Source organism: Mytilus californianus, unplaced genomic scaffold, assembly GCF_021869535.1.
Source record: "Mytilus californianus isolate M0D057914Y unplaced genomic scaffold, xbMytCali1.0.p SCAF_4, whole genome shotgun sequence".
Classification (NCBI taxonomy): Eukaryota; Metazoa; Mollusca; class Bivalvia; order Mytilida; family Mytilidae; genus Mytilus; species Mytilus californianus.
In genome coordinates, this window is record NW_026262690.1 from 56119578 (window position 1) to 56180525 (window position 60948).

General features: G+C 32.7%; 1 long non-coding RNA gene across 1 annotated transcript; it reads right to left on the minus strand.

Moving 5' to 3' along the window:
• Nucleotides 1-31852: 31852 nt before the first annotated feature.
• LOC127698549 (uncharacterized) lies at nucleotides 31853-43590 on the minus strand. Its single transcript, XR_007980889.1, has 2 exons — nucleotides 43519-43590; nucleotides 31853-32197 (listed from the first exon to the last, which is right to left on the minus strand). It is a non-coding gene; the product is annotated as an uncharacterized LOC127698549 (long non-coding RNA).
• Between the last annotated feature and the right edge of the window lie 17358 nt (nucleotides 43591-60948).

A 60948-nucleotide genomic window follows, 5' to 3' on the forward strand; every position in this document is an offset into this window, starting at 1 on the left:
TTCTTATTTTATAGTATGGATGCTTTGTCGCTTAGTCCGAACCCCTCCCCCCGTTTCCCTGTAACTTTAGTGTGAGTTGATTTGAAGTGTTTCATTTGTTAACAATAAAGTTCAAGTCTTTTGATTTCTGTCGAGCCTGCGACATCAATGTAGCGGCAGTGAGACACAACAAACCTATATTTCGTCGTCGATAGTGGCGTCGGCGTCTCCATCTCCACTTTTTTATTTCTATTGAGTTTAACCTTTCATTATACATGTTACTAAACATGTATGCCATGTATATTACTTTTAGGATATCATACTGGATTTGTTTACCTCGACTATTGTATCTGTATTTATATTGTATGTTTCTCTGTAAACTTGTATTTAGTTTTTAGAGAATAAAGTATCTATCTATCTATCTATCTCTAGATCGTTAGGTTTCTAGTTTTTTACATTTTTCATTTCGGGACCTTTTATAGCTTACTATAGGGTATGGGTTTTGCTCATTGTTGAAAACCATACAGTTTTGTTTTAGCTAAATAAAACCGAATTAAACTGTTTTGACATGATAAATTTGTTAACCTCCATGAAGTGTTTTAAAACTTGTATAGGAGTTATTCCTCAATTTCAAGAAAAAGCATCTACAGAAAAACATTTTTTTTTTTTATTTTTTTTTTTTCCGATAAATGTATAGATAAATGTACAGCCGATCAACATGACGCTTTTACACTTACAGCAGCAATATCAGGCGAGACACAGGGTTCCGTGGAATATTTTACAAATTTATTGTAAAAATACTGCTTCAATTTGAGAACTTAGGATAAAAACAACAGGACCAAGTGGTTTGGGTATATCCCAATTATGTCCGAAATACTGTAAACTTTTTAATACTTTTTGTTCTTATCATTGTCTGCCGTTCCCCTTTTTGATACCAAATAACTCTGAACAACCACTGGAACTTTAATTTGAACTTTAACTCAATGGATGGCGATACCCATCCAAAGCACATTAAACAAACGATATATTGAAATCTGTATAAAAAAAGAACATATTTTTTTCCGAATTGGTCACGTAGTTTTACCTCATCAAGTAATGGGATAACCACATCAAAGAATGACAGGACCACATCAAAAAATGAAACAAACACATCATGTAGTGTAAAATCGTCAAATTTTGAAACATCATTGCGTAATGTTAAAACCATATAAAGAATAGGCAAATCATCATTACAAAATAACAAAACCACATCATGTAATGAAACAACTACATAACGTTAAGGCACATTCACATCAAGTAATGTTAAAACCACATTGACTAATGACACAACCACATTAAATAATGGTGAAACCACATCGAGTAATGACAAAAACCATATTGAGTAATGACAAAACTATATCAAGTTAATACGAAACCATATCGTGTAATATCGAAATATCATTAAGTAATGACTATTCCATATTGAGTCATATCAAAACATCATTACGTAATATCAAAACCATATTAAGTAAAGACAAAATATCATAAAGTAATAATAAAACAACATTAAGTAATATCAGAGTTCCACATAAGACAGCTGTGGCGTTCCATACATATTGATTAAAATTGCAGAAACGACGGCAAAACCCATGTTCTTATATAGTGTTATTGATTTAATTCTAATATATGAAAAAACCCAAATAGTAAATGAGTTTAAGTGATTTTTAGTGTCCAGTGCTTTAATTCATCTGTAGGGACTTGTCAAGAATGAGACATTGTTCTTGCAAATTTTGTTGTGGAGGTTTTATGACGTTATGTCATTGTTTATCTTCTACTTATAGTTTAGCATTTAGCATCGGGGTAAATTCTTTAATAAAGTAGTGTTCCATTTTTTTCCCTGTATGAATAGGTTTCTCTATTACATTAAAAAGTATAATTTGAACCTCCATATCTACAGCGATCTAAATATTAACTTAGTGGACTTTTCCGAAATTGTGGATGTTTCATCTGTTCTTTGTGGACACGAACCCGTTCACAAGTATTGTTACTGGTCTGCCCTATATAATATGTTTGGCAATTCACGCATTATATTATGTTTAAAACGTCTAGATATTAGTCGACGATCTTTCTTAGGAAGGCGCTGGATATGTATATTTAATATTCTGAATTACAAAATTAAACTTCACACATATTTACAATGTCTTTTTTCTAGGTCACACCTTACCATGGTTACATCCAACTCTTACTTTGATTTACGATTTATATATTCTGCGGTTTACATGTTGTAAAGAACTATTATATTAAATATTTATGCATTTCTCTGTGCTGCTTGTTCTTGCGTTTGTTTGTACTGTATTCCTGTCACGTAGTGTTGTCATTTTTGCGTTATTTTTTAACATTGCCATATAAGCGGGAGGTTTAGCTATCCATAAAACCAGGTTCAACCCACCATTTTTTCTTACAATGTCCTGTACCAAGTCAAGAATATGGCAGTTGTTATCAAATAGTCCGTTTCTATGTATGTTGGCGTTTGTTTTTGTTGCAGTTCTGTGATTCTGTTGTTCCGTTGTTTTCCTCTTATAGTTGATGTGTTTCCCTCGGTTTTAGTTTGTGACGCGGATTTGTTTTCTCTTAATCAATTTATGAATTTTGAACAGCGGTATACTTCTGTTGCCTTTATTTATATGTATGTGTATAATTTACCCTTTGGTTCTTCAATCACCAAATGGCTTTTGTATTTACATAAGTTGACGGTCCTAAAACATAATTTTTCAATTATGGATACATTTTTTATTAATTCAGGCAAATCTCATAAATAAATTAAGAACAATTATGACAACAAACAATAACTAAGAGAATCGCACTATTTCAAATGGAATCAGACTGAGTGTGTCGACAGGGTAAGTCCAACCTGCTATGCGTGCATTACCCGCCATGCAAATCCATACTCAATCAAAATGTCACACTCGGGAATAGGACAAAATCGGTAAAATTAGTGATCAGACGACTTTTCTAATAGTCTTAAGCTGTAAGATTGCGAAAACATGTCGCCAGTGAGTTGAGAAACAAACGTATCGTATCGGTGGTCAACAATTCGTGATGGTGACCGTGATACCGATGCAGTGTCGATTTCATTCGTTCTTCCTCATAACTCTGTGTGTAAGGTGCACACCTCTGGTAATGGAGTTATTATAGTGTGAGCATGCATGAGCATTAATTGAGATATGTGTACGCCATATGATAGCACAAAAGGTATGTTACTGCTGAGAAACGGGAAGTTAACAATCGGAAAGTTGAAATCATTACTTTCTAGTTCGAAAATTTCAATCTGTGTCAATATCGAGGAATGGTTTAAGATATATATGAAGTAGACCTTATAGTTTCGGTAATATCTTTAATCTGGGATATAGGAGGTGTAAGCACTCATTGGGCTATTAAATGACAGGACATCATCAGTATATCTGAAAGTGAATTTAAAGAACTTTTCAAGATGCTGTTCTTCTGGTCTATGGGAAGGTTCTGTATGAATTCTGCTTCATATGAGTACAGAAACAAGTTGGCAAGTATTGGTGCACAATTAGTAACCATAGGAATAACGACTGTCAGTTAAAATATCAACCCACCAAACTCAACAACTATGTTATCGATCAAAACGTCTAACATGAAGCGGACCATCTAGTCTCGGAAGTATCCTAAATCTTAGGTTCACTTGGATATATGAAATGCAAGCACACACTGAAATATGGGTAATTGAGTAACAGGACATCATCAATATATCTGAAAGTGAAATTAAAGATCCTAGCTTGATGTTTTTTTCTGTTTGTCATTGAGATGGTTTTGTGTGAATATGAGTTCCAAAAAATCAGAAAATAAAAAAAAAATGATTACAATTAAAAATTTATGAAAAAATCAATTCTATTTAACACATTCGGGTAACAGCCTTGGGTTCACCGATATAAGGTAAACAAATTAGTCACGATACAAATAGTTTGCCATTTACGTATTGGTTATATTCAAATATAAAAAAAAACCTGTCAATAAATGCTTTATTTCATCTAATGTATTTCTAACAGAATATCAATATGTCATATACAAATGAGGTGTGGTATGATTGCATATGAGACAAGTATTCCATAAAAACTGGAATGACAAGACTGTACACAAATCGATTTGGGGCCGTCAGCAATGGGTAAAACTAGTATCGTATAGTAAGCTATAAAAGATCACAGAAAACCAAATCTGCAACAATTCAAAAGAGAAACCTAACGGCATAGTTTATGTTAATAGTATAAAACGAAAAATAGTGTTGACAGATAGTAACCAACGAAAACCACTGATACCTGTCTGGCTTGGGACAGGCACATAAAGAATATGACAAGATTAAGCATTATTGTGAGCGCTGAACTCCACACCCCGGCCCTTTCACACCCCTAACCTGGAACAATGATTAACATAATGACATTGAAACCAATTGTTAAAAATAGAATGACAAGTGTTTTACTTTCAGTACCAAACACAAAATTTAACAAACAAAATGCAGTGGACACAAATGTTCATTCTCGTCATTCGACAAAGTGGTGGTCACTCGAGTTTACTATAATAATTTCTAGACTGAGTGTGTTTTTATCTGTGTTGGGTCAAGGAAATTTTTTTAAAACCTACCAGTCATGCAGTCTTCAAAGAAGGCAAACTCGCGCAATAATTTGAAAAATCTCTCCGATTTTAATGACATCTAGAAACCCCTACGTGTAAATATAACATGTCCAGGTTAATATGATATCATAGTTTCTTATGAATTGACGTTGGTCAATAATAAAGTAATCCAACAATTTTAAGGAAGATGTTTGGCACGTATTTAAGAAGTTTTGTTTTGTTTGGTTTCTATTTAACTGTTCTGTGTAGCTAGCTTGTGGTATATCTTTCAATTTTAGGTATACAGATTATATTGTGGATTTTGAAATATATATAAATCATTAGAAAAAAATTAGGGTTTACTGTCTAATTGACGTATTATTTATTCATATAAATGAATTATTCTGAAATTGAGCCCAAAAATGTTGGATCTGCAATTGCGGTAAATTATAAGTACAATGTAGTTGTTTCTTGCTTTTTACTTATCAAACGTTTAACAAAGTGTTTATGTCCCCTTTTAATTGGCAATATTTAATATATTATCAAATGAAATATCATGAATTGTGTTGTTTTAAGCCTACCTTTTTATTAGTACGAGTTGTTTTCGTGAAGCAAATTCGATATTTGTGTTGTGTTTGACCACTGAAATAATTAACATAAATGATGATTTTTCATACATGTATTTCACTGTTTAATTTTGCAGACATTTCAAAAGACATTATTTAGATAAACTTTTTATTGGTAAAAATTAAAGCTTAAACACATGGCGATCGAGTTGAATTAATCTTAAATACTTAGACAACTTAAACTTCATGTTTTTTTGATGGATCATTTTCCACAATAAACTTATCAATATATATATATATATACAAGTCCAAATTGAAAACAACGTTCAAACCTATGATTGCGTTGGATAAAAACCGCAATTTTTATATATGTGCATCCTTAACAAATTTCTTGATAGAGGGGTCTAAATACATCACAAACAACATTCTCCAAAAGACCAAAAAAGTGAAAAAGTATATTTTAACAAAACGCATTTGACTAACAGGTCGAACAACAGATGTTCTTAAACCCTGCTGACTGCCATTGACGATTGCCAAATAAACGGATCACAAGATGTTACAAAATGGATCTTTAAAATTATTAATTTAATACCAAACAGAAAACAATAAACTTGCGGAAAAGATGGTATACCGCTAACAAAAGGTGCAAAAATTAGTACACCATATCCGGATTTCGACAATTAATGTCTCTTCAGTGATGTTAGGGATCGAAACGGTATTTGGAAGGCCATATAATTTACCTCAATTTAGGATAGACTCTTGAATTTTGAAGAGTCGAAATATTAGAAATAGGATGAACGGATCATATAAACCCGAAGGAAAATATAATACAAGCCCAAACGAAAAAATATAAACAAGTCTAAATTGAAAACAACGTTAAAACCTATGATTGAGTTGGATAAAAACCGCAATTTTTATACGTGTGCATGCATAACAAATTTCTTGATAGAGGGGTCTAAATACAGCACAAACAACATTCTCCAAAAGACCAAAAAAGTGAAAAAGTATATTTTAACAAAACGCATTTGACTAACAGGTCGAACAACAGATGTTCTTAAACCCTGCTGACTGCCATCGGCGATTGCCAAATAAACGGATCACAAGATGTTACAAAATGGATCTTTTAAAATTATTAATTTAATACCAAACAGAAAACAACAAACTTATATATATACTAAACTTCAAATAGATAGTTAATCCATAATATTCCCTAATGTAACAAATTTAAGCATCTCTAAAAAGTATATATTAGACTCAGAAGTATAATCAATTTAAAGAACTGATAGAAATTCCAAGGCAGTTGATTAGTATTTTTCTTTTCCTGAATCAATGTTCTCAATACTAGTAATTTCATTTTCTGGTATCTCTACAACAGACATTGACAATTCCGGTTTAGTAGTTGTTGAAATTCTTGGATTAATTGTTGTTGATAGATTGGGTCTTCTGAAATGTTGTAGCATATTGGATAGTCTGCTAGGTTCTACAAGGGTTGAAATAGTATTTCTTCTCTGTTTGGAAAACATTCCAAAGGAAATAGGATTAAAAATTGTTAAACATGCAGATAGAATACCGTAAACAACAATCTGGTCTTGGAAATTGTTAACTTGATATTTCCGAACTTCAATATAGATTTCAATAGTGTACACATAAGTGCGTGGAACAATATTGAAAATTAACAACGATACTATGGAAATCAAAACTTGACGAATAAGATTGGCTGATGCAGATGGTAGTTCGTTTCCTATACCATAAGGCATGTTGTGTGGCGGAGTATTAAACTGTACAGAAACATGTCTTTGGGGATAGGTTTCGTTGTTTGAACGCGATCTAATGTCATTATATCCAGATTGTGAAAGATGATGGCTTCTGGTTTTGTTTTTCTTGATATATATCAAAACCATATAGATAATCAACACAATGTTCAGGATTATCACAACCACCCATGAAGCATCAATGAAAACATGTTTTAAAGTTCTAGTTATTATATACCCCGTTTTACTATGTATTGGGTCCAGGAAAAAAAGAACAAGTCCATAACATGTAGTTGAAATAATCGTCAAAATGGTTGATACACTCATAAATATATTTGAGAATTTTACTCTTTTCCGTGAATTCTGTATAATGTACATTTTCTGCAGAACCAAGATCCTGGCGATTGCCAAGGATAACAAGAACCAAGTATAAAGTCCACGAAGTAAAAAGTCAAATACACCTGAAAAAGATTTCAAATTTTTATTAATTTAAACAATATCATACAGAAAAATATGTAGGATGTGATATGAATTCCACTGTTATCATATTTTAGAAAACATCGGTAAGGGATGACCATTTGATTTTTCTGGTGGGGAGGAAGATTTTGAAAAAAGAATATTCTGGCCTGGTGACTATTAAGCCGTACTAGCAAAAAATGAAGTGAAAAGTGCATCCGGAAAAATGTTTATTGCAACCCTTCCATCGCCCCGAAAATCAAATGCTCTTTAAAGTTTTACCGATGAGAAGCAATACCAAGTGCCCAAAGGCACAATCTGCATTGTCAGTAACAGCTTTAAAACTATAACCAGTTACATCCAGTTGAAAGAAATGATTGATTGTCAGTATTGAATGTTTCACGATAAACCAGGTCAAACAACTGTTTTTTTAGGAATGGTCGGATCAAACCAGTCATAACTATAATAAGAGTATTTATTACCTAACACTTAACCTTGTACACTTAAATTGTCAAAAGAACTCATTATTCTTTAATGAATTTTTTAAAATGCCATATACAAAGTAATGTTTCTCTTCAAAATATGAGTTCTTTATAATTTTACAACGAAATATTTTACTCGGTTGCATTACTTTTTTATTCAAAAAGATTGATCGTTTAACCAATTAACGCATATACCATCCGATATTGTGTCTTAAATCAAATTCTTTACTTCGATGAGTAAATGCAATAATAATAATACATAACAACAATTATAAAAGTTTGTTAACATGTATGTTTCATCTTTGATTACCTAATTAAACTATCATTCTGATTTTTTGTTATATGTTTTTACATATGTAAAGTAGCAAAATGTTACCTACCAAATAAGTAGAGAGGAGTAATGTCGAATTCAGATTCGCCTAGAGAATATTTACATGAAGACTTCACAATTATAACAGCAGTATGGATTATTTTAACAATTGTGGCAGCAACCATGGCCCTGTCGACTGATTTTCTTTTATCATCTATCTTAATGGTTATGTAAGCAAACAAACTATTTAAACCCAATCCTGCTATATTACAGAAGACTGAAGTCCAGAACACGGTAGGGTTGTTGTATGTTGATGACAGAATTATGTAGGCATCCATTTCGGAAAGAAAATCTGATGGAGAATGATTGGAGTGTCCTCTAGAATTGTTTTTAAGGTAACATGTTGAATGTGTTAATATAACCTTTCTTGACTAACTATTAAATCTCACAAAAGGGCAAATGTACGTCACTAGAGAAAAATATATTTGACGAAGAACGAAATAAAAAAATATTGACTTCCTGATGACAAAGAATGTTATAAAATATGAAATATACAAATAATTATTTCTAAATGAAAAATTCAAATGTCTCTAACGCCCAACCATGTCCATTTCAGAAGACGCCTTAACGTATCCAACTTCTATGAAAAATAATTCCTCTATTTTGTCTATGGTTTGAAAACACAGACAAGTAGATTAAACGTCCATAAGACCTGGTTTCATGAACAGCGTGAATTGCGGTTTATGTCAAATCCTCGCATTACGGATGTATCAAACGGTATGCACAAGACTACATAAAAAACTAAAGACTGAGTAACACAAACCTCAACAAAAAACCGGGGATGATATCAGGTGCTTTGGAAGAGTAAGGAGATCCTGCTCCTCATGTGGCACCGTCAGGTGATAAGTTTAATTCAATGATGTCACTTTAAAGGAACAGAGAACAGGATTGTGATAACGACAATTGGAACATATCTGTTGTCATCTGTGAAACAGATATTCGTTTACGGTTTACCAATTCGTGATGGTGTCCATCTAATTTTAGAAGGGATTACTTCAACTTCACCACTTGGAACTCTTGGTTCAATAACTTCCTTGAAAGCAGCAACCCTTTATCAATGAAATCATGATAGGAAATATCGTATCAACTGGGAGATATATACTCCATATGCAGGTGCTGCTGGGAAGTTGCTTTATAGAAATGCATGGAAAGTTCACAGTTTGGAAGCTGCAACCATCTCTATTGTCGCAAAGTTGTGTTATCAACCGACCCTAATTGTCAATTTCTAGATGTAAGTTAAGATATGAGGCATACTTAATTGTATCTGTCGTATCCTTAATTCAAGTTGGATTGGATAGATGCGTTCAACATAGTCACCAATCTTTGAATTATTAAGTTAGAGGACAACATCTATAAAGCGGAACGTGAAATTGAGGTATAATGCTATCTTCTTTTCATTCATCCTTAGATGCTCCTGTATGAAGTCAGCCTCGTGTGAATTAAGGAAAAAATCGGAAAGAAGAGGAGCACAAGTGGTTCCAATGGGAATGTCGATTGCTTATTGAAAAACACGCCCTTCAAACGTAACAAATGTGTTGTCAATCAAGAAATCAAGCGTCTTGATAATGTTAGTTTAAGGGAATTTTTAGTTTGAATCAGAGTGATTTTTTTACACAGTACGAACAATCCATCCCTTAGTAAGTCTATCACTTTCAAATAATGTATTTATAAAAACTGCATAGAATATAAGATCTTATGAAGTTTCATAAATTAACATTTGCCATAATATTTTACAATTGTTCTTTGCTGTTTATCCATTTCAAGTAAATATATTTTGTTTATTTTGCCATATCATATTTATGCTTTTACAATAACATTTCATTCATTCATTCAAACACCATAACCGTTAAGATTAGGGCGTGATATCCCGTTATTAAGGATATAAATACAGGAACAGCCAAACTTCCAAATCAAATATTTGTATTAATGAAAAAAAATCAAGGTTTTAAGTAATTTATGGTTACGAAAATCCGACTTCATAAATTACCGTTGTACATGAATTACACTTATTGAAATCCAAGAATCACTACAGACCTAGAGGAGGTGTTAGGAAATAAACACAAGAAAGCCGGAAGATACCAGAGGGGAATTCGAACTCATAAGTTGAAGACTTAATAACGCAATGGCAAAAACTAAAACGACAAAAAGAAAAACAACAGCTTACAACACACAACAATGAAAACTAAAGACTGAGCAACACAAACCCCACCAAAACCGATGTTGATCTCGTGTGCTCCGGAAGGGTAATCGGATGCAGCTTCACATGTGACAGCAGCCGTGTTGCTTATGCAAGTACAAATTCGTTGATAATTCGTATTCGAGGATGTCACATAAGAGAAAAAGGGGACGCGATAATGGTCATGACCACTTAGAACACTTGGTTAAATGGATTTATTAGAAGTCAGTTCCGTGGGGTAAATTTTGTCAGTAGAATTAGAGATTGGTTAAGTGTTATATTAAGCAAGAAAATGATTGTTTAAAACACATTTTTTAAATAGCATCAAGTGTTATTTTTGCACTTGAAGATAATAAAGATGGATCTTTATTGAGTTAGGTAACAAAGTGTGGTTCAAACAAAACAGGACAATTGGTGCCCAAAGGATTAAATACAACTTGTCACTAGCTTTATTCCCAAAATGTACATAAAAGTGATTTGCGAGGAGCCGGTAATTAAGTGGTTATTATTGCTTTCTGTCTATCATACTGGTATTTGTTTTTCATTCATTGTTTTATCATGTATCAAGTTGTTGGTTTTGTCGTTTGAATTGTTGTTCTTTCTGTCATGTACGGGCCTTTTTAGATCACTATACGATATGGGTTTTGCTCATTGTTGATGGTCGAACTGTGGTCTATAGTTGCCTACAGCCACGTCATTGTGGTCTCTGGTGAATAGTTCATACCACATTCCCTTTATTTGGATATAAATGATGTCAAGGATCAAATTAACACCTATGTCTACCAGCTTTCTTTCCTACTTGTCAAAAAAACTAAATTTCAGCTTTACCGCAGGGCAAGAAAACAAATGAAAAATTATAAATGATGTCTACTCAAAATAGCACGATATTTATTATATACTAAACGTATATCCAAATTACAAAGGGTTCAAAAGAAATAATTAATATTGAATGGACTTGTGATAATGTGTCAGCATTTCGTGTGCATTTTAGAGTAAACGTTGTCTAATTAAGCATTGAGATGACCTCCGAATATTGCCGATGGTCATATGACCAGATGTAAATATAAATACACAGACAAACACGTGCAATCTTATATTGACGGTTTTTCTAGGTCTTGTTAATCTATGTCATATATTAAAAAAATGACTTAATCATCGATTTACCTGTATCAGAATGATTTTTTTGTGAGCCGAATTAACCAACGAAATGTTTCCTCCCGATAGCTCCTTTTGTTCACTTTTGAATGTTGAGGTTCTTTGCTTTTTGATAACTCTACATGCTTAGCACATGCGTAAAACATCTACAGCAAAGGGTCAAATTGAATGTCGCATAAATACGGATTCAAATGAGGTTGAATTATTGTCTTGCAAGCCAATAATACTTCAGTGGTGTTTTGAGCTTAGTTTGACAAAACAGAACCAAACTAACTGTTAATATTGAAATATTGTTCAACAATTCCGCTTTTATAAATGTTTGAAAAAAAGTATATATTTGTCTTCTTTGCCCTGTAATTATTTTCATCTTTTATACAATTTACTATATTTGTTGTCAGATTACAACATCACAATCAATAAAAGTCTTCAGATATAAAGGTTTTGTTAAATTATTGTTATCTGTATTCATTTTATTTTATTCTTCTTCGCGTTGTTATTAATGCATCAGGACATTAACTCTGGAATTTGTCAGTATTCAATATAAATAACTACACCTGGAGAGCTTTCACTGTGACATAGATTAGCAGATACAATATGTCTTTTATCTAAAACCACGTTTAATAAATACGTCACGTCACAGAAATGGTCTAAGTGTCTGATAAAATATTGTTCTTTGACACAGATAAAGTTAATTTTTATAGTGATGTCTTGAAATAGTTAAATATATGTAGTACCTTATTAAAATAAGGAGATGTGGTACGAATTCCAATGAGACAACTATCCACAAGAGTCCAAATGACGTTGATGTAATCAACTATAGGTCACCGTTCGGATATCAACAATACACAAAATAATCACAATTTTTCTGTCGATATCATATCTACTTATTATGTTCTTATTATCTACAAGGTTTCATGAAATTATGTTGTGTTGTTTCAGAGAAGGTGCGATGACAAGCTGTTGCAGTAGTATATTTAGGCCAAAATTCTAAGTGGCTTAACTCTTAATGTCATAATTTCCAATCGATATGCACAACTTCATAGTATGTCCCTATTATCTACAAAGATTCATGAAATTCTTTTGTGTAGTTTTAGAGAAGTTCCGATTACAAAATCAGGACTGATGAACGGACAGGAGTTGCGATGACAAGAACAGGACTGACAAACGGACTGACGGACGGACGGACGGACGGACGACAGACAAACAGACAGACGGGCGACGTATAACTAGATGAGATGCGAAAGATACCAAATGACATTTAAACTCATAAGTCGAAAATAAACTGACAACGCCATGGCTAAACAAACAAAATGATCAATAGGCAAATAATAGTACACAACATAGAAAACTAAAGACTGAACAACACGAACACCCCTCCCCCCCCAAAAAAAAAAAAACAAACTGGGGGTGATCTCAGGTGCTCCGGAATGGTAAGCAGATCCTGCTCCACATGTGGCACCGGTCGTGTTGCTCATGTTAGTACAAACCCAGTAATAAGTCTAAATCGGTAGGACACATTAGGGGAAAAGGGGACGGGATTGTAGTTACGACATTCTGAACAAATCCGCTATCATCTGTGAAACAGATAGATCATGTTAATAACATTATTCGGAAGGGTAAAACATAAAACTATTTAAAAAGAGTAACAAGATACACCGGGAAAAAAAGAAGGAGAAAAAGAGAATACATCATTGCCAAAAACACTACCCAAAAATAAATCCTTACCAAAAAAGGGGGTTGAACTCAAGGGGGAAAACCAGATCCATCGCACCCGTTTGGTTGCTCATTTCATGTACAAATCTGGTGATAAGTCGAATTTGGAGATATCATAGATCGGAAGACAATATGCCGCGTTCATCTGTGAAACAGATACTCCATTACGGCCAATCATATAAGGTGGGTGGTTGTTTACGGACGTCATGATGAATGTGTTGGCCTTTCCAGAATATATTTGTAATAATCCAAACTGCACTTGTTCAATATGTCATATTCGTAATGCCATCCTGCATCCTTCCTGTATGACATACCAGAAAACAACATATCAGCGGTTTTAATTGTCAAAAAACTCACATGTGGCACTAGCGTTACAGAAACAGTTGTGAAGTTCGATTTGCTAAATATTTGGTTTTCTTTGTCGTATTTTGTGCAATATTTGTCTTTTTCTTTAGCCAATGATATTTTTGGTCATTTTATTTATTTATAGTTTTGATTTGCCCTCTGGTTTCTTCTGACTTTTTAAAGATTTACAAAGAGCAATGACATCGCCATATATATAACGTTTGCCAATAGGTAGATGATCATATAATACACCGTATGTGTGAATAACTTTTCCCCATGAACTGTTCACTCACAACATTTAAGAGTCAATCCATCAACATGTTTTGTAATTTTGTAAATTATATACGGTAAATTAACGACTATCAGCCGTGAACAGTTTTAATGTTGAAAACAAAAATATCCTTTATTAAAGTACAGAAATTTAACATATCTGTTACTGTATAAGATTTCAATTAACGAGAGTCTTTGTTGCCTATCAAGATTACAAGACAGAGGATTACTGCTTACAAGGAAGATATTGAACCAAGATTTTTTTTTATGATAAAGTTGACTTTGCCTCTTAAATGTTTACGAATGTCATTATGATTTTTTTTACTTTTGCAGAATATATGTATAAAAGCACACAACACAATTGTTCCATATGTCGAGTCGTAACACCATCCTGCTTTATTCCTATATAACATCCCCCAAAACGACATATCAGCGGGATTTGATTGGCATAAACTCACAAGTGACACTGGTGCATGATTTGAACTGAAACAGTGGTGGAGTTTGATTTGCTAAATCTTTACTTTTCTTTGTTGTATTGTGTGTACTATTTTGTCTTTTTCTTTAGACAATGATGCTTCTGTCCTTTTTTTATTGATGTTTTTGATTAGCCCAGTGGTTTTCTTCTGATTTTTTAAAAAATAAACACAGAGCAAAGCTTCGCCACATATATAACGTTTACCAATAGGTAGACAATCATATAATAAACCGTATCTGTGAGTAACTTTTTCCCCGTGTGCTGTTCACTCACAACATTTAAGAGTCAAACGATCAACATGTTTTGTAATTTTATATATCTTATATTGTAAATTAACGACTATAAGTCGTGATCAGTTTAAAACCAAAATACCTTCTTGTTATTTTAACAAAGTGAAGAAATTTAACATATCTGTTTCTGTATAAGATGTCAATTAACGACTATAACCCGTGTAAATTTTTTAAATGTTTAAAACAAAAATAACTTCTTAATATCTTTTTCCAAAACTAATATTCTGAAAATTATTAAAACTTAAAAAATACATTTGATTCTATGATCGATTTTTGCTGATATTGTACGTTCTATACGTTTGGCGCCGATGTAAAACAACGGATGGTCAATACGATTAAAAAACTGAAAACACCACTTTATAAATTTCTTGTGTCCGAAGCTTATTCTGTATTTCTCTTCATCAGAATTGCTCATAGCCGAATATTTGAAAGCTTTGAAGATGTGGTATGAGTGCCAATGAGACAACTCTCCATCCAAGTCACAATTTGTAAAAGTAAACCATTATAGGTCAAAGTACGGCCTTCAACAGGGAGCCTTGGCTCACACCGAACAGCAATGTATTAGAACCGAAACAGTTGACCAAAAAAGGATCTGGAAAAAAATGCCAAATCCATCTAAGGTCAACTTTGTTGAACGTAGTTTAAAAATTTGAACATATCGGAAAATACCTGTAAACAGTTCATCCAGAAAACTATTTAACAAATGGGGTGTTTACCGTATTTCTGATTTTGGTCGTGGCTTATCAATGAAGTGTAATTTTAATTTTTTTTTTTTTTTTTTGTAATTTCAGATTTCTGTCTTGACGGAACATGGTTTGAAATAGTTATAATTTCAAAAATAATAAAGAAATTATATACTGGTTCATGTATCCCATGTGATCGGCTACTACTTCGTTAGATTCTCCACTGTATGATTTCACTTTTTAAGGGGATGTTTTCGTGTTTAGTTCTATATATATATATATATATATATATATATATATATTGTTTATACAAGGCGAACACAATAAATCACATATATTTCGGGTGAAGTTTATTCAAACAATTTTTCATTTGCAAATTTGGTAGAAAATGTTTGTTCTTCCCTCAGCAGTAATTGAAACCATGCTTCCGTGACATCGTGGAAACTCCGGCTTCAATATTAAACGGTATATAACTGTAACACTGTATATGACAAAAATACCGAAATCCAAGGTAAATTAAAAAAAAAGAGGAACTCTATAAAAACTGACAAAATCAAACGTTGTAAACCAAAAGAACGAGTGAAAAACAGCTGTCACATACATGACTTGGTGCAGATATTTTCCAAAGAAAATTGTGTATTAAACCTAGTTTTATAGCAAACAGACATTATAAGTTAATGTGACAATAATTGGGATCAAGCAGCCAAAACAATGTAAACATACATCACGGACATACAACGCAACTGACTCCAAATGTAAAGCATAATTTGTTTACTCTTATGGAGCCCCCGAGACACACATTCCCAGGTTTTCGTTGGGCTCGTGTTTTCTATATAGTGTTTTTTAGACTGCTGATTGTCATTTCGTCCTTTTTTGTTATGGTTTTGTCGGTTTCTATTCGATTTATGAATTTTGATTTTCCCGTTGGAAACTTCCTCTTCTTTTTCTGGAATATGGTATCAAGTTGAAGATATATTCTCTATGTATATGCTGGTGCTGCTGGAAGTTTGATGAGCAGAAATAGTGAGGGCAACCTAAGGAAATTGACGTCAATACTTTTTTTAGAAATTTAGTTCTCAAGTTTTCAGGTATAACTTCTTGGTTGTATTATAAAGGATTGTATAAATAACTGTCGTTTTTGTAAATTGAAAAGGATTGCATATCGACTGTTTAATAACATTTTGATAATATATATATATGTCTCTTAAGTGATGCTCGAGGCCAAAATATTTGAAAACCATAGCTTTTAAAAAAATTGTAGAGCTGATAAAACCAAATGTAATGTACTTTCAATAAAAGTAAACTACTGTAGTATTTTTCAAATGAATAAGATTGCATAATGTGTTGTGAAATGTACTTTCGATAAAAAAAAAAAACAGTTTCATTCATGGCTAATCTAGAGAATCCTGCGTCATTTTTAATCTGTTTTTTTTATTCTCATTTTATTGATTAAAATTCTGTTCAATGAATTTATCTAGTCCACATGCATTATTCATGTTTAAACTAGATTAAGATATTATTACCATTAACGAATCAAATAGTTTATTCCGTTATATATATCATATTTATACCTTTGGACGTAAAAAAGAACAGACTGGCATTTGAATGTCGTGCATTTACCCAAACACTATTTTTTTTCAAATATTATTAGTCATCAAGGCGACCTATTTCGTAAATGTCACTGTCATTTTAAATGATTCATTCGAGAATAGTGTTTTAGAAATAGTACATGACCAAAAGGGAAATGACGAAGGGTACTGCAAGGTCAATATGTACGCAATTGGTAATGGCAAGGCGGCTGAATTGAAATACATTTATTGGAACGACACTCTTTGTCTTAATGATTTTGTCGAGGGTTATCTAAGACATTTAAAAAAAAATTAAAAGAAGACGAAGGTACTATGAACAATTGGGTTAGACTTGTGGAAGTCGTTAACACGGAAAAGAATTAGAATCTTCTCCAAAGACCTATTGATAGACACTTGTATGACCTTCATTCCATCAATGTTGTTCTTGGAGACAAAATTCAAAAGGATCTTTTTTTTTTGTATTCATAGAAAAAATAACCTGCTAAATGAAGGAACTGGGTATTGAAACTTTACTTAGAAACTTGACGAGGGTATAACCAGCCCAGTAGCCAGTACTTCGGTACTGGCATGAAAATACGGGTATCGTTTAATCGAAATTTGCTGTTATAAAATTTTGGAAATTATTCACAATTAAGGAATTTATCTCCTTCGTGTAAAGCTCTGATTCTTGTTTACATTTGGTTACATTTTATGTCCATTTTGATTTAATTTGCTCGTCAAAATTTGCATTAGTGTTTTGGTTTTCAAACATATTGGCCTCGCGAATCACTGAAAAGACATTAATTGTCGAATGCGTGTCATGTGCAATAAAATTAGTACCGTTTATGTTATTACTAATACTGGGTCGATACATATACTTGTGGACTGTAAGTCTTCGAGGGTACTACCAGCCCAGTAGCCAGTACTGGCTTGAAAATACGGATTTGGTTTAATTGAAATTGATGTTATAAAATTTTGAAAATTATTTAGCAATATATCTCCTTCGTGCAAAGCTCTGAATTCTTGTTTGTATTTGGCTACACTTTAGTTTTTTTTTTTATTTCATTTGCTCGTCAAAGTTTGTATTAGTGATTTGGTTTTCAAATATATTGGCCTCGAGCATCAAGAAGAGATATTAATTGTGGTGAAATAAAATCAGTTCCATTTATTTTATTACTACCAATGGCTCGATGCCGCTGCTGGTGGCCTGCTCAATAAAATATCACCACATCAATTCGTAAAAAAAAGGTTAATGCTAGACAATCAGGTGTTTCAATCTACTTGATACCCAAATTAGACATGTGTTCTTTACAAACATAGTTAATTTACCAGAGCTTATTTAACAATTACGTTATATCACTGTTTCTGAACTCCGTGAAATCTCTTTCCAAGTTTACTATCATTTATTGTACCCGAAACCTAAACTTCGCAAAAACATGTGAATTCTAAAAATACAATCGATTAAAAAAATGATACAAAAGTATCAAAAAGAAATCAAAAGAATGACACACACAAAGTAGACGCACATATATTATCTTTCAGGTAGGGACAAATAATACTTTATAACAAATCAATATGACTGTGACTCTAACAAAATAAGTTTTCTTAAAATGACATCATAAAGATGAATGATTTTTTTTAATATAACATGCTATATCTGTTGTAAAATTTGTGTTCTTATTTACTGAAAAAAGTCCTTTCATTAAATAATTCAAACTTAAGCAACATGTTTTAGTAGTCAGCACTTTTGTGTTAACATGAAATAGCATTGATATGTTAATTTTCTGTAAATCTATAACTATAAACACTAAGGATTTTCTAAATTAAGGTATAGATTGCCTTGGCCGTACTCCGCACAAATGTTCAAAATTTTAGGTTTTTAATGCTCTTAAACTTCTTTTCTGGAATAACCTTCCAACTGTTTTGATTTAAGCGCCACTGATGAGTATTATGTAGACGATTCGCTTGGATGGTGTCCCAAATAATAAGCCTGCTATTTTTATTTTTAATCCAAGCAATTCCAATGAAATTCATAGATATAGCTATATCTGTCTTATATGACAGTTGTTTTCCATTCGTTTGATGTGTTTGAGCTTTTGATTTGCCATTTGATAAAGGACTTTCAGTTTTTAATTTTCCTTGGAGTTCGGTATTTTTGCTATTTTACTTTATGCCTGGACTTACATTAATATAATCAAAATGATGGTCATTTTGTTCGACAGCATAGTTGTTGATTTTGGCGGATTCATATTTTAACAAATAGTCGGTATTTAAATGGGTACTGATTGTGCTTCCCTACTGGTCGACTTGTGTTTGAACTCAAGTGAAACAGAACCCATACAAACCTTCTCGAAGACAAAAAGAAAAAGCATCTTGCTAAGTTCTTTATATTAATTTATATCATTCAGATATACTGATGAAGTTCTGTCATTCAAAAATCCACATTTCAGTGAGTGCTTGCATGTCAAATAACCCAATGAACTTGGAATTAAGAATACTACCAAAACATAAAGAGCTGTTTCATATCTAAAAGATTTTCTTGACATTGTCACAAATGAACGACTTCAAACAAGGGTCTACGACGTGACGATTTTAGCTTTCCCTTTTTCAACTTCCCATTTCTCAATTTATAAAACCTTTGACCAATCTAAGAGTCTTTACAAGCATGGTATCTTTGATAAGTTTTTACAAATTCCAACTTAACTAGAAACATTTGCTCGCAGATGTTCAAATTATAAGGATTTCATTTACAGGAGTGCACTCCCGAACAGTTGCACTAGTGAAGACGGAACAGCGTACTCTTTTTGGAAAAAAAAATCGTCAATGACGATCCTTTGAGAACTGAATTACTTAACGAAAAAATATCAGACTTCTATTTTCCGTTTGTGAATTTGTCGTTTTTATGTAGCAACGTTCAAACAGCGCCAGCATATGAAATATCATGATTCCGTGATAGAGGTGGATGCAGGATAATACTTTACCAAAGGTTCGTCATGGCAAAATACAAGGCATCTCACCTAAAGTTTTACAAATGCTACCATTTCTTAGTTAACGGGGTAACGGAATTACTGCGTCACAAAGAACCACATATATGTTTCTTCTGTCGTTAACAAAATCCCGCCCTCCTTTCCTTTCTGATTTGTTGATACAAATAAAGGTTGATGGCGGGGTATACGTGAATATGGCAGCATTCCAACGACCAAAAAAAAAACAACAACATCTAGATAGCAACATGCAGTCTTCAACAACGGACAGATGACCATACAATTTTTCAATCTTGAACTCGTCCCTACTCTATAAAAGTTGTAAATAAATAAAACAATAACAATCAAGATTTGCCATTATCACCCAATTCTCCTAATACCAAAAAACATTAAATGTGATGTATCACTTGATTTGGACTTGCCATGCGCAACCCGAACAGTTGCTCGTGAAGACGGAACCGCGTACTCTTTTGGAGAGCCTTTGTTTGACATTGGGTTTTGTAGGATTTGTGTTTAATTCTTTAGTTTGCTGATAAGTGCTTTCTGTACTATCGTCATTTTGTTTTCTTGGTATTTCTTCCCTTACAAGGCTTGATCAGTCTATAGTTTTCTATGTTGTGTTTTTGTATACTATTGGATGTCTTTTGGTCGTTTTTCGTTTTTTGCCATGGCGTTGTCAGTTTGTAATCGACTTATGAGTTTTAATATTCCTTCGGTACCTTCCGCCTCTCTTCTATCAGGTATGAAATGATTGGTTAAAGATAAGTAAGATCACCCGTATATGATGACGTGTACTCAAGGCAAATCAAGATATCGAACGTCTTATTAGCTTAGTTATTTCCATTTTATCAATTTAAACTAAAATATATATTGCAAACAAAAAATATAATCAAATATGCATCAAACAATTTTATTTGGGAGTAAAAAGGGAGCAGTATTTAAAAGCAATGAGTCATAAATCCATTACGTCAAGAAACAATAGAATATCCATTTATATGTATTTGACATCAAACCGAAGACAGGAAATGGCATTGGGGCGTCATTCATTTACCTTAACTTTTTTTTTATCTTTATCTTACACATACTAGGTTATGAACAAAAAGATGTCCTATATTAAATTACAAAACAATTACAGCTAACAAACAACCTCAGACAATTGTTCGCCAGTCAGCAAAAAAGGGGAAATCAGTTCGACTCTATGTTGTATCAACCCGTAACCATAAATCGTCCACAAAAGACATTTTCAAGATCTGAAAAGCAGCACATATCCCAAGGTTACCAGATTATTTTTTGAAGACATCAAAAGACGTAATAAAATCGTCTTAGACTAAATTTATTTTTCCAAATGAATTATCAACACCGTGCTCTTCTTCGATTAATTATGTTGTTCAAAGGCAACTGATCAAAGTAAACTTTAATCGGTCAACCGGGAAATGGCCATGCGACCCATAGTCAGGCCAAGGGAGGATTTTTTCAATAACGCTTACTCAGAAATTGTGTCTATGCTATTGTTCAAATAGATGATAGAACATGTACATATTTCTAACAACAACTCCAACCAACACAACATGTCCAACAAAGGTACAAAACAGATAAACGAGGTAAACTAACACAAATTACTTAAAATCTTTACTTAATTCTTTTATAAATACACCGAAGTTTGATTGGGCCTGTAGAAAACTTATTACTTACGGGATAACATATCCTAATTTTTACGATGATGTTGTTTTTAGAACCCATAAATTAAGATACGATCCATGTTAGCTTATCGTTCCTTTGAATAAACTTATTCTCAGAGCTTATATTCTCAACTTTACATTGTAATAAAATCTTTGAATATTGTTTTCATAGCTTTTAGTATCTGCGAGTACTCTCAAATCGGTACTGTGTGTCTTTAGTGTTTTTACTAGTTAATTTTATGCTTTGTATCGATCTGATAATTCAAGCCCTTTTTATAGTTTGTTCTTATATTGTACTGTTACACCACTGTCCAAGGTTAAGTAAAGGGTCGTGCGCCTGCAAACATGTTTAATCCCGTCACATTCTGTATGTGCATGTCCCAAGTGAGGAGCCTGTAATGCAGTGTTATTCGTTTGTTGCTGTTTATCACATTTGTTTTTCGTTTGATGTTTTGAACAGAATTTTCTCATTTGAATTGATTCAAATGTTTGTTATATCTGACCGTTTTATACCTTTCCTATGCGATATGGCTTTTGTTTATTGTTGAAGGTCGTACGGTGACTTATAGTTGCTCAAACTACATCATTTGGTCTCTGGTGGATAATTGTCCCATTGGCAATCATACAACATCTGCCTATTTTATAAGTTTATACTACGTGTTTAATTCTTTTTCAAATGCATTTTTGGTCAATTACAGCATGTATTATTTGGTAAAACTTTATAAAAATCAATTTGAATAGCCATACAAACTGCAGCCAGTCAGGAGAAGCTTGTCATATTTTTTTTACCTTTAGTTAAGAAACATGTTTATTTTGTATATTTTCCCGCCAAAAGTAAAAATATATTTTAAGGTATGTACACTTTCAAAGTATAAACAATATATCGTACCTGGACTACCATATTGCGAAAAACCCCATTGTGACATGAATAGGAATGTAAGCAAGCGAACTAAAAAAAGATATCCCATCTTCATTGTTTGGAATGTGAAATTATTGACTTTCAAAGATATGTAAATCGGTATTTATGCATCCCGCTACCGGGCGTTTCTGGTGCAGGTGGGTCCTTGGATGCGATTCGGACGCAAGAGGTTTTTACAGTGTTGTTTCCTTTTTGTTTACCCTGTATTTATATTTTACTTATTTTGTACTTTATTGAGAAAGTATATACTGTATACGGTATGTACTATTAACTACAAATATTCTTTTATCGGCGTCTTCGTCAAATTTACTTTCAACTACAACTTTGAAAATAAGACAGTTGTTTTCCACTAGTTCCATTGGTTGATAACGTTTTGTCAGTTTTTTATGAACTTCCTATCTTTTTTAATTTTCCATTGAGTTCAGTATTTTTGTTATACTTTTTTGTGAAGGTTGTAACAACAAAACACAATTTTACACAAATATTTACATGTATTTATAGAACAATGTGTCCTGGTAGGGTGATATATCTCATGCGGGCTGGAACCTTGTGAACTGGAACATCGAAAAAATTGGTTAAGTACAATGCACGGTTTATATCCATCTCACATCACATGTTTTTGTCCCAGTATGCTTATTATATTTGCAACTGGACGTTAAACACCAACCCATTTCATCCATCCATCCACAAATAAAAATATGAAATGCATAAAATGAATTTTTGACGGAATATTTGATAGATTCGTAAAGTCTTAAATGGATACCGAATGTCCTTAAGTGGTGCGAAAATTTCTAACCATGTAAGTAGCTAATGTTCCATTATAGTAAAATAATAAATTTTACCAAAAAAGTGCGTAAATGCCAACTAAGATGATATGATCAGAAACACAACTGCGCATTAAACCCTAATAATAATTCACATTGCTTAGTATATACTGTTTAATCTACGCCTGTTACTTTGAAATTGCTATTTTATAAGCAAATATAATTAAAAATAAAACTGGTATAATTCAGGAATAGTTATTCTTTTACAACCGAAATACTACTAGTATTCCAAAAGAGATTAGATGCAAACACATCGTTTCATTTTACCTTAATTTCATCGCATTATTCTATAATGTACAATGCTTATGTAGCTTCACTATAAAGCTTGCAGAATATCACTAACACAGTTGCTGCTTTGGGTTGAGTTAGAATTCATAGAGCCAGGTGCGTTTCAAAAATTAGGAAATGCATTACATATGGTATACCCCATTTCACAGGGAATTTGTGCCATTTGTGCAGTCGAATTGAATTGACCCTGGGTGAAAATCATTGATCTGATATGAACTAACAGTAATGCAACTTTATAGAAAATATCATTGACCTATCACAAGTAGTTCCTATCATACAAACTTAAGCAAAAAACTTAACATTCAAAATTGCTTGTTAATTGAAAGTCGCTGGACCATTGATCTATCTCAAGTAGTTCCTATCAAACTGACTTGAGCAGAAAACTTTACAATTGTTGACGCCGCCGGAAAAACACTGATGTCTCGGCTTCCGCGACTTTTGTCGCAGGCGAGACAAAAGCTATTTGAGGAATTGCCGTACTCAGGTGATATGTACCGCCTTCGTTAGTTTAGTAGTTTTTGTTTGTCCCAGGTTATCAGCACTTGTTGTACCAGTGTTTCTTATCTTAATGTTTGTTGTTATTTGGATTGGGTGATAATGCCAGATCTGTGATTGTTTCTATTTGATTTATTTACAACTTTTTTAGATACAAAATGAAACAAAACTTTATAAATGTCATTCGTCCGAAGCGCTTTTCTGGTTTTACTTTCACCAGGAACGCTCAAAACCGAATATTTAAAAGTAAAGGATGTATAAGAACCGAAACAGATGAAGAACTATATGACCAAACAGTACCTAAAAAAATAGCTATATCCATCTAAGGTTAACTTTACCCGAGGGAGTTGAAACCTTAGTTTCTTAATAATTCTAAATTTATAATAATTTAAGAAAGATTTGTCATAAATCATGGTAGTACTGAAGTACTGACTACTGAGCTGATGATACCCTGATAGTCCACAAGCAGAGGTATCGATCCAGTGCTGTAAAAAAATGAAAACAGAACTTTATAAGTGTCATGCGTCCGCAGCTCTTTCTGAATTTACCTTTATCTGGACGATTTAGAGCTTGATTTATTGTTTAGAAATCTGTCTATTGTTAAAGACTGTATGTTGCACTTTATATGTCTTTTGGTTATTTTTGCCATTATTTGCTGCATCATTAACGTATATACCATATATTTTTATTCATTTCCTTTCAGATGAACACGAATATGTTCCACAACGTCACCACAATCTCGTCTTCTTTTCCTCGATTGTGACATTACTGAATGGAAACCAGCACAGAATATTTACATAGAATGAGTAACACGACAGTAGTCTCTCCCCATGTTTTGCTCAGTCTTTAGTTTTATATGTAGTTTTTTTGTGACATTATTGTCTTTTCGTCGTCTTTCGTTTTATGCCATGGCGTTGTAAGTTTCTCTCGACTTATTGGTTTTGATTCTTTAGAATGTTCCCTCGGTATCCGCCGCCTCTTTTTTATTTTCATTTGAAGTTTCGTTGACAAATATAAGTGTAAACATTACTAAAACAATATCATCTCAGCGGGAAACTCAAAACACCTAAATATTAAAAAACGAATTTCAGTTGGAATATTTAAGGGTTTTAGTCAACAAGCGGTATCATGTGTAATTCATAGTCAAAACTAGAATTCAGTAGGGTTCAGAATACTTTTTTTATAAATGGAATACCACAATGAGATATTTTAAGATTAAACACAAAATTGGCATACAGTGTGACAAGATAAGTCTGTTCGGAAAGTACAATGCAATTTTGAAATGTTTTGGATGCAGACAAAGGTGTTAAACAGATGAAGCTCTTAAAAGCAAGTCAACAAATGGGATTTTACAACCGTATAAATCAGAAGATCGTCCTGTCAATTTAATTATGGTGAAAAAAAATTTTTTCTTAAATAAAAGTGATAAACTGACTTTTTTAGACCTAGATATTAGCATTTCTCATAATTATTTTCATTCCCAAATTGATGTTAAACTGGTTTTCCTTTCTATTCTTATTGTTAATTTATCTTTCCCTTACGGTGAGGTTTTTGTTGGCGTCATATTAATGGTTCGAAATGCGCGTTTCCACTGATGTCTCGAACTTTAATTAAGCGTCAACTGGTAGATAGTAGATATATATGGTGGCTTGGGCTGTTTTCTGCTCTTTGGTCGGTTTGTTGTTTACTTTGACACATTCCCCGTTTCAGTTCTCTTTTGTAAATGCAGGCGCTGCTGGAATGTTACTACACAAAAATGAAAAGTTCACATTTGAAAGGCTGAAATCATTTCCAAAACAATATAAGACATGAGAGAGTACAGAAACGAAAAGTGCCTTAACAGAACTGTCAAAACTGTCTAAAGTTAAAATTGCCTGAATGAGTTGCAACCTCAGCTTTGACACAATGACATTAATATGTGATCTGGAAATTATCAGACAAATGTTTAATTATAAGTATGCCAATATAATGCTTATGCTATTGGTGGAAAAGTACACTCGTGGACTGATCGTTCACTAATAAGCATTTCCGGTGTAGTGGTAGTAAAAACATATGATATGATGTCTGTGCATACATCACTTGTTTCGTGAATAACATTAAATTTGATTTGACCAGTCAAAATATAGCAACTAAGGTTCTTTAACTTGTCCAATGTCAGTGAAAATAACAATTTTTCGCATTTTTTAAAAACAAAAACTGATAAAGGATATTTCAGTATTGATTTTTTTTAATTTTATTTGAATTCTTAAATTATCACCTAAACACAAATTTGCAACAAACTGTTGACTATTATAAATATTTTTGAAATTGTTATAATAATTTTAATCCCAAACGCATTTTCCAAAAAAAACAAAACCATATATTGGACACTTCGTCTCGTAATCTGTACCAAGTCAGGAATATGACAGTTGTAATCCCTTCGTTTGATGTGTTTAAGCTCTTGACTTTGCCACTTGATTAGGATTTATATCTAGAAATTGACTATGAGAGTCGGTTGAAAACAAAACTTTACGACAAAAGAGATGATTTCAGCTTCCCAATAGTGAAGCATTGGGAAGCTGAAATCATCACTTCGTAAATTTTACGGACGCCATCACGAGTTGGTTGTCCGTTATGGAATATCTGTTATATAGATGATATTAGATATGTTCCTTATGTCGTAACTGCAATCCCGTTCCCTTTTACCGAATGTGGCCTACCGAATTAGACTTCTTACCTTTATTTGTGACATTTTTGCCTATTGTGTCTGTTTGTTTTGTTCACGCATCATTATCGATATTATTAAATTTGGTGCGACTGTCGTACAAGTGAGAGGTTTAGCGCTATAAAACCAGGTTCAATCCACCATTTTCTACATTTGAAAATGCCTGTACCAAGTCAGGAATATGACAGTTGTTGTCCATTCGTTTGATGTGTTTTATCATTTGATTTTGCCAAATTTTTCCGATTGAATTTTCCTCGGAGTTCAGTATTTTTGTGATTTTACTTTTTTCGTTACATATATCAACATTGTATTTATAAATGTGAAGCGTTGACACCATTGCAGTAACATTTGTGTGTATGTTTAGATTAAAATTTATATAACAATTTCAAAAATACTTTTAAATTTAATAATCGTCAACAGTTTGTTGCAAATTTGTGATGAGGTGATAATTTAAGAATTCAAATAAAATAAAAAAAATCAATACTGAAATATCCTTTATTAGTTTTTGTTTTTAGAAAATGCGAAAAATGAATTATTTCATTGACATTTGACAAGTAAAAGAACGTTAGTTGCTATAATTTGACTAGTCAAATCAAATTCAATGTAATTCACGAAACGAGTGATGTGTGTACAGACATCAATGCATTTGTTTTTTTACTACACTAGACAGGAAATGCTTCTAGCGAACGATCAGTCCATGAGTCTACTTTTTGACCGGTAGCTTATCCATCATACTGGCATACTTCAAATAATTGTACATTTGTCTTAATTTCCAGTACACATATTTATGTAATTTGGTCATAGCTATGATTGCAACTTTTTGAGCCATTTTTTCTTTAGACGGTTTTAGCAGTTGGGGAACTTTACGTTTCTGTACTCTCTAATGTCTTATATCGTGTTGGAAATGATTTCTAACAGCTTTCCAATTGTGAACTTTCCATTTCTGTGAAGCAACTTTCCAGAAGCGCCTGCATATGGAATATATATCTTCCCGTTAATGCTAAATAAAAAAAATCCAAGACATTAGTGGGAACGCGTATATCAAACGATTTATGTGAAGCCGACAAAAACCTAAATTGCAATGTACTTCTTAAACAATAAATTGATCTCGGTCACACTGTTAGGCAAATTATGTGCGTAATCTGACAATTTATTAGTATCTCTTTGTGCTCTTTCATTTTTCAAAGTATTACGAAAGCTAATGAATTCTAATTAAAGTAACATACACATGATACCGCTTGTTAATTGTTGACTTTAAATGTTCGAGCGTAAAAGTCGTTGATTCATAATTACGTTTTCAGTTTCTGGTTGATATGATATTTTGTTCAGTGATGTTTACAATAACTACTAATATTTGTCAACGAAACTTTAAAAGAAAGTATACCAATTGGTTTTTCTAAAATTATATATACACCACTACATAGAAATAAAAATTGAGCAACACGAACACTCCAAAAAGAAGGAGTGATATCAAGTGCTCCGGAATACTGAGCAGATCCTGCTGTACTGGTGGCACATGTCGTGTTGTTCATGGTAAGTTCAAATTTGGAAATGAGTCGCATTCGGTGATGTCACAGTCGCAGAAAATAAGACGGAGTTACTACAATTGGAAGACATCCGTGGTCATCTGTGATAAGAAATGAATAAAAAAAAAGATGTGGGAGATACGTCAATGAGACAACAACTAACGGCAAAAATAACCAAAAGACATTAAGGGCAACATACAGTCTTCAACAATAGATCTGTGTCTAAAAAATATGTCAAGCTCTAAATTGTACTGAGTCTATAAAAATCAAATTGAAACAATCATAGATCTGTCAATATCACCCAATTCAAATAACGACTAACATAAAGATAAGACGTAATGAACTGGTTCAACATCAACTGATAACCTTTGGACAAACGAAAATTACTGAAAACCTAGGTTAACGATACGTTTCACTTTAGTACAGTAAATCGTCAAATAGTTGTTATAAGTAATTCATGTAAAAACGTAGAGTCTGAGAAATACCAACACTATGAAGATGTTAATGTCCGTTTCGAAATAACGTTACAACTATTTTTGAATGAACGCTTACAGTCACTTCACCTTAAATGTTTAATTGTTCTCATCCTGAGCATATATGATATAGTTGTCACTGGATGATAAGCCAGTAACAATCTATCATTCAAACAAAAATAAATTACAGTAACGTAATTTCGAAACGGACATTAATATCTTCACAGTGTCGATATTTCCAAACAAAAAATGAAAACAAAGCTTTATGTGTCCGAAGCGCTTTTTTGAATTAACCTTCATCATGAACACTAAAAGCAGAATATTTGAAATTCAGGGATGTAAAAAACATTTGAAGAGCTATATATGTACAAACGCACCCAAAAAATAATAGCCAAATTTAAGGTTAACTTTGCTTTAGGGAATTGAAACCTTAGTTTCTTAACAAGTTCTAAATTTATAAACGGACAATTTAAGAAAAGTTAGCTATAAATCATTATTGACTACTAAGCTGATGATATTCTCGGGGACTGATAATCCAACAGCAGCGGTATCGACCCAGTGCTGTAAAAACTGAAAACAACACTTAATTCCGACGCGCTTTTCTAGAATTATTTTCATCAGGAACGCTCAAAGCCGAATATTTGAAAGCCAAGGATGTATTAGACCTGAAACAGTTAAAGAGCTCTGTGACCAAAAGGAACTACAAATAATAGTCAAATCCATCTAAGGTTAACTTTGCCTTAGGGAGTTCAAACCTTAGTTTCTTAACAATTTCTAAACTTTTAGACGGACGATTTATGAAAGGTTTGTTATAAATCATGTCAGTACCAAAGTATTGACTACTGATCTGATGATACTCTCAGGGAGTGATAGTCCACCTGCAGCGGTATCGACCCAGTGGTGTAAAAAATGAAAACAAACACCTTAAAATTTCATACTATTCCTTATTTTCACGAATTACTTATGAAAACTATTATTTACTGTACTCAAGTGAAATGTACGCCAACCTAGGTTCTCAGAAATGTTCGTTTGTCCCAGGTTATCATAAATGTTGTACCAGTACAGTAAGTCTGTTTGTTTCTTATCACAGATGACCACGGATGCGTTCCAATTGTAGTAACTCCGTCCTCTATTTTCGCGACTGTGACATCCCTCAATTTGGAATCATCTCCAAATTTGAACTTACAATGTGCAACACCCGGGTGCCACTAATGAAGCAAGATCTGCTTACCCCTGCCGGAGTACCTTAAATCCTCCAACTTTCTGGAAAGATTTGTGTTGCTCATTTTTTATTTCTTTGTAGTGTTTTGTGAACCTGTTTGTCTTTTCGTCATCTTTTGTTTTTGGCCATGACGTCAACTATTTTTATCGCCTTATTTTTGAAGTACCCTTGGATTTTTTTTTTTAATTTTTTTTCAAACTTACCTAAACAAATATAAGTATGTAAACTTCGCTGAATAAAATATTCTATCAGCCATAAACTCGAAACGTAATTATGAACAAACGACTTTTTAGCTCGAACATTTAAAGTTAGTTATCAACAAGCGGTATCTTGTGTATGTTACAGTAAACATTAGAATTCAGTAGCTTTCAGAATACTTTGAAAAATGAAAGAGCACAATGACATATCCTAAAAGAAATTGTCAGAAAAGGCACCAAATTTGCCTAACAGTGTGAACGAGATTGCATTTTAGTTGTATTTGGCAAAACATTTTGGAATGTTGAGTCATCAATGCTCTTCATCTTTGTACATGTATTTGGCCTTTTTAACATTTTTGATTCAAGCGTCACTGATGAGTCTTTTGTAGACGAAACGAGCGTCTGGTATACTCACCTTTAATCCTTGTATCTATGCTGAGTCTATTCTAAGCGTTGGATGAAGACAAATTTAAATTGTTAAAACAGATAAAACCCTGAAAAACTCTTGAATTTAAGTCAGTCACTATGATATTTTCTAAGAATAATATATAACAAACGTATAACTCAAAAGATCGTCTTGTAGATTATTCTTGGTGAACAGTAATGTTTCAAACATTAAAAGCGACAAATTTCATATTTTAGGCCATGATATTAGAACTTCTGATAGTTATTTTAATACCAAATTTGATTAAATCTGGATGTCGTTTCTATTCATTTTATCAATTTATGGCTTCATATAAATGGTTCGATATGCGCGTTTCCACTGATGTCTCGGATTTTAATTTAGTATCGACTGGTAGACATATATTGTATATGCAGGCGCTGCTGTAATTATGATACACAAAATTAAAAAGTTCCCAATTGGAAAGCTGGAATCATCTCCAACACAACATAAGACATTAAAGAGTACAGAAACGAAAAGAGCACAAACAGAACTGTCTAAAGTTAACATTGCCTGAATGAGTTGCAACCTCAGCTTTGACACAATAACATTAATATGTGAACTGCAAATTTACAGACAATGCTAGTATAATACATATGCTACTGATCGGAAAGTACTCTCATGGACTGATGATACTTCACTTAAAGCATTTCCGGCTTAGTAGCAGTTAAAAAATATGATATGAAATCCGTTCGCACAACACCTGTTTCTGGCATCACCTTCAATTTGATTGGACTAATCAAATGATAAAAATTATTCAGGTTCTTTTATTTTTAACAATTTATTATTCATTTTTCAGAAAGCAAAAATTGATAAATCACAATTCAGAATTCACATTTTGTTTGTTTCGCCTTATATGCTTAAAATATCACCTTTATACATGTTTGCAACAAACTGTTAACAATGATAAATTTATTTTTTTTTTACATGAATTTGAACTAAATTAAATGCATGTCACTGCAATGGTGTCAATGCTTAACATTTATAAAAACAAACTGTCGTTATATGAAACTATAACGAAACATTCCGGGGATAAAATTTTTCTTACATTAAGAAAATAACACTTCCTAAATGTCATGTGTCCGATGCGCTTTTCTTGATTTTCATTTAACCATAAACGCTACTAATTTATGAATATGGACGTTGTCTGTCTCTGAAATACAGAAATTAGTCAAAGTATTATGATTTGAATGGAAACAAAATCTCAAATATGGACGAAAAAAGTAAGGGTACTTTCTCGACAATGGTCTTTATGAACATTACACAAAAACTTATACCTATCTAGTATATGATTTTGTCAGATAAAGAGTACAACTTAAAAGTAAAACATATGCCACCAACAATTACAAATGCATGATAAGTCAGATAAATCCAAAACGTAAATGCAGTCGATATTTGGTCGCTTTTTGATAACTCTGTAGTAATGACTAAATTACGTAATACACAGTCAATTTTGTCTGTTTCTATATGGCACATATATCACGGAAATAGCCACCAAAATATCATAATTCTTTCTGTGTCACTATAAATAAATGTTACCCAGCAAAACAATACCTAGAAAGAAAAATTAGAAAATGGAGTTCATAAAAGTATACAGATACGCAAGTTCTGATGATTTACGCATAAATGGTTAAACATACGTCTCATATCTTTATGTTGTCTCACACAAATTATATTGTTGCTCTAGCAAACATAATTGGCAAAACATTTAGGAATTTTTGGTCCTCAATGCTCTTTAACTTCGTACTTTATTTGGCCTTTTTAACTTTTTTTTTATTCGGGCGTCATTGATGAGTCTTTTGTAGACGAAACGCGAGTCTGGCGCAAATACCAAATTTCAATCCTGGTATCTATGATGAGTTTATTTACAATTAAATTTTCCAACCCTCAATCCCTCCATGTAAACAATTGAATTTGGAAAACTGTGTCGCAAATAAAAATCAACAGTCAAGATTGTAATCAGTAACCTAATTATGTAGGTTAAATGTTAGTTTTGAAATTTCAACATTCTTATAAAGATAACTCAGTAGTCTTCGGGCAATCATGGGGCAATTGGTTATTCACAGGCTTCAATTAGTGCCCAGTCTCCAGGATGAAATTGATAATAAAGGAATTAACAAGAGTGCACACGCTGCATAACTGATCACCATTGATTTTATGTTGAAAGTCTTTCAGATAAAGGTTTTACTACAAATATTACAGAAACTTATCGTTATCAATGACCTATGCAAATCTGGTCAAGGACAAATGAACCCTTCCAAACCAACATTTACACCTTACAATTTCATTCCATAAAACTAAAAGTAGTAAACGTATTGCCTATAGAAACAGACCTAACCACGAACACATTGACCAATGCACGATAAATATGAGGTCAAGCTGATTTGATACTAGACATATATGTAAAATTTACAATCATGTATGCACCAAATATAGATGGTTAATTGATTATAGAATCTAAAGTATAGACTTAATCAGGAAAATTTGACCAATGAACCATGAAAATGAGGAAAAGGTCAAATGAACCATGCCAGACAGATATGTACACCTTAAATTCACTTCATACACCAAATGTAGTTAACCTCCTGCTTATAGTTTCTGAGAACAAACCAAAACACAAAAACTTAACATTGACAAATGAACCATGAAAAGAACTCGTTAGATGATAAAATTGAGAATGGAAATGGGGAATGTGTCAAAGAGACAACAACCCGACCATAGAGCAGACAACAGCTGAAGGCCATCAATGGGTCTTCAATGCAGCGAGAAACTCCCGCACCCGGAGGCGTCCTTCAGATGGCCCCTAAACAAATATGTATACTATTTCAGTGATAATGGACGTCATACTAAACTCCAAATTATACACGAGAAACTAAAATTAAAAATGATACAAGACTAACAAAGGCCAGAGGCTCCTGACTTGGGACAGGCGCAAATGTGCGGCGGGGTTAAACATGTTTTTTGAGATCTCAACCCTCCCCCTATACCTCTAGCCAATGTAGAAAAAACAAACGTACAACAGTACGAACAGTAAAACTCAGTTTAAGAGAAGTCCGAGTCCGATGTCAGAATAGGAAACAAAAGAAAATAAACAAAATGACAATAATACATAAATAACAACAGACTACTAGCAGTTACTGACATGCCAGCTCCAGACCTCAATTAAACTGATTGAAAGATTATGTCTTCATGATAAGAATATCAGACACAATCCCTCCTGTTAGGGGTTTAGTATTATACCATCATAAAATATATGAGAAGAACATAACCCGTGTCATGCCAACAACTGGTTTTAGAATAAATATGTTTAATTCCGATGCAAAGACCCTATAAGTGAATCAATATTAAAGCCAAAATATGCAAACTTTAATAACCTGACAACAGTATCGTAACTTATCCCTTCTTAATAAGTCTGTTTAAAGGTTTTGTTAGCTTTTGAGGTGAATACTAACATTTTTGTGCTTTGTAAAGAATATTACCATAAAAGATTGGATGTGAAATACCCGAACGTATAAGATGTCTGCATGTTGAGTTATATTTACGAATGATGTCCTTATATCGATGATAAAATTTAGTAAATGTTTTGACAAGTTTAAGATATCGAAAACCCTGGTGTAATAATTTTTCAGTAATACATAAATTTCTTTCGCTAAAATCTAATACGTTGTTACATACACGTGCGAATCGTACACGTTGAGATATATAAACACCATAAGATGGTGACAAGGGAACGTCACCATCTAAAAATGGATAATTAACGATAGGAAATGAAAAATCATCTCTTTTATCCTAAATTTTTGTATTAAGCTTCCCGTTAATGATATAGATATCAAGATCGAGGAAAGGACAGTGGTCATTGTTAGTATTAGCTTTATTTAAAGTAAGTTCAACAGGATAAATTTCTTTAGTATACACAATAGAGTCGTCATTATTGAGAGCCAATATATCATCCAAATATCTAAAAGTATTGTTAAATTTTTGTATCAGATGTTGTTTCGATGGGTCTTTGCTGATTTTAGTCATAAATTGTAACTCATAACAATACAAAAACAGGTCAAGTTCAGATGAAACCTGCAAGTCTGACATGTACGTCTTACAATCAGTCCACACACCACATATAGTAGACCCACTGCTTATAGTATCTGAGAAATTGATATTCACGTACTTTCAAACTAAAGCTTGATCACTAATCCATTTAATGAGGTCGAGGTCAGGTGAACCCTACATGAAGGACATGAAAACCCTGCGCGAATTCCATAGATCAAATGTTATTATTCATAATAAGTGAAAAATTCACATGACAAAACGCATATAAAGTAGTCGCTGAACCATGAAAATAAGTCTAAGGACAAGGATTTTACATGCGACAATATAATTAACGAATGATTATTTAAAATGAAACATATCAGGATTGAAGTGCACGGATAAGATTCGGGTTTCAATCTCTTTTTCTATCGTATATCGATTGTATCTTTATTACTGTTTCACATACAGAAGGTCAGAACGGACTCGACAGCAAGTTAAGACACAAAAACATTACACAACATAACACTCTCAAACACGTTCCTAAACGTGTTCATGGTGGTGATATAGTTTACTGTTGCATAAGTCCTATCATTCATGAATGAGATGATAACTGTGTTCGGCATTGGCTTCGGTAGGAGAGGAGGAGTGATTTGGATAAAGTGACCAAGACGTGAACCATGCACTGTACATAGTGAAGGATGTAATAATGGGATTTTGTTTTTGAATGAACAGATATCTTAGGGAAAAGGTGCAATAACAAAAAAATAATTAAACCAACTGTTATTCATTTTCTAATCGTATCTAAATTAAATGGCAAATTATATGCACACTTAGTATGCAATGCTCGACTTGTAGGTGCATCTGAACTTTCCCTTTTGGACTTCATTCCAAATAAAATTTACCTCCCCTTTGCCAGTTAGTTGTCTCTAAACCAAATAATATTAACTGCAGTTTATTTTATAAAGCAATGACAATGTTAAGCTTTCATAAGAAAAAACAACTCAAATGTGAGTGGCTTCGCAAACTATCATTAATCAGTGTGTGTCAGTCTTTAGTTTTCTATGTTGTGTTTTGTATACTGTTGTTTGTCTTTGTTCGTTTTTCGTCTTTTGCTATTTGCTTGTCAGCTTGTTATCGACGTATGATTTTGAATATCCCTTTGGTATCTTCCGCCTCTCTTTACACTTATTGACGAATAAAATCTAACAAAGGTCATTTTGTTATAAATGTAAGATTTGAGGAAAACTGTAATTTACGTAGTCAATGTAACCAGGTATAAGATCCCATTAAATCTTCTTGTCTTGGTGTGTTTTCAAATCATGTGACACCGGAATCGTTTTTAGAAGAATTTGGACGTCTTTAAAAATGGACAAGAGTGGCGTTTGCGAAAGGACACGTTAAAGCGTCAAAAATCATCGAAGACATATTTGAGCATTTAGTGACATCATAGACACGTTAGGGGGAATTGAACACGTTTGAGAAGGACACGTGTTTGAGTGTTACATATATACCAACCAGATGTTGATCTCCTAATTCAAAATAGGAAGTGTAAGCCGATCTGGTTTTCCTTTTTTGCAAAGATATCTGTAATGCCTTTGATGGTTTAAAGGAACTTTATATAAAGTTTGACTTTAAAAAATATACATTTTAATTAATGATGAGAGTGTGTTTATCAGAAATAGGGAGTTGATAATCGGTATTTTTTTAAGGGGCAATTGCTTTGCCAATATGCATATTTTTGACTAGGTATTAACTAAATCTGACTGATATATCGTTCAAATGATACCAAATATCCAGGTACTTCTTATCCCAATGATATTTACAAACCATATTTGTTTTTTTTCGAAAACCTAAACTGATAAATGGCACTTTAAACGTCATATTTCGTTCGTTTTGTCTGAACTTCTGTAATCAATTATCACAATTATATTATTTTCTAACATAGTCAAGACTTACATAAATGTATTTACTATTAGTATTAACATTTGATCTTAACTTAGCACGTATATCACTGGAATGATACAGTTTAACATTTAATAATAACTGTTGATATATGAAACATTAACGAGACCTTTGACGAGGACAATTTGTTATTAACCTTATATAATAATAACGAAATATTACACGAAAACATAAATCTTAGATGTAGGGAGAAGAAATAAAAAGGAAACCAAGTTAAAAACTGTCAAATAATAATATTAACAATACCAATTTTACTGCACCAGATGCGCAATTCGACAATAAATGTCTTTTCAGTGATGCCCGTGGCCAAATTATTTGAAAACCCTAAAACTAGTTAAAAATGAAGAGGTTATAAACCAAAATAGACAAAAGTATGGCCAAAGCCAAGCAAGGAATCAGAGATTTGCACGAGGGAGATATATTCCTTAATATAAAATAGTCTCAAACTTCTGTAACAGCAAATTTTTAATAAAAACAGTTTTTCAGCAGATGTATCGATCCAGTGGTAGTAATAATATTAAGCGTAAAAATTGCGCATTTCGACAATAAATGTCTCTTTTTCAATTTCATTTGATACGTCACAAAGGCGTGCATATTCTTGTCAACAATCTATGTTAACAGGGATGTGTTGTTTACTCAAGGTCTACTCTCTGAAATTGACGGTATAAAATTGTTTTCAGGACCACCTCGAATTGGTTAACTGTACGATGTTTTCAAGTCTCAACTATCGATAGACATGATTCGACGGTCTTAGATTCTAATATACCAAAATAATTGTACAATTGGTAAAAACGACGTAACCTGTTCCCTATCGTGACGTTTGACTGAGTCTTGACTAGCATGGCCGGTAATGCACGCATAGCAGGAGACGCTTATCTTGTCGATGCACTCAGTGCTTATCATTATTCTATATACAGAGGTATATATTTTATTCCTGCTGTCAAATGAAAAGTCTTTTCTTTTTCGTTTTTTTTTGGGGGGAGGGGCTAAAAAGCAGGAATTAATATTTTTTAAATGTGCAACACAAATTGTTACAAGAGAGGCGAAAGATACCAAAGGGACTCATAAGTTCAAAACAAACTGACAATGTCATGGCAAAAAGTGAAAAACAGGTTGAAGACAAACAGTATACAAAACACAACGTAGCAAACTAAAGACTGAGCAATAAGAACCCAACCAAAAATCCGGAGGTGATATCAGGTGCTTCGAAAGGGAGAAGCATTATTTAAAAATATTGCTGTACTGCTATTTTCTAAATACCGTATAACATTATCAAATAACGATGTTAACACAAACAACACATTGTGATACAAAACAACCACCATAGTAATTGATTAGTATTTTGTCATCAATGTGCTAAGGGTACAAATTCCTTGGACCTTCAGTGTCATACACCCACATCGAATGACAATATAAAAGCTATTTTTTACATTCAAACGCATCTTTCGTTGATACAGTGTATTCGGCGATGTTAACATTTCCTTAACAAATCAGATCTGCATTGAAATAATAGACGTATTTAAAACAAAGTAATGTCAACTTTGCAAGAGGAATAATAATGTAAAAACAGCCTGTAAAGAAATGCTAACAATGCCATCGTTGCCAGTAATGCATAAGAAGGGAAATACTGACCGCAAGCTACTAAAGCAGTCATATCAGCCGTAAAATCTTGTGAAAATATGTTTTCACTAATAAAAAAATACAGAACTCCAAGGAAAATTCAAAACAGAAAGTCACGTATCAAATGGGAAAATCAAAAGCTCAACCACATCAAACGAATGGAAAACAGCTGTCATATTCTTGACTATATATATATATATATATAGCTCCTCGAGTATTTAAAAATTGGATTTAAAATTTTTGGTGGTTGAGAGTTTCTAATGAAAGTTAAAATAATATATTAATATTAAGTGATGACTTTTATGTTTGCGTTCAAGGAAATAATTACATGCTTCAGTTGACATAAAATGTAAGAAAGGATAGATGACCAGTCGGCACCTTCATTCATGTTGAAAACGAGCTATATGCAGAACTCTACATAAACATTTAATTGTCCCTGCAAATTGGAAATTATTTTTTTCTTCTTCTAAGAACAAACTGTTGATGCGTTTTATATATAATATTTTTTTTTAAATAGATTGAGCAAGATTTTAACAATATCTGTGCCTTCAGTGACTCTCCGTAATATCTTTAAAAAACTGAATTCGATAACTAAATTTTTCATTTATTTGCACATATTTTCAAGCATAGGCGCATCATAAAAACAATCCCAAAATACATCATAGTAATCCAAATAAAGTTTTGTTGACCATCGTATAATTATCGTTCTTGTAAATATTTTAGGTTTGTACCTGAACGTTTTAAATAAAGACTTGATTTTAAACATATTTTATTCATTAAGATATGAAAAGGATTGAGCAACAGGCACAGCCTATAAAACCTCTCTCCATATTACATGTACAAGGTATAATTCATTTATAACAACTGTATTTAAAATAATGTAATATAGTGGAACATGCATGCTACTTATGAGCACACACGAGCAAATATATGTTTACAGTGTTACTTACTAAATGTAAAGTATATTTAAGTATATAGGCAATTACTCATCATTTATTCAAGTACCTTGAAACATGCAAATATCCTTTATAAGTCATAAGAAATATATATGTATGGCTTGAAAGAGACACTCAGCTTACTTAGTGGAATAAATGAATTAATGTTGAAGTGGAGGAGAAAAAAAATAAAAAATAAAACTAAATAAAACAAAAATTGAGTAAATTTCAAACAAAACGTTGAGTGTCACTGATATATTTTTGAACAGATTTAAAAATAGCAATATTCAAATCATATGAAAATAATCTGTTTCCAAAAAGTAATAATTCAATATTTATGTCAACATTATCAGCAATGGAGTAAATGGAATCAAGTAGGATCTGTCTTACATCATTGTACTTAGAGCAAATAAAAAAGAAATGTTGGTTATCCTCAACAGGGTGATTACAGTTTGCACAAAAAGTGTTCTCGGATAAGAACTGATTAAACAAATGAGATTTTAGGTTGCTAGCATTATTTCTGAGTTGACAATGACTTATATTAAGTTTCCTTATCCCATAGTTGAAAGGTTTAAATATATCATCAGTCCTATAAAACTTGTCCAGTCCACTTCTAAATATACCCAAATTTGGGGATTTTTGTAAACTCAAAGGAAGACTATTCCAAGTATTATAGTGGAAGGAATGAAACTATTAAAATAAGAGCTAGTTCTAGCAAGAGGCGGGTGAAAAGTGTTATTTTCATTCCTCAAAGTATAAGGGGTCTGCCTGGGAAGATATGGCTGGACTAACTCATATAAGTATGCAGGTGTCATCCCATTTAATATTTTATAGAATAGTATAAGCTTATGTTTATTACGTCTATTCTCCAGAGTTTCTAAAACTAATTCAATATAAAGTTTTTGTCTTGAGGAATTACGTCGTAATCCTGTAATAATTCTAGCAGCTTCTATTTGGATATTTTCAAGAAGCTCAGACTCGTGCTGGGAGCAATTGTCCCAAACAACGTCACCATACTCTAATATAGGTCTAATAAAAGCATAATAAATACGTATAAGTGAACTCCTATCTAATAAATGTTTAACTTGACGAAGCACAGATAGACGAGAGCATGCTTTTTTATAAATAATATCAATATGTGTGTTCCATGAAGCTGATGACTGAAATGTTATCCCAAGATGACAGTGAATATTTATTTTCTCAACCTCTTCACCATTTATCCAAAAAAATACAGGTGGATGCTCCCTTTCCCTTCTAGTAAATACAATATTTTTAGTTAAATAAAGACAGTTGTAATCTTGCCAAATTAGAATTAAAATCCACGGCAATTGATGCTCGTCTTATCCGATGCGACACCAAATTGCCCTGTATGACATCTGAGCAGTACAGAGCAAGTAATCTTTGTGTAAAGAGTCATTTTAATCATTACTTCTTATGTTAAGAGATTATATCATGTTTTGCTCTAAAAAAGACTAAGTTCCAAAGTCCAGAAAATGAAAATAATCCGGAAACAATTCCATAATAGCAGATGCACAACTTCGTTTGGAGGAAGTGGTTTTCAACAAACAATCGGCATTCCCATGAGAACCAACTGTGCTCCTCTTCTTGCCGACTTGTTCCTTTATTCATGAGGCAGGCTTTATACTGGAGATTCTTTGGGAAGAAAAAAAAGAAGCTAGCATTTTCCTCTAACTTCAAGTTATAAATATTCTATTAATTTGGAAATCTGTTCTAGCTGATTAAGAATGTATAATTACTTGAATATAAGAGAGGAGTTATTGCCCTGAACAATTTAGTGTTTTAGTCTATATCTTGAAAACTATAATAAAGACAGAAACTTTGAAAAGCACAATGATAAGAAAACACTTTAAAAATACACGGAATAGTTGATTGCCAATGAGCCAAATAAGTCAATAAAAGAAACTCATCAAAGATACCAGGCTTATAATGGTGTACGCCAGACGCTCATTTTGTCTAAAAATTAAAGACTCATCAGTGACGCCGAATGAAAAAAATTTAAAATCCAAATACTGTCCCTTTTGGCCAAATATGGGTTGAAAACAGGAAATTTGTAGTTTTGTTTTTGAGGAATTGTTTTCTAACAAGTATCAATTTGTAACAAGACAGAACTCAGAAAAGGTACAATATTCAAAATTGAAATTTTCACAGATTTGTAGAAGTTGATCTTTGACCTCAGTTTTACCACATTGTAGCCATTTCTGAACCATTCGAATTTCTATAAAAGAAACCTTTGACCCATTCGACTTTAGAAATATATCACCAATCTGATCAAGGGCGCATGCGTGGACCTGAAAATACGTTCCTCCTCCGGCTCTGAAGAAAGTTATTTCTACATCAACTCGAGCTCCTGTTATCATCCAAATTTATTTTAAAAACTTTATATTATAAATTAAATCCTGTGCTTAACTAAAATTCTAGTTAAAACATTTTACATTACAAAAACCGAAAACATTTTCACTGAATGAATGAATAATTGACAACCGCCAAAAAAAAACCATCGTACACGGGAAGTAAACAAATCTGCCTTTACAACTTGACTATCTGCTTTGTACTGTACTCATGTCACATAATGTTGTCATTTTAGCGGATATTTTTAATATTGTCATATAAGCGGGAGGTTTAGCTAGCCATAAAACCAGGTTCAACCCACCATTTTTTCTTAAAATATCCTGAACTAGTCAGGAATATGGCAGTTGTTATCAAAAAGTCCGTTTCTATGTATGTCGGTATTTGTTTTTGTTGCAGTTCAGTGTTTCTGTTGTTCCGTTGTTTTCCTCTTATAGTTGATGTGTTTCCATCGGTTTTAGTTTGTAACCCGGATTTGTTTTCGCTTAATAAATTTATGACTATTGAACAGAGGTATATTACTGTTGCCTTTATTTACTAATGAGGCTTCTATAATTAACCGTGTTCCTGAGTTGCCCAGGAGACGAAGATTAACTGTTGTATATTCAACTAATATCTGATAAACCCTCTTTCCACCATTCTTATTCGAGGACACTTGAGCACACTTGAGATTTCACGTTCGGTTCCTATGACTGCATTAAAATTAACAACAGAACAAGTAAGTGCAATTACTTTAATAATTATGTGTACATATAGAATAGTTTTAAATTCTATCTTGCTAAACAATTTGCAACATCACAAAGCTGTCACTATGCTACAGCACAGACAGAGTAAAACAAAATGACACACTTTTACAAGTTCCATCAGATCAATTTTCCCATTATAGTTATTCTGTTACGGAAAGGTAACAGTATCAACCCTACATTAACCCTAAATAAAGGCAACAGTAGTATACCGCTGTTCGAAATTCATAAATCGATTGAGAAAAAAACAAATCCGGGTTACAAACTAAAACTGAGGGAAACACATCAAATATAAGAGGAGAACTACGACGCAACAGAAACACAACATAAAAATGTCACACACACAGAAACGAACTATAATATAACAATGGCCATTTTCCTGACTTGGTACAGGTGGGTTGAACCTGGTTTTGTGGCTAGCCAAACCTCCCGCTTTTATGGCAATGTTAAATATAACATTAAAATGACAACATTACATGACAGGACTACAATACAAATAAATGGGAGAACATATAGGACAGAGAAACATACGAATAATAGCTAACAAAAGGTACCAGATTTAAAATTTAATACGCAAGACGCGCGTTTCGTCCAAACAAGACTAACCAATGACGCTCAGATCAAAAAAGTTCGAAAGCCAAAACAAGTACAAAGTTGAAGAGCATTGAGGACCAAAAGTTCCAAAAAGTTGTGCCTAATACGGCTAAGGTTTTCTGTCTGGGATAAGAACATCCTTATTTTTTAGAATAATTCATACTTTTGCAAACAGTAAATTTATAAAAATGACTATATAATAGATATACATGATAACACCGAAGTGGTGACTAACTACAGAATAAAAACGGATACATAAAACAAAATAAACCAGCACATAAAAAGTGTTCAATCCATACTAAAGCTTAGTTCAACACCTGCACGATCAGCTCACAAATACCTGTTTCTAATACTACTAGCAAATTCATTTGACACAGAAACAAACTCAGGTCCTAGAACACCAGGATGGCCTTGTGGTCAATGAAAAAAAGCAATCACATGGAAGCATAAAGCAGTCTGCTGTGACACATTCGAAACATTGTTTGATATAGACAGTCAAGGCATACCAAATCATATATATGCTGTCATGAACAACAGTAACGTAAGTTGGCATTGTTTGCAATGTGGCATGCCAAACATTTCTACTAGCTTCTTTAATACATCCACCATTGAAATATCAAATACTTACGAAAGTCTAAACTCACAAACCAATTTTAGTCTTATAGGCAGTCCAGGTGCACCAAAAGCAGCATCCTCGCCAATTCCTAAAAAAAGCATCAGCTAACGTAACAATAAATAAAAAATATAACAAATATAATGATAAAAGAAATATTAAAATCTTGAACATCAACTTTCAATTAAATAAAAAATAAAAAGCTTGAGTTGCTAGATATGACTGATAAACCTGACATCATTATTGGCACTTAAACCTGGCTTGATACAAATATATTATCTTATGATCACTTTCCATCAGAGTTATATAGTTATATAGAGTGTCTAGACATGACAGACCACCAGTAATGACCAGTCATGGTGGGGTCCACATTGCTATAACAAAAGAGTTCATCAGTTCATAAATAAAAGAACTACAAACAGAATATGAAATAGTCTGGGCAGAAATTTATATTACAGGCTCAATAAGCATCATAATATCCTTATTTTATAGACCTCCATCTGACACCGGTTTAGCACTAGAACAATTCCAACAGTTTCTAAAAACCGAATTATCCAACAATCAAAATCTACAATCATTATAGACGGAAACTTCAATCCAGACAAAAAGATTGGCAAAACACTTCAATTACACTTCGGAAACCTAATCAGCATCAACATTAAATGCTTCGAGACAGTATAAATGAATCAAACCTACACCAAATTGTCAACATTCTAACAAGAAAAGAACGAATACTTGTCCTTATCTTTATCAACAATCAAACTTTCATAAATAAGGTAACAACTCTACCATTTATTGGGCTAAGTGACCATGATGTTGTCTATGCCGAAGCAGACATCTGGCTTAAAAGAATAAGAGAAACACCACTTTAAGTGTACAAGTACAACAAGACAAACTGGGAATCCATCAAATTAGACATTGAAACAACACACACACAAGTTAACTGTTCAAAATGTATCCAACCACAAATATTAACAACTTTTGAGAACTATTCAAAACAAAATTCATTGAACCAGTGGAATCAAACATACCATCAAAATTGCTATCATACAAAAATAGATTATCATGGATAAATGAAACACTCAGAAGAATCATTAACAAGAAAAACAAGCATTCTGAGAGTATTGCATGGCAATACATAGTCCCCTACCGGTAAAAAATTAATTGTACTGGAACAACATGGTAACTTGATCTATAACTTGTCATGGTGTAGACTATATAACAAATATCAAGTCAATATCTTCAAGGTTGCACTTTGTAAATACAGCTGTTTCACAAGCCACGCCTCTTTTGGGGAGATATATAATATTCATAGATATGTTAATTTGTTAACGTACTGGTTCCCAGATATGATCTCTGTATTTCATCTCATAGAGACAGAACTTGAGAATGTTACCAGTGTAGAAAAAAATAGTAGCGCCTAAAATTTAATTCTAAGGAGGTCAAAAGTGGAGGTAGGTGTAGTATATAATGTTAGTATAAGTTTAAACTCTTAGAAGTTCTGGGCATATAAATGTTGAAAATATGCCGCACAGCCCTATATTTTGACCTTTGAATAAAATAGTAGTGCATATCAACTTTCCGTTCTTGGATATTATTTTTCACGAAACTTCCTAGTAAAAGTAAAAGGGAGTTCCTATGGGAAATTGCATTGTCTATATTTACAGAATTGAAACCTCAAGAATGATGACAAAAAGTGTGGGAACTGATTATTTAAGTGAATTTTCTAAGTCCAAGGACCATAACTCTGCACAAAATCATCAGACCGGAACAAAATTCGAACTTGGTCTGTAACTTGACATGATAAAACTATATACCAATTATCAAATCAATATCTTCAAGTATGACAAAAAAAGTGTGGAAAACTGATTATTTGATTGGATTTTCTAAGCCCAAGGACCATAACTCTGCACAAAATTATCAGACCGGAACAAAATTCGAACTTGATCTGTAACTTGTCATGATAAAACAATATACCAAATATCAAATCGAAGAAACAAAGTGTGGAAAACTAATTTGCCGGACTGACGGATGGACAGACAGACATACAGACAGAAAGACGGACATAGTGCAAACTTAACCCTTCGACTTCGTCAGTAGGGGACTAATAAACTGTATGAAAAAAGAAAAGATAACAATCACTGTGATAAGTACAAAAAGAACAGAGAGTGGCATACTTTAACTACATCGAGAAATTAATGTGCGACTTACCCATAAATGAACCAGATACTCCATCAATCAATCAAGATAAACCAAAGAAACTCTTCCAGTACATTAAATACATCAGGACAGACAAATCAGGAATAGCTGCTCTCAAAAAAGACGGAATTCTCACTACAGATACTGCTGAAAACGCTTACATACTTAACGAACTTCAGTCAGTCTTTATATCAGAACAAAAACTAATGATCCTATTCCAGATAAAGGGGTAAGCTCTCATCCAAATATTACAGGAATAAATATCTCAACACCTGGCATAACAAAACTCCTTAAAAATATCAACCCTCAAAAAGTCATCGGCCGAGACAATATCAGTGGCTATATCTTAAATGAAATGCAAGAACATATAGCACCAGTTCTAACAGTCATATTTCAAATCTCACTCGCAACTACACAAAATTGGAAGCATGCTTAAGTTGCACCAGTCTTCAAATAATGTGACAAACATAAAGCTGTCAACTATAAGCCAATTTCATTGACTTGCATCAAGCTAATGGAACATATTGTCACAAAACACATCATTAACCACCTTGAGAATAATAGCATCCTGTACGATCTCCAACATGTATTTAGACATTCAAGACCTATCAGCTGCAAACAACAACAACACTCAAACTGATCCAATTATAATTGACTTTGCTAAAGCATTCGATGAGGTACCACATCAAAGACTTTTATACAAATTAAATTATTATGGCATTTCTGGAATTACACTAAATTGGATCTCTGCATTCCTTTCAAACCGCTCTCAAACTGTTGTCATGGATGACAGGTCATTAAACACCTTCAGGGGTGCCTCAATGTACTGTCTGAGGCCAAGTCTTATTTTGGTCTACATAAATGACCTTCCTGACTACCTAAATCATAGCAAACTAGATTATTTGCAGACGACAGTATTATTTACAGGCCGATCCCAAAGTGTCTCGAACAAACTTCAGGCTGATCTTGATGCAGCAGCAACGTGGGAACAGGATTGGTTGATGGCTTTTCATTCCAATAAATGCAGTCCCTTCTGTTACGCAGAACAAACAACCTATTAAACATAATTATATCCTTCACAATCTTACATTAGAATAAGTGTCATCTGCTTAATAGCTTGGTAATATACTCTAATCAAATCTTGGGACAAACACATAACTGATATAATATCTAAAAGTAACAAAACTATTAGCTTCCTAAAACGTAATCTCAAAGCATCAAACCATCAGATCAAGAGTCAGGCATACCAAGTATTTATTTGCCCTAAACTTGGGTACTCTTGCTCAGTCTGGGACCCACACACAACAGAATCAATATCAAAGATTGAAATTGTCCAAAGGCGAGCTGCTCGATATGTCTGTAATAGGTACCTATACAAGTAGTGTATCGGACATGCTGAACGCACTTAATTGGCCAACATTATCAGTCCGTAGACTGCGCACTAGACTTGTCATGATGTATAAGATCTCTCATCATCTAGTCGCAATTCCATCAGACACATCAGATCTTGCAGATCCAAGAACCAGAAAATTCCCCTACTCAATTTTAGACACATATATACACCTAAAAATACATACAGGCACTCATTCTTTCCGCGTAAAATACTACAATGGAACACATTACCTATTTCAATAGTTCAGTCTCCGTCAGTAGACAGCTGTAGAGAACAGCTCACTTCTGCTGTTCTCTATACTCTCATTTAAATATCAAATTTTTTGTACATAATGTTTAACCACTTAATTCGTTCATCTGCACTCTATCAAACAATTGTACAATATGGCACTGAATTTCCTTATTTTTACTATGTTGATTATTTTTTGTTAAAAGGACATGCATGCATGAATAGTATTTAATCATCAGCCTGCTTGATGGTATATTGTATACTTAAAGTAGAAGAAATAAGTAGTTTTTCATAAGGAATGAAAAGGGAATAAATGTGGATAGTGTCCATATGTGGACACAGATGATGCCCCCGCTTGCATATCATATAGTTATAAAGGGACATAACTGAAGAACGGTAAAAGTGACGCTACCCATATTTGAACTTCTTGAGTTTTGTGGTAATAAGCATTGTGTGTAAGTTTCATAACATTTGGTTGAGGCTAACTTAAGTAGAGAACAGAAACTAAAAATTCAGCAATTTTTCTATTTGTTAACACGCATAACTCTAGAACGGTTGTGTATAAGTTTTATAACATTTGGTTGAGACAAACTAAAAAATTCAGCAATTTTTGTTTATAAAGGGACATATCTCAAGAATGGTAAAAGTGTCGCCACCAAATTTCGTACTTAATCTATATTATGTAGTAACAAGCATTCTGAGAGTATTGCATGGCAATACATAGTCCCCTACCGGGTAAAAATTCATTATACTGGAACAAAATGCTAACTTGTTATATAACTTGCCATGGTGTAAACAAAAAGTAAATATCATGTCAATATCTTCGAGCATGACTTAAAACAGTGTGGAAAACTGATTATATGAGTGAATTTTTCAAGTCCAAGGACCATAACTCTGCACAAAATTATTAGACCGAAACAAAAATTTGAACTTGATCTGTAACTTGTCGTGATAAAACTATATACCAATTATCAATCAATATCGTATAAGCATGATGAAAAAAACATTAGATATGATTAATAGTTCTCTAAAATTAGATATGATGTAATACAGTGTATATCTATTTTCAAATTATAATCAAATATAATTGTTAGTTCCAAATATTTTTTCTTTCATTTGTCACAAACTAATATAGATTTGTAACTTATCTATAAAATGTCAACAACTTTTATCTACACAATATAATATATTGAAATATATACATAATAAAAATAGATTATTATCTTATTAAAGGATTTCTCTTCATAATTTTTTTTTATATATATAGCATTCAGAAAATTAGTTTATACTAAATAACTAACAAACCTGCCAAAAAATTCTTCAAATAATTGAACAAAGAATGTCTTTTAAAAAATTAGTTATCTCCCTTTGTAAAGAAATATGGTTTAACATAGTATTCTAACATTAGATATGTTCCAGAGTGATGGTCCATAACTCTGGATTAAATCATCAGACCGGAACAAAATTTGAACTTGATCTATAACTTGTCATGATAAAACTATATATCAAATATCAAATCAATATCTTCAAGAACAAAGAAAAAAGTGTGGAAAGCTGATTTGCCGGACTGACAGAAGGACAGACAGACAGACTGACAGACAGACAGACAGACAGACGGACGGAGTGCAAACCTAAAGTCCCCTTTGACTTCGTCGGTAGGGGACTAATAAGCATTGCGTATAAGTTTCATAACATTTGGTTGAGGCAAACTAAAGTTAGAAAACGGAAACAAAAAAATTGTACTTGATCTTAGTTTTGTGGTAATGAATATTGTGTATAGGTTTCATGTTTGGTTGGGGCAAACTTAAGTTACAGAATGGAAACTAAAAATTTTGCAATCTTTCGATTTATAAAGGGGCATAACTCAATAATGGTTAAAGTGACACTACCCAAATTCAACTTGATCTGTGTTTTATCAGTGGAAGTCAAAATTAAACATTGCATTGTATAAAGCATTGATTGTAGTTGATTCAACTATAAACATAGACAAAGGAAGATAACTCCAATTTTAAAAATTACTTGATATTTAGAAGAAAATAAAAATTTTGCAATTTTTCCATTTATAAAGGGGCATAACTCTAGAAGGGTTAAAGTGACGCCATCAAAATTCAAACTTGATCTGTGGTTTGTGGTAATAAGCATTGTGTATAAGTTTCATAACATTTGGTTTAGGCAAACTTAAGTTAGAGAACGGAAACTAAAAATTTTGCAATTTTTCCATTTATAAAAAGGGCATAACTCTAGAACGGTTAAAGATACGCCACCAAAATTCAAAATTGATCTGTGTTTTGTGGTCATAAGCATTGTGTATAAGTTTCATAACATTTGGTTGAGGCAAACTCAAGTTAGAGAACGGAAACCAATTTTGGGACGTACGGACGTACGTATGTACAGACGGACAAGGGTAAAACTTAATGCCCAGTATGTACCTTTATTGACATTTAGTCAGCACTTCTGTGTTGACATGAATTATCATTGATATGGTCATAATTATTAATTGTTGAATTTTCGAAATACTATGGATTTTCTATTCCAGGAATCGACTCACTTAGCTGTATTTTTCAAAACCATTCGAAATTTTGGGTCTTCAATGCTCTTCAACTTCGTACTTTATTTGGCCTTTTTAACTCTTTTTATTCAAGCGTCACTGATGAATCTTTTGTAGATGAAACGTGCGTCAGGAGTACAAAATTTTAATCCTGGCATCTATGATGAGTTTATTTACTTACAAAAGACTTTCGCTCAAATCAGTGTTATGAACCATTTTGAAAGTGAGGTGTCAGCTTTTTCTCCATGTTCAATGATTGTCTGTGACTACGAGATAAGAAAAATACTAAAACACTGTTCCTTTGCTTTGTTTTTTAAGTGCACTTAAGAACATTCTCGTCAGAAGAGAATGCTGACCATTATCCCCCAATTGTTCTAACCCTTTCTGTTTGTGTCAGGAAACATAGTGCTAAACTTTAATAGGAATTGGTTAATTATAACTAAAGTTATTGTGAAAAGCATTGTCTATTTTCGGGTGAACAGCAACAACGACTCAATCATACCATAATGTAACTGGAAAATATTGAAGTCGATTACAATTTTAGGTTTTATTATCTCATTGGTCTTGGCATCTGAACACCATCGCCTTGTAAAAATGACTGTAACCTAATAACTCTAAACTCAAGTACTTGACAAAATTATCACAGCAATCAGTCGGTGTCAATTTTAGTGTCCAATATCAGAGTGAGTCTACTAGTCTTTGTTTGTTGGGAAAAAAAATCCTCCGAGAAGAAGGAATTAGTCCAGTAAATTTACACCACATAGAGTGCCCGATCTACCTAACATACTTTATTTTAGAAAAGTTGGATTCATATGAGTGTTTTTGTAGAAATTGTTTAAACATTTCTAAGCCAACTTTAAACAAGAGGCTGTCAGAGAGACAGCAAACCAGATTTTCCTGCAGAGGTCGAACCCTGAACAGTTGTGCAAGTATGGACACAACATTTAAACTTAAAACAGCTCTGAATTTGGATTGTGATTGAATATTTGATACAGCATAGGTTTGTGACACAAAATAAATGTGGTCAAAGAACTGAAAAATTTGAAATTGCACATTTACCTATTATGTTCCAATATCCAAAATCTATGTACATTGCTAGAATCAGCATATCAAGGAACCCCAAGAATTCAATTTTTGATGAAATACTTCTTTGTTAAACCATTTCTGTTCAAAGGGAAATAAATTTATTTCCATGAACCAATAATGTAAATCTAAAATTAGATATGATGTAATATTTATTTTCAAATTATAATCTAATATAATTAATAGTTTTCAAATAAATCTGTCACTACAACTATAATTGGGTGATTGACAATTACCAGATGGTGTGTTATCTTGATAAAAGGTGAAAATCACTTAAAAACACTTAGTGTAATCAAACTTTATATATAAAGTTAATAGTTCCCAATACTTTTTCTTTCATTTGTAACAAACTAATAAAGATCTGCAACTTATCTATGAAATTCTACAACTTTATCTACACAATGTAATGTAATGAAATATATCCTTTAATGCAAATAGATTATTATCTAATGAATTTGCAAATCTGGAACAGGATCAAGTAAAAATTAAAATTAACACACACTCAGACAATTAGTTTATACAGAATAACAAACAAACCTACCACAAAATTGTTCAAACAATTTACCAAAGAAAAGAGAAAAAAAAATCCAAAATGTCATTTTTCATTAATACAATGTCTTTTAAAAATCTTTTTAATAAAATGCTCCGCAGGGCGCAACTTGATACGACCGCAGAGGTCGAAACCCTGAACAGTTGGGGCAAGTATGGACACAACTTTCAAGCTTGATACAGCTTTGCATTTGGATTGTGATTAAATAATTGACACAGCATAGGTTTCTGACACAGAATGAATGTGATCTAAGAACTAAAAATTTTAAATTGGACATTCACCTATTATGGTCCAATATCCAAAATCTAAATACATGGTTAGATTCAGCATATCAAAGAACCCCAAGAATTCAATTTTTGATGAAATCAAACAAAGTTTAATTTTGGACCTTTTTGAACTCAATGTGGACAAAGTTGATAACGGGGCCCAAAAATAAAAAATCTAAATACATGGTTAGGTTTAGCATATCAAACAACCCCTTATATTCAATTTTTGTTGAAATCAAACAAAGTTTAATTTTGGACCCCGATTTGGACCAACTTGAAAACTGAGCCCATAATCAAAAATCTAAATACATGTTTAGATTCAGCATATCAAAGAACCCTAAGAATTCAATTTTTGTTAAAATCAAACTAAGTTTAATTTTGGACCCTTTGGACCTTAATGTAGACCAATTTGAAAACGGAACCAAAAATTAAGAATCTAAATACACGGTTAGATTCGGCATATCAAAGAACCCCAATAATTCAATTTTTGATGAAATCAAACAAAGTTTAATTTTGGACCCATTGGACCTCAATGTGGACCAATTTAAAAACGGGGCCCAAAATCCAAAAACTAAATACACGGTTAGATTAAGCATATTAAAGAACCCCAAGAATTCAAGAATAAAACCCCATTGAAATTGGTCAAGAAATAAGCAATTTATACGAAGTATCTTCTTTTGCACAATACTGTGCAATTAAATATTTCTTGCTATTGCGCAATACTGTACAATTGACAATTTCTTGCTATTGCGCAATATTGTGCTGTTGAATATTTCTTGCTATTGCGCAATACTGTGCAATTGAAGATTTCTTGCTATTGCGCAATACTGTGCAATAGAAGATTTCTTGCTATTGTGCAATACTGTGCAATTGAAAATTTCTTGCTATTGCACAATACTTACTATATAATAATTAACACATCCTGTTTGGTGTGTATCTCCTACCATATCATTATTATTTGCTTTTAAATATAAATCAGAAATAACCAACTAAAAAGGAAAATTTTAAAAGAAAAAAAAAAGGAAAAAAAGAAAAAAAAGGAACCCCCCCACCCCCCCAAATTTTTTGAACCCCCTTATGATTCATCACCCCCAAACTCAATCCCAGCCTTCCCTTTGTGGTATGGTACCTTGCAGTACAATTTCAGAGAGATCCATACACTTGAACACAAGTTATTGTCTGGAAACTAGAAAAATGCTTATTTTTGGCCACTTTTTGGCCCCCAATTCCTAAACGTTTCGGCAATTACCCCCAAACTCAATTCCAGCTTTCCCTTTGTGATATGGAACCTTGTAGTACAATTTCAGAAAGATCCATACACTTACACACAAGTTATTGTCCTGAAACTAGAAAAATGCTTGTTTTTTGCCCCTTTTTTTGCCCCTAATTCCTAAAATTTTGAGGCAATTACCCCCAAAATCAATCCCAGCATTCCTTTTGTAATATGGAACCTTGTGGTACAATGTCAGAGAGATCCATACACTAACACACAAGTTATGTCTGGAAGTTACAAAAATGCTTATTTTTGGCCCCTTATTGGCCCCTAATTCCTTTACTGTTGGTACCATAACCCCCAAAATCAATCCCAACCTTCTTTTGTGGTATTGAACCTTGTGGTAAAATTTCATAGAGATCCATTCACTTAAACTAAAGTTAGAGTGCGAAAACCAATGTGTCTTCGGACAATGTAAAATTGGTTTTCATAACATTTTTAGAAAAATTTTCCAAGAAGCCAGACAGAGTTCACCCACATTGAAAGGTTTTATAATTGACACAGTTTAGTTATCTGAGTTTGCTACTTTTTCATTTCTATTTTCAAGTCAGTGCAAAAAGATGAGGCAGCAGTTCTTTTTATGAAATTACAGATCTTGGAGGACTTTAAAGTCATGTTTGCTTTCTGAAATACTGATACCACAGAACAACTGAAATTCTTTATTATACATTTTGTACATTGTAATTGTCAAGTTAAAATACACTGCTACAATAATATCTATTAAACACATAAATTCAGAATGAAAGGAATGAACAATTAAACAAAACAGCTGCATGGCAAAAACAATACAATAATTAGAATTATTACAAAATAATTTACAATCAGACAAAAGCCCAGATTTATAGAGGTAGAAAAAAATTAATTTTGAATATCACAGATTTTCTACTTGAAAGAAGTGTTTTCAAACTGAATAAGATTGATGATCTTTTCTCATTGGCTTCCTTTTTTCTGTATACAACCTTTACTGGGTTTTTCATTTTTTCTTTTTTATTTCCTTTACCATGACATTGAGCAATATACATTGTATTTTGAACTATAAACTTTTATTGTAAATATTTTAATCTACACAGAGGGCTTGAAATATTCCCTTATATTAAAATTTTAAAATCAGATATTAGTATTTGCAATGAAAAAAGTAAATATAAAAAAAATTAAATTATACATATTACTAAAATTTTAAATATTGCATGTAATTGTGGTGTGCACATGAAAAGTATATCATATTATAAATATTGTATGTTTATGATGTAATATCTATAGTTATAAATTAATTAAAGTATCACCTGGGATAGTCTGGGAAAATTACCAAAGTAAGTAGAAATATGTACTGTTAATTCAAAACTAGAAGGTATGTTTTGTGGCTTATTTTCTTCCCTCGATTACTGTACTGGTAAATGGGGTTATCTTACCTCCTATACATTTCTAGGAATATAATTGGTTAAAAGCAACCGCCTGGAGACCATGTATATTCCATATTGGGTTAGTAGGCGGGGCTTATTTCAATACACGGTTAGAAGTGGTGTTACGTCCCTTTGTAAAAACAACACGGTGTTGAGGAAAAATCTTAAAGGTTTCAACAGACGAAGATATGGATGATGAACTATTGAAATAAATTCATAAAACACATTTAGAGCTAACAAGTTGTTATTGTTGGCATTTGTTTTTGTATAGACCAATGGAAGTATAGGTTCTTAATACTTATGGTATTGAAGACTTGATCACTTTGATAGGCCAATAGTCTAAATACCACGTGTTAAGATAGTCGGTAAGATAAATTTGTTACATAGTGTGCTAGTGACCTAATACAATATATATGGGGTCAGTAAATTCCATATGGCTCTCACCCCATATGAAATTTACTGGGAAAAAGGACTGCCTTGCTTGAAATTTGCCACATTTAATGATGGTGATATTCATCCTATATTTTTGTTTTACTTCAATTAAAAAAAAGCATAAACTTCTGAAAATTGTCTTTTTTTACATGAATAATAATGTTTTTTCTTGGAAGGAAATTTATAAAGAAACATTCGTTCCATATCAAAGATGACATGAAAATTATATTATGATTATTAATAAACAGATAAATAAATGTTGTTAGACTTTTCTGTACCATGAAAAGTTATTTTGCCACAAAATATACAGCATGATAATTGGTGATTAGAAGCACTGTTTTCAGGAACACTTTTTAGATTTTTCTCTACATAAACATGGTAGCTTTATACATTTTATGTATTTATACCAAAATGTGCAATGAAACCACTCATATAAATGTATTTGAAAAATCATGGTCAGCAAATTTATCTTATTTTGGCTAACCTGTATTATAAGATATTTGAAATGAAACAAAACCTGCATTGATATGTAATTGTATATTTTCATACTAATCCACATCTATCAAATCTTAAAAATAAACCCAATACGACTATTTTGCTGCAAAATTACCATCTTTGAGAACATGAATAGTCAGAAAATTTCATAAAAATTACCTAAACTCCAAAATTTGAACCTCATTTTTCTAGAAATCAAGCATATGTAACCCATGTTTGATTTAATGAATATTTTAAAGATGTCATCTTGATCTACAACATATCTCAAATTAATAAAAATAAAATGCTTCGCAGAGCGCAGCCTGATACGACCGCAGTGGTCGAACCTTGAACAGTTGGGGCAAGTTTGGACACAATATTCAAGCTTGATACTGTCTGAATTTGGATTGTGATCAAATTTTTGACATAATATAGGTTTCTGACACAAAATAAATGTGGTCAAAGAGCTTAAAAATTTGAAATGGGACATTCATTTTACCTAGAATGGTCTGATATCCAAAATCTAACAACATGGTTAGATTCAGCATATAAAAAACACCAAAAATTTAATTTTAGTTGAAATCAATCAAAAGTTTAATTTTGGACCCTTCAAACCTTAATATGGACTAATTTGAAAACAGGGCCCAAAATAAAAAATCTAAATGCACAATAAGATTCAGCATATCATACAGCCGCAATCATTCAGTTTTTGATGAAATCAAACAAAGTTTAATTTTGGACCCTTTTGACCTCAATGTAGACCAATCTAAAAATGGGGCCCAATATCCAAAAAAGTAATACAAGGTAAGAACCCCCAAAAATTAAAGACTTTAAATTAATCCGATTGAAATTGGTTAAAAGATTTGTATTTATTTTCAATTGAAGATTTCTTGCTATTGCACAATACTGTGCAATTGAAGATTTCTTCCTATTGCGCAATACTGTGCAATTGAAGATTTCTTGCTATTGCGCAATACTGTGTAATTGAAGATTTCTTGCTATTGCGCAATACTGTGCTATTGTGCAATACTGTGCTATTGCGCAATACTGTGCTATTGAGCAATACTGTGCTATTGCGCAATACTGTGTTGTTGCGCAATACTGTGCAATTAAAGATTTCTTGCTATTGCGCAATACTGTGCAATTGAAGATTTCTTGCTATTGCGCAATACTGTGCAATTGAAGATTACAAAAACTTTGAAGAAAAAAAATATGAACCCCAAAAAATTTGAAAAAAAAAATCCCCCCTCCCAGTACAATTTTAGAGAGATCCATACACTTACATGCAAGTTATTGTCTGGTAACTAGAAAAAATGCAATGAAGTTTATTAAACTAAAGTTATTAGCAAATTTCCAATGGAATTTATTAACAATAAAGTTTTTGGCAAATTTCCAATATACATAATTTAAAAGCAGTTTAGGTGAGATAAACAAAAATGCTTCATCAGCAACATTTTATATTGGCAAATTTCCAATGAAGTTCATTAAACTAAAGTTATTGGCAAATTTCCAATGGAATTTATTAATAATAAAGTTTTTGGCAAATTTCCAATATACATAACTTAAAAGCAGTTTAGGTGAGATATTCAAATGAGTTTCAATTACCAACCTTACACTGCCTTTAAAATTATGTTTTGTACTTAGGTAATTGTCCATTAACCTGAAAACCCTTTTCCCCCCCTTTTTTGCACCTTATTCCTTAACGGTTTGAGCCATAACTCCCAAAGACAATTCTTACCATCCCTTTGTGGTATTCCAATATCCAAAATCTAAATACATGGTTAGATTCAGCATATCAAAGAACCCCAAGAATTCAATTTTTGATGAAATCAAATAAAGTTCAATTTTGGACCCTTTAAACCTCAATGTAGACCAATTTGATAAACGGGCCCAAATATCAAAAATCTAAATACATGGTTAGATTCAGCATATCGAAGAACCCCATATATTCAATTTTTGTTGAAATCAAACAAAGTTTAATTTTGGACCCTGATTTGGACCAACTTGAATACTGGGCCCATAATCAAAAAACTAAGTTCATGTTTAGATTCAGCATATCAAAGAACCCCAAGAATTCAATTTTTGTTAAAATCAAACTAAATTTAATTTTGGACCCTTTGGACCTTAATGTAGACCAATTTGAAAACGGGACCAAAAATTAAGAATCTAAATACACGGTTAGATTAGGCAATTACCCCCAAAATCAATCCCAGCCTTCCCTTTGTGGTATGGTACCTTGCAGTACAATTTCAGAGAGATCCATACACTTGAACACAAGTTATTGTTTGGAAACTAGAAGAATGCTTATTTTTGCACCCTTTTTGGCCCCTTATTCCTAAACGTTTAGGGCAATTACCCCCAACCTCAATTCCAGCTTTCCCTTTGTGATATGGAACCTTGTAGTACAATTTCAGAAAGATCCATACACTTACACACAAGTTATTGTCATGAAACTAGAAAAATGCTTGTTTTTTGCCCCTTTTTTGGCCCCTAATTCCTAATATTTTGAGGCAATTACCCCCAAAATCAATCCCAGCATTCCCTGTGTGATATGGAACCTTGTGGTACAATGTCAGAGAGATTCATACACTAACACACAAGTTATGTCTGGAAGTTACAAAAATGCTTATTTTTGGCCCCTTTTTGGCCCCTAATTCCTTAACTGTTGGTACCATAACCCCCAAAATCAATCCCCACCTTCCTTTTGTGGTATTGAACCTTATGGTAAAATTTCATAGAGATCCATTTACTTAAACTAAAGTTAGAGTGCGAAAACCAATGTGTCTTCGGACGACGCCGGACGACGCCAGACGACGACGACGCCAACGTCATACCAATATACGACCGCAAAAATTTTTTGCGGTCGTATAAAAATTACGAAGAATCAGAAAGTGCATAGTCTCCCCTTAAATAGGGATCTATGATATCACATGTGCAAATATAAAAATTGCAAAGGGGGGAGGCGAAAGATACCAAAGGAACATTCAAACTCATATGTCGAAAATAACGCCATGGCTAAAAAAGAAAAAGACAAACAAACAATAATACACAAAACATAACATAGAAAACTAAAGACTGAGCAACAGGAACCCCACCAAAAACTGAGGGTGATCTCAGGTCCTCCGGAAGGGTAAGCAGATCCTGCTCCACATGTGGCACCCACTGTGTTGCTCATGTTAGTACAAACCCGGTAATAAGATTAAATGGGTAGGTCACATTCTGGGAAAAGGGACGGGATTGTAGTTACGACATTTTGAACATATCCGCTATCACCTGTGAAACGGATATTCCATAATGGTCAACCAACTCGTGATGGCATCCGTAAAATTTACGAAAAATATAAGAACAATATTTAACTAGCCTTTAAGATTTTTAAAATTAATCATAACAGCCTTTAGAAGCCCATCTGGGATTTTGATAGGTTAATGTTTTTTCTTTAGCTGAATGACTCTTAAATTGAAATGATTGTTCAATAATATTGATTTAATATGTTAGAGATCGTTATTTTCTATGATAAGATAATAAATAGAATGAATAAACATGTGTCTGTCACAATTCATAATGATATCAGTTATTTACCGGTAACTACTTATTGTCCCTGAATAGCTTCTTTTCATTTAATTTTTCCAAAATTGGATGATAATTTTCTTGTAATTCTGTACTATTTTAATTTCCAGGATTGGAAAATGTCAATTTCACAAGTTTTCTGTCAAATTCTAACATTGTCTTACTACTCAAAAATAATTCAAGAAAAGTAATGGTTCCTTGTGTATTTCTTTAAGGTTGAAATTTCTTATTTAACATCTGGTTAAGAAACCTTCGCATTGTTTACCGTTAACCAATTAACCATTTGATTAGTGATAGGTTCTAAAGAGAGAATCAAAGGGCTTGTGAGCACTAAAGGGTAAAGACTGCATTCATTTTGCAGTGGAAAGTATAAACAAGACCAATACCGGGTCTGGACCTGGGTCGCTGCATGCAACTGATTAAGGCAACAAGTATACTAGAGCATTATTGATCATTTCCAGACAAAATATTAAAATCATTCACTTCAATAGGAGCCAAGAAAACTTTTCCTTGTACAATGAGTGTTGTGAAATTTCAAACTATTAGCAAACAGGAAGTGCTGACACGATAGATGTAAAAATTGCTTACTTGCTAGAACTCAATATTATCAAGCTGCAGACAAAATATTAAATCATTCCCCTCGATAGAAGCTAAGAAAACTTTGACAAAAGTTTTCTTTCAGACAGAAGGACAGACAGACAGAAGGAGTCAAGCAGTCTAGTCCATGGGACACAGATGCCTCTGCTTGTAAATATATGGCAAATTCAGCCATTTTTTCCATTCATAAAGGGACATGACTTGAGAACAATGCAAGTGACACCACCTAAATTTGAGCTTGATCTGTGTTTGGTGGTAATAAATATTGTGTACAAGTTTCATAACATTTGGTTGAGGCAAACTAAATTCAGAGAACAGAAACTGCAAATTTGCCAATTTTTCCATTTATAAAGGCACATAATTTGAGAACGTCATAAGTGACGCCACCCATATTCTAACTCTATCTGTGTTTGGTGGTAATAAGCATTGTGCATAAGTTTCATAACATTTAGTTGAGGAAAACTTAAGTTAGAGAACGGAAACTAAATTTGGGACAGATGTACAGACATACAGTCAGACAAGGGTATAACTTAATGCCCCCTCTGCAGTGGCATTGGAAGGCAATACTATGAATTGGAGATATAATTGTAGTTGTGTCGTCAACTACAATTATGTATAAAGGAAGATAACTCCAATTTTAAACATTACTTTAACAATGACATCATTGATATTTTTAGAATAGATACTAGATTCATACACCATGCACAATTTATGAAATTTTCTTGACATGATACACATCATTTTGAAACTTGAACATCTGAGCATATTTTTTCATTGATAAATTTCTTAAAATTTTCATAGGTAGGATGTATGGTATGTTGTGCTCAATGCACTATGTTTTGTGTATATATCAAAAGTAGTGATAAAATCTGAAAAATGATTACTATCTAGCCAGCCACATGAATGCAATCTTTACCCCAAAAATATTTTTTTTGTATCTAGTGAAGATTGTTTGTTCAGGCAACCATGTGATCTCAGGCAAGTTCAAGTGCCATTCATGCCATCAAAAAGAAGTGTAGAAAATGACTCATGAATGTGAAATTGATAAACTGCAGCTTCAAACACTTCTTATCATCTTGGTAGCAGTTGTGCCTCTGTCCAAGTGAAGCAAGTTGAAATGGTACAGAATTGCAAGAAATGTGTTTTCTAATTTTAGAAGAAAAAAAAATTTAACATGCTGTTAAAATGTTTACTTTTTTCTGAGTTTTGTTTTTATGATTTAAGGGTCAAATTGTAAATAAGATTTTATTTTCATCATTTTCTTGTCCCCAATTGTTTTCCTTTAAGATAAAATTTACACAAGGGGAAATTTTGATTCTTAACCTTATCAAATTGTGAAATAAGTGAAAAGAAAACCACTTTTACAGAAAATTTTCAAACATAATACATTTAGTACACTGTGCAATATGCACTGAATCAGAATGAACTGTTGTTG